We start from the raw sequence: 72,089 nt of genomic DNA on the forward strand, positions 1-72,089 counted from the left end.
GGAGCCTCCGATATTGAGATTTTTGGTTTTAGGAGGCATGGTGAGAGGAAATGTGGGTGGAGAGAAAAGTAATATGTAACAAAAAAGAGAAATAGCCCTAAAATGGAGGAAAAAAGGAGAAATAGAGAAAGAAAGAAAGAAAAAATGAAAAAGGGGTGAAATCCTAGGGTTTTAATGGAAAAGACTAGGGTTTTAGGAAGAAGAGAGCGATTTGGAAGGGAGAAGAGGGTTTTGGAGGAAGATGTAGGGAGAAAATGACGGAAAAAAAGAAAAATGGAGTTAGGGTTTGAAGAGAAGTGGAAGGAAGAGGGAAAGAAGAGAAGAGAAGTAAAAAAAAGAAATGGGTCCAGGGTTATAACGCTCCTGGCCCGATTCTCGGAGCTCCGAGAAAAATTCTCGGAGTTCTGAGAACACACGAATTTTTTTTATTTTCTACTGGCCTGAATCTTGGAGTTCCGAGAAATTTTCTCGGAGCTCCGAGGATCACCTGGACGAAATCTCGGAGTTCCGAGAAATTGTCTCAGAGTTCCGAGAAATTGTCTCGGAGTTCCGAGAATCTTTCCAGGTTCCCTCTGCCCATATTCTCGGAGTTCCGAGAATTTTTTTTTTTTTTAATGTAAGGAGGACATAACAAGTACAAACCATGATCTAAATGCATGAATTGTCTTTTGCCACACAACCTATTTTAATTGTACCCCATCAAATGGACGTTTTGGATCATCCTATGGTGTGGGGTGGACAGTCCATTTGGAAAGAAGGGGGTGGCTGTTGTCATAAATGGTGTTCAATTTATCAACAAGTTTGAAGAAGAATTTTTTTCTTCCCAACAGTTCAAGCAACCAAACAAAGCCGGATTTTTTTTTTATCGGGATTACATTTTTTGCCACCAATCTCCCAGGAAGATTTTTGTTCCACAAAAGTCCCAAGAACGGGCAATTTGGGGCTCTATCAGACAAAGTCCTAACATTTTCACCTACAATAAAAATATAAATACCCGGAAAAGCACAAAAAACAGGGATCCCACTGCCAACTATGAGGATGAAAATAAAAAACTAGAGAGAATAACCACAATTAAATACAAATAAATCATATTTCCATCCAATAGAAATATAAATTCCCCCAAAACTTTCTGAACAAATATTTGATGATTTTCAAAGTCTTTTACCATATTTCGCAATGAACCCAATGTCACAACCACCATCACTTGACAGAACTTGATTTTTAATTATAATTACATAGTTGTCAGTATGCTGAGATACAAACAAACCCTCCCTCTATGTCTCTACAGCCTGCTTTCTGTCCTATACATATGCGCCCAACAATTACAAATAAATTTACCCCATTTTGCTTACAAATACACACAAAACTTCACTGCAAAGACCATCAATGGCCATCCTGTTTACACCATCCATGAGAACTTCACATAATTTACCCGAGGTGGATGAATAAATGTAAACCCGATATGCCAAAGACATAAGTCTCTCAAGCTCAGGAGGTCTTCTTCATTTTTCACTCATATACCCCCCTTAAAAAAATCGCCACAGTCCCCGAACTCTCCGCGCAAGAATCTTTCTCACAGCTGCAGCCGATAAGCGGGAATGTCACACTTGCTGAAAGTGAATGGATCCTTTGCATACAGATGGTCGATCGCTTTAAGCACGAACAAACCACAGTCGAACCTGCATAACAACGGTTGTATTGAGCGAATCAAATTCATATCCTAGAAAAATAAACATTTAAATATACTGACCCATTGGCCTGTTGTGGGAAATTGTCCATCTGAGCATATTGAAAATGGTCTATATCACAGCCCCTTTCCTTGAAGTACTCCTTCAACAACGCTACCTGCAAGTGGTTAACATTGACAGGTTTAGGAAACATAAGTGTTATACGTATAGATTTATAAGTAGGAAAACATTGAAGATGCTAACCCACTTACGGTCAATCCTGCTCGTTCCTGGAACTCCATTCCTTTACACGAATTGCATTCGTGGAAGATTTTGGTCACCATATCGACAATGAGAAGAACCCAGTGGCTGTCTTCACATAATGGTAATAGTACCATTTGTACTGCTTCTAGCTGGTGGTCTATAAGTCTACCATGCAGAGCGTCCTTCGCCGTCCTCCACTTTTCTACCCTCTGCTCCTCAGTCACTTCGCTCCCCACTGCAGTCAGAGTTCCCTATAAAAAAAAGGAATTCAATGGGATACTACAGATATAATCTTATGTAAACTGAAATGTGGGATGATAGAAATTACACTTACATGTACCACCGAATGAACGAAGACAATTCCGCCCCTAGGATCTGCTAACCCATCCTCGTTGGAGGACTGTACGTGCTTCCCATATATATCCACGATCTTCAAGGAAGAGAAGTAAATGTGAGATGTGAGGTAATGTAGATTTTATTGATAAAAAATGACACTTACAGTGCCAGTCAGGTATTGTCTGACATTCCAAAGGTGTTGTAGGTCTTCGGCTATTAGGTGTACATCATCCTTTTCCATGAGAATATCACTGCAAAATTGTATTAAATTGTTAGTTAATAATGTTCATTTATGATCACCTTAAATCATGGTCTAATATAATTCACATCTACTTGCCTTTTTTCATGCTTTAGAAGTCTCTCTATCAGAGCTGTTCTCCTTCCCTTAGGCAACTTCTCGTCATCCGGTTTCTTCTTGGGCGGTGGTTTAGGTATGTTGGGGTCCTCCCCCTCTTTCTTCCCTTCCTTCTGCCTCCTCTTTCGGGTCTTCCCTGATTAGTAGGGGCTTTTTCTAGCTCTCCCAGGTTTCGTACTCCTTCCATCCATCTTCACACCGCTTACAATGCTCCCTAATTCGGAATCCACCACCACTTTCAGCTCAACTTCAGTAGATGGTGCCACTTCCTTGCTCACCTCCATTTCGAACAATCGTTGCAAAGGTTTAACGATCACCCCGTGTGTGGTGCAGAATCTTTCTTCATGTGACTTGGGGTACTGAGACGATACATCTATTAGGGTGGCGGTTGCATCCATGTCACATCCAAGGTCAGCTAAATCCGTCCAATCCCCGCACAGCTGCGAAGATAATCGTACACCTTGAGATGCATTTTCGCCCTTCCTCTCCTCGTCAACCCCCTCCATTCTTCCCCCTGTCCCTTCATTTGTTCTCTGCATACGCTCCCATCCTTTTTTCAATTCCTCCTCTATCTTTCCCACATCTTCCTCTCTTTTTCTAACATCTTCCTCTCTTTTTCTTATTTCTTCCCATGCTACTCTAATCATCTGCCACTGTCTATCCACTACATCTCTCTCTCTCGCCAAAATTTTTATATGCTTCCAGTCATCTTCAGTACTTCCTTTCTTCAATTCACTTTCTACTCCCAAAACTATCCCCTCGGATTCCAACTGTTCCTTATTGGCTTCCATTGTCTCCTCAACATCCTAATGTTTAAACATGACAGTCAATGATCAAATTTTAAATATCAACAAGTAAAATAAAATAACGTAGGCAACATAGTCCTGCTCGACTGCATTACCTCATCCTTTAGGTACTGTGACTTCTCTAACAGAGATACTTTCAATGTCACCAGCACCTGAATTTTTGGAAAACATAGTCAGTTAACAAGATGGTAGTATTGATATATATGTTAACAAATTTTTAATATCTCACCTCCGATTTCTTTATCTGCTTCTGCTCCACTAATCGATATGTCTTTGATTCGTTTGCTTTCCAGTCCCATTTAAGCACACATGGACGAGCAGTTGGATTGGTGGGAATCCAAAATGTGGTACGCTCGTATAACCATACCTGCATACATATGAAACACTATGTTAATCATACTATAAACAACGCAGTTAGAATATTAAACGTCATGAGTCCAAATTACCTGAATTACCAACGAGCAGCCACCAAGGTACCTGCCACCCTTGCTGACTCTGTCTAGGTAATCTACGAGCTAGTCATACACTGCCATCGCCCAATTATACTTGCCAATCTTTCCTATGTCGTTGATGTAGGGCCAGAACAGCTCGTCAGCTCGATCTGCGCTTTTTGTGAAAAGGACAGACGCAAAAAGATACAGGAGAACATATTTGAGGGTCTTCTCTATCGAAGCTTGATTTCGTTCTCTAACTATTGCTGTAATCTCATTCTCGATAACTGATGCCTTCACGTTGGCCTTTGGAAATGGCCAGCCAGGCACTTTAGGTTGGGGTTTTGTCCTGTCGAATGACAGAACCCTCACCACCTCCATTCTCTCTCCACTAAGTGGCAGTCCTAATGCCAATGCAACATCTCTTGGAAGGAAGGGGACATTTATACTCCCTAACGTGAACGTCTTAGTGCCAGGAGTCCACTTATCGTGGATAGCTCTTACGAGAGGCTTATGCATGATAATGTCCTCCATGCCAAACAGATGTCGAAAAGGAGTCTTTTCTATGGCATCAAAATGGACTGGCTTGAACTTTATCCTGTCCATTGCCGATTTGAAAGAAGCTGGAGAACATCGTGCTGGGACGTATGGAGCCTGCAAAATATATGTGGTAAATGAATTAACTTACTATGATTGATACAATTAACAACATACACACTTACATGTGTTCGTCTCTTCTTCACAGCTCCCGTTTTCGTCTCCTCCCCTTTTAAACTCCTTTCTGACCTTCTTGGAGGCTTTGTTACTTTCAGTCTATCACTCTTTCGCATCAACATCTTTCAAGGCTTTGCAATGGCTCCTGACGGGATAAAAATTGCATGGCAATGAACAACCAAATCAAAATCACCGAGATCAATTCATAACCCAAAAACTCAGTTATATTGACCATCATTAAAATTCTGATCCTCATCATCTCTAAAAGAAATTACCAAGAAAATCAATAAAATCCAACCCATAACATAAACTCATATTCCCAATCAGTACTATTATGAAGAAAAGCTAGCAAGCAAACCAACAATTATTACAATTCTCATACTAAGCTGAAAATATGTATCGTGTCTGTAACCTCTAAGGTCTGGCTTCTTAGATATCAAGCAAAGCAAACAAGAAACAAAAGAGCTGACCAATAAGTGCAAAGATCAGTGTTCTATATGAATTTTCTCAAAGCACAACAACAAGGACAAACCCCCAAAACAGATTAGGAGGTCTGTTAAAATTCTGATCCACATGGGCATCAGGCGAGTATTAGCTCACATGACTTTTTAAAAAAAACTCATAGCATCAGACCTTTTGAGAAAGAAAGCAGATAAGCACTAGCTATTGGAATTCAATGACCACCATTGGACCAATAATTTAATAAATGAAATCCAAGATAAAACAAGTGAACCATGACTGCTTCAACAATGAACATGGGTCTCCACATGGTATTAAAGAAGGCCCATCAACTAGAAACTGTGGTCTTGAAATTCACACGCAAGGGTTCCCAGCTACCTATATTGGGTTACTGGTAGGTAAAGGGGGACCCTGTAGGGCAATATAGGGGAGCTCTACATGGTATTGAAGAAGGTGTTATGGGTTCTTAAATGGGGTAGAAGAAGTCCCCATAGAGGGCCATCAACTGCCCACCATGGTCCCCAAGTTCACAGAAAAGGGTTTTCAGCTACCCAGGTGGGGTTACTAGTACCTAAAGAGGGTTTTGAAGGGCAATATAGGGGAGCTCTACATGTTATTGAAGACAGTGTTATGGGTCCTTAAATGGGGTAGAAGAAGTCCCCATAGAGGGCCATCAACTGCCCACCATGGTCCCCAAGTTCACAGAAAAGGGTTTTCAGCTACCCAGGTGGGGTTACTAGTACCTAAAGAGGGTTTTGAAGGGCAATATAGGGGAGCTCTACATGGTATTGAAGAAGGTGTTATGGGTCCTTAAATGGGGTAGAAGAAGTCCCCATAGAGGGCCATCAACTGCCCACCATGGTCCCCAAGTTCACAGAAAATGGTTTTCAGCTACCCAGGTGGGGTTACTAGTACCTAAAGAGGGTTTTGAAGGGCAATATAGGGGAGCTCTACATGGTATTGAAGAAGGTGTTATGGGTCCTTAAATGGGTGGAAGAAGTCCTCATAGAGGAGCCATCAACTGCCCACCATTGTCCCCAAGTTCACAGAAAAGGGTTTTCAGCTACCCAGGTGGGGTTACTAGTACCTAAAGAGGGTTTTGAATGGCAATATAGGGAAGCTCTACATGGTATTGAAGAAGGTGTTATGGGTCCTTAAATGGGGTAGAAGAAGTCCCCATAGAGGGGCCATTAACTGCCCACCATGGTCCCCAAGTTCACAGAAAAGGGTTTACATCTACTTCACGCCATTTATATAGATTACCATTCCTTTCGGGCACAGAAAAGCATACAAAAAAAAAATAATAGCAACATTTCTTCTGTCCACATCCTATATGAAATGAAATTCCATTTCTCCACTCCATAAATTGTAAAAATAAAAGCCTATCATAAACAAATAGCAGACGAGCATTTGCATTTATTTTACTCTGTAGGTGGAAATGCGGTAAGTGATATGTACATGAAATGAAATCGCATTTCTCCATTCCACAAATTAACGTAAAAAATAAAACCCTAGCATCGACAAATAGCATGCAACTCTATTTTACTCTGTAGGTGGATTTGCAGTAACATACGCATATATGAAATGAAATCCCATCTCTCTATTTCACAAATTAATGTACAAAATAAAACCCTAGAATAAAAAAACATAATAACATTTCTCCATTTCACAAATTAATGTAAAACATAAAACCCTAGCAGCAACAAACAGCATTTACATGCATTTACAACTATTTTACTCTGTAGGAGGAAATGCAGTAACTGACATGTATATGAAATGAAAAAAATAAAAAACAGATTGCATCAAAAAGGATTCCCCCCCCCCTTTTGCATCTCTCTCAACCTGATTTTCCTTTTAAAAAATAAATAAAAAAGAGATTGAATAAAGGAAGGGAAGGAAACGACGTACCAGGTAGGGTTTACTGTTTTCGAGATTTGATACGTGCTTCACCTTCGTCGAGATCGCCGTAGAGATCGCTGGAGGACAGGATGAAAAATAAACAGAGACTAGAGGAGAGAAGAGGGGAAACTGAAATTTATTTTTAATTTTCTAAGTCAAATCACTCTGTTTCTGCCAGAGGGGCATTATCGTCATTCAAATTTTCGTAAACCGGGTTTTGACCCCCTTCTGTAATTTTCAACAAACACTTGACCCCTCTGATATTATGTGATTTATTTGTCCCCCCTGTGTCAAATTTCCTTGAAATTAGGAAAAAATGCTTACGGGGGACATCAAATTACGCGAATTGCCAACGGGGGACACACTTTTGAAAAGTTGTTAAAGAGGGTTGATAACCCTCTTTTGAGATTTTGATAACCCCATTTAGAGGGTTGATAACCCCCTTTTACAGATTTGATAACCCCCATTTCGTCCCTCTCTAACAATTTTTCAAAAATGTGTCCCTAGTTGGCAATTGTCCTATTTGATGTCCTCCATTGGCAATTTTTCCTTGAAATTAAAGTGCAAAACCTTCACACCATATAAATAATGAATAAAGGACTTAGAGTCAAGGTGTAAAAAGTATAAAATATTTAAATAGGCATAAAAGCTTATAAAGAAGTCAAGCATTTGAAATTTGATTCAAAATTTAAAGCCTCAAGGCATTAAAACATTAAAATATCCAACAGATCTTTCACTTTGGTGAGGTGCAACCACCCAGGCTAGGCATATCTCTTTGGTGGTCCCTTTGGCTCTGTTCTTATGCAGTTCTTCTTCTTCTTTTCCCAAAAAAAACAAGAATAGTGGAGTGGTGTCAAAATCTCTTTTTAAACACCGGATGTTGTTCTGATGCAACCCAATTTTTTTTATCTTTCCATCCGGCAAGAGACAATCCTAATACTTAAGAAAATGTATTTGTGATCATTGAATTTACGCGAACGGTTGAGATCAATTAAAGGTGGGGCCTACTAAATGTTCCCCGTGTTAGGCCTGTCTCTTTCCTCGTCCCTTCGTCTCTGTTCTGTTGCAGTAAATAAAGAAAACAAAAAAGGAAAAGTAGGGTCGTTTCGGTCAAAATCTCTATTATAACAACTCGTGTTAGCCAACGCGTTACCCTGTACAAATTTTCTTCATTTTAGGCACCATGTATGCAACCCCAACTATATTATCTTTCTATCCGGCAAATCAATCCAAATAGAAGCCTGCACTCTGCTATTAAGAGTGATCCCGGATCACTTACGTTGTCCCTTTGGCTCTATTCTGATACAGTGGTGTCATTTTAACACCGCGGGTCAGCCACCACGTTTCCCACCTTTCTGAGTCTCGCTGGAGAAAAACCAAATATCCTGGAACAAGTGACTCAGAGATCATCAAACATAGTGTTGCACATTGTGTCAAGGTATGGATATATCAAATTGGCATCGGCGATCATTGGATTATTGCCCGGCATTGTTTTAGCGGGGAATAAGAAGATGGAGACACCACTCGACGAGGCATCTTATGAGGGGCATGTCCAAGTGGAGTAACTTATTGTTACACATGGTATAGAGCAAACTTAATAGTAAAAATCCACATGTAATGGCCAAACCCAAAAGAGGTGTCACATGCAAGGCTTTAAATTTCGACCAAAATCTGAAATTTCGGATTTCGGTTGAGAGCGAAATTGAAAAGCATTATACAAGAAACCGTATTTTAATTCGATCGAAATTTCAACCGAAATTTCGCTTTTCCCGAAATTTCATCCGAAATTTCCATTTCGGTCGAAAATCTGTTCCCTATAAAAAAGCCGTTGGAAAGATTTCGTCGGATTTTGCCGAAATTTCGGCGGTGAGGACAGAAACACATTCCCCAAAACCGAAATTTAAAATATTGGTCACATATGAGGGGAACTGTTAGAGTATAAAAGATTAAAGAGCACCGAAAAAAGGGCATCAACCATTAGAGCAACGTCCACTAAAAGACAAATGGATGGAGCTCAAATCCCAATAAAGGCAATAAATACACATAGAAAAGGGTCAAATTTACGGTCATTTAAATCGTATTTTTATTTTCCGATTGGAATCCCGTATTCAAAGGGTTTCACGAGATTAAATAACACATTCTCCAATAGCTTAAGCTTTTGGAGTACCTGGTTGTCTAATAGTGGGGACTATTTTATGGAGAGGAGCTTTTACACCTAAGCTTGGTGTTAGGGCGACATGTTGCGGCCTCATAAGTGGAGGGGTCATGACGGCGTTATACCATGTATCATCGTTCTTAAGGAGAGCTGATCGTAGGTCTCATGGAGATGAGGCACAATCTCTGTATTCACACGTGTGGAGACAAAAGGTGGGAGGAAAGTTCTTCGCCTTTATTTAGTCATTATGGGGCGAGTACATATGAGGTGGCGGACAAGGTCGTTGGGATCGTCCGGCATGCCCTTGCCATTATCTCGAATGCTTCGTTTGGTTGCACAAAAGCTCAGTAGCGGTCGGAATCTAGTTTGGATTTGGCATGCCATTCCATGTTTGGTTGCCAAAATGCATTTGACTCTCCTTGATTCCCTTGGATGTCTCTCATATAATAATTGATTGTCTCTTTCTTGTCCCCTTCTTCCAAAATCAAATAATTATGGTTGAATTTTCTAGGGAATGATACTCTCTCTCTTTCTCTCTCTTTCCTCTCTCTCCTCTCTCTATATTGCTAATGACACCCCCTACTTTTTCTCCTACTCTTCGAGTATATGCCAAGCAACCAAACACTACTACACAATTTTTCGAGGTAATTCTAGGCAAATCAAAGTACTTGTCTCCTCTCTTTGACTTCCTATTCCACCACTCTCCGAGCTACCCCAAGCAACCAAGCATAGCAGAAGGTATCCGATTTAGTGGAGAAATCACTATGACCGAGAGGCAACTTGGGAGCTTGAGGAGGAGATGTAGAAAAAGTACCCCTAGCTTTTTCAAGCGCCAGGTATGTGAATTTCGATGACGAAAATCTTCTTAGGGGGGTATGATGTAATATATATACTTGGGACTGGGATGAATGGTTTGGATCATCCTAACAAAGTGGGCCCCCATGTGATTGGGCAAGCTAGCTCACCATAAGTTTGGTGAGCTTAAGCTCACCAACAGTTTCCTCATATATATATAGTTCTCCTTATGAAATTAAATTATGGCTATTTGTTTCTAATGGGTGTTATTACCAAAAGTAAAGCTTAGGATTTACTGCTTGGGAATGAGTGTCCCTACCAAAACTAATGCCTCTAGGGTAATTTTTTTTAAAAGTGTTATGTTTTAGTTGGGTGTCACTATCAAAATTGTGTATCTCATGTTTTATTAAAAGTAGCTATGCTTTTAAACAAATGCCCTAAATAAAGCAAGGATAAGTTTTTTGTGTGCTCATTAGGAATCATACCAACCTAATGCACTGAATTGAGTTGGCACCTTGCAAACCAAAAAGGAAAAGTAGGAGAGAATGACCAAAGTCGTTGGTGCCTTCTTTGAATTTTGGATGGCCATGATTTGTTGCCATAAGAATAGCCCAATTAATTTCTTAACTAAATATAGTACGGTGGGCAAGCAAGGCAATTTGGATTGGTGTGTTGGATTGGTCATGGGCAAGGAAGGCAAGTTACCTAACCCAATAAAACCTTTTTGTCATATGCAAGCAAGGAAATTTTGCCAAATCAAATTTAATTGCTACATGGTCGATCAAGGCAGTTGCCTTTCTTAGAAATCAAGCCTTATGGAAAATGAGTCACTTAGCATATATGAAGAGGATTGACTTTGGAGAAGAGACCATTGTTAGTCTTTTCTCTCAATTGAAGATAATATCAGAGACAAGATTAGTTCTCTTTCAAGGCATCAATTTTTTCCTTCTTCCTTGAATCACAGCAGCCACCTTGTGTTGTGCCCAGAGGCGGAGGCACATATAGCATGACAGGCCATGCCCCCCCCCCCCCCCCACCCCTAGTGTAAATTCCTGGCTCCGCCTCTGGTTGTGCCCTCATCTACAGCATCACCTAAAGTTTAATGCTACTAGATTCTAATCCAATACAAGCAGCCACTATTGCTAGTTATTTCAGCCCCGTCTGCCATTCATTTGCATTGTTTAGCCTCCTCTCTTGCGGTTTTGAAATACCTTGGCAGTTTTGTGTCCTCTTTGGTGGGAAGTGCAAGAGGAAGCTTGTTGTCTTGGGACCCTCCATCTCATACTTGTAGTCACCTTTGACGCGACTACAATTGGTTGTCGCCGTTCCTTCTCAACCGGGAGGGGAAAAAAAAAGCCTACTATTGCTTGGTCTTTGCAACGAGAGGTGAGTAACCTTCCACCCTAACAATCCTATAACTCTAGATTTCATTTCATCCACCAACCTCTTTCTCACCTCTCTATGCTTTAGGGGGATCTTTTTGTTAATCTTGAGACTTAGCTTTAAAAAAAATGTAATTTGTCTTGAAAATTAACAAGTCCCTAGCCATTGTTTAAAGGCGGCATTTTAATTTAAATGTCTTATTTGGACAGTACAAAATGATTTGTAAAAGCCCTCTCAATTTCCACTATAGCTGGTCATTAAGTTTTCATAAATGGAACCAAAAGTGAATTAATTTCACTCCATAAGGCATTCGGCTACCCTAGGCATGAATTGGACGGTTTAGATCATCATGTTATGCCTTGTGACTATTCTCTAATAATAGAACCAACATTGGTTATGATGTCTCCAATTGAGCTATGGGTAGTGAAATGTCCAGGAAGTTGAATTCCTTAGTCTGACCTTTGGCTTTTATCATAAATTATGGAGCTTAGTGGTTTCGATGATCATATTTGAACCATATCCAAGGCCTAAATGATTTTTACTAGTTGATATCTTCTGAAATAAAATCCTTATTGGAAATTGATGCTACATAAGGTGTTCGACAGAATTCCTTAAAGAAGTTGATCCTCCCTTAGACTTGGGTATTAACTGAGCTAGTGGTTACACCTGCATCAATCTTGACCTTGCAAAGTAGTTCTTGGAGATTGCGCTTAAGGTAGGTTATCCTACCCTATGTCAATGTATTACGTATATTTCATATACTTAGATTTGTTGCAAGCTTTTATTACAGTCCATTATATGGAACTTGTTTTGGAATGTTTTCTCACTAATATCTTTTAGCATGTCATACTAAATGGTTGAATTGTCATTATCCATGAAATGCTTTAGTCTTAACATGCTTTCTTATTTATACAAAAAAAGAGCTTTGTGACTAACATGATTTTGGAAACTCAAATTCATGAAACACTATTGAAAATCATTCTATTTATGACATGGTTTCAATGGATTTGAATGGGGGAGCCCCTTATGGGTTGAAACGTCTACAAAATTTATGGCACGGTATTTCAGATATTAAATTGCTTCTATCTATATTTGTATACAGTCTTGGTATGGAATGGGTTCCACCAGTAAGGTTGATCTCTGGTGGAAATCTAGTGCCCAACCTGCCAGTGGGTGCGTACACTGGACGTGATCACGTTGACCGGTCGAGTTTATCTGCCCGTAAGGTTGATCTCGAGTGGCCAGTAGGGAGTCCTCTGGCTATTGATATTATTACATTGCGCGCTTTAGGACTTGTGAGTCCTGCGAACGAGTGTTCGCCTTGGGGTACACTACTTGCCAATAAAGTTGAAAATTGGCCACAGAGAAGATTGTTAAGTATTTGATTTCTAAGTGGAAAACAACAAAACCAAGTGTATGGAAATATATATTCATTGTCATTGATTTCAAAGCGGAAAACTGCATAACCGAGTAGTTGGAACCGGTTTTAGTAAAAGAATGTATTTTTCTTATGTAGCTAATGTAGAGATGATTTTCTTGGTTCCTATCAATTTCTGCATTGGCTAAATTTCTATGGCATGTTACTTCTTTTTCATACCAACATTGTTTTCGTTTTCCAATTAGCTGGCTTGGATTTGAAAAACCGGCTGGGCTGTTAGCTCATTATGTGGTTTAACAATTTTCAGATACAGAGGAACGGCAGTAGACTTGCTGAGATCAGGCACTTGGATTTGAGCTTAGGAGATTTCTTGCTTTCTTTCATTATTCCAGTTACAGACTTTTGTTACTTTTAAGGTGATTGCCGTCGAATAAGGATTGTTTGGATTTAGACTTATGGACCTATATATGTATTTCATTTGAGCTCTAATTGAGACTAAAATTTTTACATTTATTAGTCGCTCTGAATGTTGGGAATAGTTGATTGTAAATGAGCCTTGCATGCTTGTAGGGGCGACCCTATGGGCGTGTGGCGGCTGTCACGTGCTCCTTACGTCACCAACCTAGGCTTATCACTTTCGTTGTCCCTTCAGCTCTGTCTTGATGCAGTGCTTTCTCAAAAAAAAAAACAAGAAAAGTGGGGTCGGTTTGGTCAAAATTTCTTTATTGACACCGCGTTTTGGTACAAATTTTCTTTTTTTTTAAGCACCATATCTGCAATCCAATTTTTTTTTATCTTTCTTTCCGGCAAATTATAGACTTGGGATCTCGGGAATGGATCGGAGGCCTTACGAGGAAACTCTGACGGGCGGCATACCCCCTTTTGGAGTTCCTCACTAGGCCTCTCTTTCGTTGTCCCTTCGCCTCTGTTCTATTGCAGTGAAAATAGAAAAACAAGAAAAGTGGGGTGGTTTGTCAAAGTCTCTTTCGACTAAGTTTCTTCTTTTTAAACACAATCTTTGCAGCCCAATCCTTTTTTTTTGGTATCTCTCTCCAGCAAATTTTAGACTTCTGAACTCTCAAATGGATCGGAGGGTTTATGCAGCAACTCTGAGGGGCGACGTGCCGACCTTTCTGAGTCTCGTTCGAGAAAACCCGGATGTCCTCGAACAAGTGTCATCAAACACCGTGTTGCACATTGCATCGAGGTGTGGACATTTCGAACTGGTATCGGAGATCATTAGATTAACGCCCAATATGCTTTCGGCGGAGAATGAGAAGATGGAGACACCACTGCATGAGGCATCTTGGGAGGGGCATGTCCAAGTGGTGGTACTACTGTTAGAGACCGATCCTTGGATCGCATATAAACTAAACCGCAAGAACGAAAGCGCTCTCTTTGCAGCTTCAGCTCATGGGCACTTGGAAGTGGTGAAACATCTTTTGATCAAGTTCCCAATGCTTCTTATGTCCGAAGAGGACGATGCGTCAACTTCTCTTCATGTGGCTGCTGCTGGAGGATATACAGGTAACATTACAACCTTGTTGGTTGTTTGTATATCATGGAATTTATTAAAGCTTCCCGAGTCAATCGCCCAAATGAACTGAGTCAACTCTCTTTTACTGTGACAGAGTACTTATCCAAGAAACTGGTATTTTTAAAGTTGGGATTGGATGAGAACTCAGCCACGGTAAATTGAATGTTCACTCGTGCAAGTAGGGGTGTAAACGAGCCGAGCTTGGCCAGGCTCGGCTCGGCTCGTTAAGCTCAAAAGCTCGGCTCGGGCTCGAACCAGGCTCGGCTCGGGCTCGAACCAGGCTCGGCTCGGCTCGGTTAGGCTCGGCCAGGCTCCCGAGCCTTACCGAGCTCGGGTTATATTAAGTTCACACCCCTCATCTTCCCTGGACAGCCCTATCTAGTGTAATTTGACTACTTTTTTTACACTATGGGGCATGGTCCAAGTAACAAATGGGGTTCCAAAAATGAAGTGACATATTTTGCCTCCCCCTTTCACTCCCTGGATAACCCTTTTAGTGTATATATTAATATAATATATATTATATTTAAATATATTAAATTCTTAACGAGCCGAGCCGAGCCGAGCCTGGCCTAAATCGGGCTCGGCTCGGCTCGTTAAGGGCTTTTTTCAAGCCGAGCTCGAGCGAGCTTCCGAGCCAAAATTGACACCCTTACGTGCAAGTCAATGATTTGATAAGATAAAGTAATCGGCATTTGTTACGCAATTTCACATGGGGTTATAGGTTTTTTGTCCGAGACACCCTCATCCCCTTTGGCATTACATGTGCCATGATTTTTGTTTTTTTTTTTTTTGTGGAAAAATGATCTAAAGATTGCATGGAATTTCTAAAATTGTACATGAATGGTGGTTTAATTTTGATTACCTACTTTATGGTGCCGTACAGTCAAAAAGAGAATTTTACCCTCAAATGCAAAGAGGCCATAGAAAAATGTGGAAAGTGATATTTACGCCCTTTTGATCACCCGGGACACCCAGTGTCCGTGTACCAATGACAAAAAAGTAGGGCTGCAACTCGGGTTGGGTTTTGGAGAACCCAACCTTACCCGAGAAATATCTCGGGTCGGGTCGGGTTTTTTTTTCGAAAAACCCACGATTCCCAAACCCGGCCCTACCCATGATAAATCTCGGGTCGGTTCGGGTCGGGTCGAGTTTTTTCACGTTGACGCAATTTTTTAAGGAAAATTCTTGTTTCACAAGGCAACTCAACTCATAGAAGCAGAAATTACACTCACATTACACTTGAATCAAACAATGCTGTAATCAAACAATGTTGTAATTACAATCAAACAATGCTGAATCAAACACTTGAATCAACTCAACTCATAGAAGCAGAAATTACACTCACATTACACTTGAATCAAACAATGATGTAATTACACTTGAATCAAACAATGCTGTAATCAAACAATGTTGTAATTACAATCAAACAATGCTGAATCAACTCAACTCATAGAAGCAGAAATTACACTCACATACAATAATCGTGGGTGCGTGGGTTTTCACTTTTAACTTTTAACTAACAATAGAAAAAAATGTACATACTATAACTTATGTAACTCGGGTCGGGTCGGGCCCCTTCAAACCTGGCTTGACCCGAGATTCATGCGGGCTTTTGAATGCTCAACCCGGCTCGACCCGAAACCCATGAAACCTGAACCCAACCCAGGCTATTTTCGGGTCGGGTCGATGCGGGTCGGGTAAAACCCGGCTCAAGTTGCAGCCCTATAAAAAAGGGTCTAATGTACTTGATGTCAGAAAAATCGAGGGGCTTTGATTGCAACGTACACCGTCAATGGGTGTCCCTGGTGATAAAAAAAAGGGCGTATATATCATTTCTATTTTTTCTTACTTCTTCTAATCTTCAAAAGAGGTGGAAGAAAAGGGAAAATGACAAAAAAATATGGACTTTTTCCTTGAAATATCATGTTAGAAGGGGTGTTTTCTAAATGACCAAAGAAAGGTAAAGTTAACTACTTTTTCCACTGATGACAGAAATGCCCCTTAAAGTCATTTCAACCACTTTTCACTTTTGCTTTATATTTTACACAAGGAAGTGATGTATCTGCCCCCTTTTTTACTTGCGACAGCCCCGTCTAGTGTATTTATGAATTCACGTTCACCCCAAGTAAAAATAGGGGGCGGATATATCATTTCACTTTTACTTTACATTTTACACCGTACTGTGGAAGTAATATATTCGCCCCCTTTTTATTCGAAACAACCCCCTCTAGTGTATTAATGAATTCTCTTATACACTATAGGTGCCGTCCCAAGTAAAAATAGGGGGTGAATATATCATTTCACTTTAGTTTATTTATATTATGCGTGCATAAGATAAAGCAAGCACTTGGTTCTACCATTTTCGGAGACCCTGCAAGGATAAGAAAAGCTTATATACCATTTAAGATAGTTTGAACTACTATGGAGACACTATGAACTACTATTTAGACTTTATGAACCACTATTAGCCATTAACCACTAATTAGACCCTCTTAAACACTACATACCACTAATTGCACCCCCCTCTGAACCACTAATTAGACCTTTTAAACCACTTTGAACCACTAATTACACCTTCTGAACCACTAATTACACCTTCTGAACCACTATTTTACCCTCTGAGCCACTATGAACCACTCATTAGACCCTCTGAACCACTATGAACCACTAATTACACCCTATGAACCACTATTTGACTGTCTAAACCACTAATTACACCCTCTAAACTAATATGAACCACTAATTACATCCTTTGAATTGGTTCAAAAGGGCCAAATAGTGGTTTAGAAGGCCTAATTATTGGTTCATAGTGGTTCAGAGGGTCAAATGGTGGTTCAGAGGGTGTAATTAGTGGTTCATAGTAGTTCAGAGGGTCTAATTAGTAGTTTATACTGGTTTAAAGGGTAAAATAGTGGTTCAGAGGGTCTAATTAGTTGTTCAGAGGGTCAAATAGTGTTTCAGAGCGTCTAATTAATGGTTCATACTAGTTCATAGGGTCAAATAATTGTCCAGAGGGTGTAATTAATGGTCCATAGTGGTTCACAGGGTCTAATTAGTGGTTCATAGTGGTTAAAGTGTCTAATAGTGGTTCTTAGTGTCTAAATAGTAGTTCATAGTGTCTCCATAGTGGTTCATAGTATCTTAAATGCTATATAAGCTTTTCTTATACCTGCAGGGTCTCCGAAAATGGTAGAACCAAGGGCTTATTTTATCTTATGCACGTGTAAGATAAAAACACTAAAGTGAAATGATATATTCACCCCCTATTTTTACCTGGGATGACACCCTATAGTGTATAAGAGAACTCATAAATACGGGCGAATATATCACTTCCACTGTGTAAAAGGTAAAGTAAGAGTGAAATGATATATTCACCCCCTATTTTTACTTGGGACAGACCCTATAGTGTAAAAGTGAATTCATAATTACACTAGAGGGGGCTGTCCCAAGTAAAAAAAGGGGGCAGATACATCACTTCCTTGTGTAAAATGTAAAGAAAAAGTGAAAGGTGGTTGAAATGACTTTAAGGGGCATTTTTGTTCTCAGTGGAAAAAAGTAGTTAACTTTACCTTTGGTCATTTAGAAAACACCCCCTGTGGCACAATATTTCAGGAAAAAAGTCCATTTTTGGTCATTTTCCCATAAAAAAGAAAAAAAGTAGGAAAAAGAGGAAGAGGAAGAAAAAAAGAAGTAGAAGAAAAGAGGAAGAAGAAGGAAAAATAAGAATCGACGTCAGAAAAAAATAGAAAAAGAGAGGAAGAATAAGGAAAAAAGAGTCGATGTCGGAAAAAATAGAAAGCGCCGAAAAAATAGAAAAGAAGTGGAGGAAAGGGGGAAAAAAAGAATCAATGTCAGAAAAAATGAAAGACGCCGGAAAAATGAAAAAGAAGAGGATGAAGAGGGGAAAGTCGGGATCGCCTCGTCTCGACGAAACTTGGGTTTTTATCGCTAAAAGTTGGGGTCATCTCACAAAAATTGAGGTCGTCACGGCTAAACATGGGGTCGTCTTGGTTAGACATGGGTTGTCTAAGAAACTATGGCAGAAGAAGGGAAAGTTAGGGTCGTATAGGTAACGTTGAGCCGTCTCGGTGAAACTTGGGGTCGACTCGCTAAACTTGGGGTAGTCTAGGAAAATATATAAGAAGGGAAAGTTGGGTCGTCTCGGCAAAACTTGGGGTTGTTTCCCTAAAACTTGGCGTCGTTCATTTTAGCAAGAGGACCCCAAGTTTTTCTAAACGACCCCAAGTTTTACCCAAATTTTGCCAAGATGACCACAACTATTTTTTAACCCGGAATTAAAAGGCTCCCGGGCATACCTGAATTTATATTGGATTAGGAGAAAAACTAGAGGGGGACAAACCACCTGATCTTGGATTACAAGAGGTCATAGTCTAATACATCTGAAATAGGTGGCAACGAGATCCAAAAAAACAGATGAGGCGGAACCTGTTGAGCTAGATACGAACCATAGATACCGCAGCTTGGAATCCCCAAACTTTTGATGCTGTATAAACTTGTTCAGGGGCTGGGGGGCTCTGATTTCCTTCTAACTAGGCTTAAGAATAAGTGATTTCATTCCCTTCTACTTCATTAACTTGGTTCAGTAATTAGAGACTCGTTCTGCTTTAATAGAATCCAGCCAGTAATTTCACCACTCTGTTCTCTATCTGCTTGAGTTACTTCGCATACCGAGAACTAAGAGCCTCAACCATCAATTGCCTGTTAGGAACTTGAGAAATACCGATTTGATGGAGCTGATTTGAGGCTTCTTCATGGAAGTACTGTTTTATTTTGGAGATTTGGTATGCCAAAGTAATCGCCTGGCTTGACATTTTGCACCACGACTGTGCATATTGCCTTGTTCGGATATTGCGCAGATAATCACTGAACGTCCAAAGCTTGAATACCTTGTTGAGCGAAAAGGGTGACAGAATGCAGGGTTGGATTTGCATTCGTGTAGGAACCGTCAAGGCAGACTATAAGTAGAGGCCTACTGTTGAGTGATGCCCCAATTCTGGGGAGTCCTTGAAAATAAGATTCCTCTTGGAAGAGCACCCAAAGTTAGCTAGTGCATCTGCAACCGAGTTCTTATCCCTGAATTGGTGTTGGCATAAAGTGATGTAGGAGCATCTTGGCAGATCAACGGTCCTCACCAATTCTTGCAAAGGTTTCAATTTTAAAAAAAGTTTCTAAGCAGATTTAGCAAATTTCTAGTCCTAGCATTTTTGGCAACCTCAAATGTCCAAGAATATCTAACATTTTATGTCTAGGAATCTTTTCACAAGAATAGCTCCATTCTAAGAAATCCACACGTCCTTTCTTTAGAATGTTTCATTTATTTTTATTTATTTCTTGTTTTTAGATATTCTATAATAGCTACTACTTCTTTACATTGGGCTCTATATTAGGTATCACTTTAGTCAAGGTTTATTACATTAGCAATTAGTTTAGTCAAGGTCTTGTTGCCTATTTCTTTTTATTTATTACTTCTTGTGCAAGGACTATAAGAAGAAAGGTACGAATTGTAATCGAGATTGGTTTTGATAATTAAACATTGAATGAAAAGTGTTCTTTTCTTTTGGAGAAAGGTGTTATTTTACACTTCTTTCTTGGAGTTTCCCTCCAACGTGGGTTAGCTTTTGAGCACCACAAATATCTTTTATTATTATTTTTAATCGGATCGTCATCGCTGTTATCAATCGCACGCCCATCCGGCGTCAATTGGTATTGAAGCTAGGCTCTGCGGGAGTTCTATCTACTGCGGATCCGGGAAGGCGATGGTTCTCTAATCTATGGAGCAATTGCAACTGGGTGAAATTCCTATCTTCTATGGAGATGGTGAGTGCGAGTGCACTACTTGGATCAAGGCTATCGAGGCGTGTTGCGATCCATACGGACTGAGCCAGAAAGATTGATTTGGTATGCCAAGGAGACTGTAGCGAATCGCGCAAAATCTTTGTGGATACTCATGGAACAAGAGCGGCGCAAATTGAGAAAACCACCATTCAATAATTAGGAGGAGGTACGTGGTCGTTTCTTGAAAATGTTTGCACCGGTAACTAATCAACAGGCCATAGATTTTCAAGCTAGAAAATTGCGCAAGCAAAAAGCCCAAAAGGCCAAGAACTTTTCTAGAAGGAAAGCCGGATGCCTTACAATTCAAAAGACATGGCAAATGTATTGGGCTAAGAAGGAATACCAAAGTCATGTTACTTCCGTCACTATTATTCAAAGTTGGATTCGTCGGAAAATTGCCCGTGACAATTACTTGAGAATCAAATGGGCTACATATGTCATTCAACAAGCATGGAGGAATCGAATTACTCGGCATCGTTCTGGTGAGCATCAAAATCCATGGAAGATCTAAAGATCACCAATAGTAAATTGGAATGTCAAGTAGAAAATTTGACATGCCAATTAAATGAAGAACGGGAGTTGTGCCTCGGAATGGAGCGAGCTTTGCAAGGCCTTAAGTGTAAGTTCGAGCCTTGAGGGAACGCTTCTAAGAGTCAAAGGGCTACGTTAACGAACGGATCTATCATGTGAAGGACAAAGATTGGCCCCACCTCGATGATTGCCCAACCGTTGAGAATAGCAACGGGTTCTTTCTACCTCAACTACCTCGATTCGACGAGCATATTGAAGGCAAGTTTTCAAGTCGAATCAAGTTCCGTTGCCCACCCAAAAAATGCCAGATTAATAGCAAGATGGAAGTATCTGATTCGCTGGAAAGGACTTCAGTTTGAGGTAGGCGTGAGGAGTACTCCCGTTGTAGCCTCACAGATCTTTGCTCCCCAAATCGTCAACAATACCGACATGAACTCGTGGTCGAGTTCTTTCCATGAAGGAGAGTCTGATGCAGGAGCATCTTGGGATCAACGATCCTCGTCGATTCTTGCCAAGGTTTCAATTTTTAAAAAGTTTCTAAGCAGATTTAGCAAATTTCTAATCCTAGCATTTTTGGCAACCTCAAATGTCTAAGAATATCTAAGATTTTATGTGTTAGAATCTTTTCACAAGAATAGCTCCATTCTAAGAAATCCACACGTCATTTCTTTAGAATGTTTCTTTTATTGTTATTTATTTCTTGTTTTTCGATATTCTATATTAGCTACTACTTCTTTACACAGGGCTCTATGTTAGGTATCACTTTAGTCATGGTTTATTACATTAGCAATTACTTTAGTCAAGGTCTTGTTGCCTATTTCTTTTTATTTATTACTTCTTGTGCAAGGACTATAAGAAGGAAGGTACGAATTGTAATGGAGATTGGTTTTGATAATTAAACATTGAATGAAAAGTGTTCTTTTCTTTTAGAGAAAGGTATTATTTTACACTTCTTTCTTGGAGTTTCCCTCCAACGTGGGTTAGCTTTTGAGCACCACACTTATCTTTTGTTATGCTTTTTATCGGATCGTCATCGCTGTTATCAATCGCACGCTCATCCGGCGTCGTAAAGACTTGATCTGGATAAGCAGGGATTGAATTTCCTTCCAAGGGTATTGGATTGCCCATGGGACGACCCTTTCCTACCATAAGGTCGATAAGGACTTTGCTGTCTGATTCTACCATCAGATTCCCTATGTGGAAGGCCGAGCAACATCTTACTCCATCAAGAAGTCCTCAAGTTTCGGCCACCATATTAGTTCTCTACCCATAGTAGAAAGAGGATGGACATTGCGTTTTTTCTCCTTCATTTCTAAGTACGCCTTCTCCCCCTGATTATTCCAGGTTACTTTTTTGCCTCCGTGATTGTTAAGCTTGAAAGATTCATTTGGAGGCCTCTTCCACCAAACCTAGCAATCTTTCTGGGCTGTGCCTGGATTAATGGGGGAGCCTATCAAAGAAAGAGCTAGAGATTCAAACTTATTCGGGACCTTGAATGCAAGAGACACCTTCCAAGTTCCGCAAGTCTTCAACAACTTTACCGATCACTTTCCTATAGGAGTTGGACTGGCCGTCGATTCTCCTAAGGCACCGTTCTTTCCAAATTTCCCAAGGGATGAAGAGGGCTATTTTACCAAAATTCGAAGGCAACTTGGCTTTTCCATTTACTGGACAAAAACAACCAAGATGGAATGCAAGTTTTGATGGATTGGAGGTGGATTAATTTGGAATTCCATAGAGAAGCAAACTCTTTCCAAGTGTCTCTGGCTAGATCCCCTTCCATGCATAAGTGACGTATACTTTCTTCGTTGGGCTGTTTGCAGCATACACATTTGGATGCCAGTTTTATGTGCTGATTTTTTATTCTGTAACCAGTGCTCACTGCTCCATGGAAAAGCTTCCGAATAAAACAGCTTACTCTAACTAGAATGTGAACCCAAATCAGCCCTGCCCAAGAAGCTAAGGAGCCTCTTCACCTGCTTCGATCCCATGCAGAACCGGTGCTGAAATGCCCGAAGGTGCTGGACACCAGATGATCTCATCACTCAGGCTGATATAGGTGTAGACTGGACAATTTCTAAAGCTAGTTGGCTGGTGGGTGGGAACAATGACAGGCATATTCCTAAGGCAAACTACCGATCCAGAGGTCTGTCCAAAATTTAATGGTCCCGTTGCCTATAGTCCAACGAGCATTTTCAAGTCCAATAGTCCTCGTTGCCAACAGTTCTTTCCACAATCTTGAATTATCTGTGGCTGGTTCGATTAAGTTAAGGTCTTTGTTTTTTGCAATAAATTGATCATATTAATCTGCTCCATAGTAATTTGTTGATGTGAAGGTGGTGTAGAGCCCTGATTCTAAATGCTGTGCAAACCTCTGCCATCATTTTTATGGCCAGGTCTCCCTCTGGCTTTGGTTTAGTGATACGACTCCAAGATACCCAATGCTTTTTATACCCGCAGTCGCTATTGCCCCACCAGAAATTGGAATGAAGACTATCAATCCGCTTGAGGACTAAATTTGGTGGGCTTATTGCAGAAAAAATGTGGATTGGAGTACTGGATATATCACACATGGATTATGAGGGTTAGCCTCTCACCTTGAGATAGTACCTTGCCTTGCCATCCTTCTATTTTGGTATGGATTTTTTCTATAAGGCTATCAAAAAATGATGATTTCAGTCTCCTAGAGTAAAGTGGAATGCCAGGAGGTGATTGGAGAGTTTTTGCTTTAAAACCAGTCGAAGATGCTTTGCTTGTTCTCCTTGCTGGAGGGGACTTGTCTGATATTGCCTTTGTTGATTTTCTGGCCAGAGCACTTTTCATACCTTGAGGAATTTCATGATTTGATTGAGGCTTGCCTTGCATCCATTCAAGAATATTACTATATCATCCGCGAACAAGCACTGCGTGAAGGTAATGCTTCCCCTTTTCTTGAGGTAGTAAACTGCCCTTCCCTCTCTAAATAATGCAGATAGGGCTTTGCTTAGTACTTCCTCAACAAGTACGAAGAGGCAGGGGAGAGAGGGTCTCCTTGTCTCAACCCCCTCGAGGACTTAAAGAGCACATGGGGTTCCCCGTTTAGTACCACAGAGAACCAAAAGTTTTGTGTTGCCTCCGCTATAAGAGATCTCCACTTTGCCAAGAAGCTAAATCGATCTAGCACTTCCATTAGAAACTGTTAGTTTAGCCTATCGAAGGCTTTAGCCATGTCAATTTTTAGCATCACATTTCCTCCTCTCACTTTTTTCTTAAGGCCAATCACCATTTCTTGGCAATCCCAATGTTGTAGAATATCCACCTGCCTTTGACGAATGCTCCTTGTTCCAAAGATAAAAGATTTTGTAACAGATAGGCTAATCGTCCTGAATTCTAAAAAGTCTTTTGGATTTTCAGTTTTTGGAATTGTTAATGTGAGAAGATAAGAGTAGAAGAAGAAGAAGAAGAAGAAGAGAGAGAGAGAGAGAGAGAGAGAGAAGATGACGATTCTCCAATAAGGGAGCTCACATGTAATATTATATATAGGTGCCCAACTTAGGGTTACATGTAATATATATATATATATATATATATATATATATATATATGTTAGAAGTGTAAATGTGCCTAAAGGCAGTTTAGTCTTTGTGCTCTTTTCACTCTTATATAAATACATAAGTGAGGGGGAGCTTCTCCCTAACTCACTCCTTTTTTCTCATTCTACTCTCTTCTCTCATCTCACAACATGGTATCAGAGCCCTAGGATTTTGATCCCCTAGGGACCACCATTGCAACCCCCTCCTTCACCTCTCCCTCCTTGGCCTCACCCCATCCAAAACCTAACCCTAACCCACACTCGCCCCTCCTCGCTCAACCCCCTGTCCCCTCGCACTCTCCTTTCTCAACCCCCTGATCCCTCTCCCCTCGCCCATCCTCCCACACCACACCACACCCCTCGCCTCTCCTCGCCTTCCCTCCTCATTGTCCCACACCCCTCGCTCCTCCTCCCACACCCCTCGCCACTCTCCAGACCCCCTCCTCCTAGCTATCCAGCCCTCGCCCCTTACCTCCTCACCTCCCACGCTCCACCAGCCCTCACCCCTTCCCTCCACTCTCACCCACCCACTCCACCTTCACCCTCTTCCATCATCTCCATCACTGTCCTCCAAAACTGTCTCACCCAAACCCTCTAAACCAAGTCCCTTCTCCCACTAATCGGACACCTCTCACCCTTTATCATCCCTCTATTGTGTTTTACCCACTTGAAACCCTAGTCTAAGGGGTCTTTCTATTCTTTCTCTCTCCTTCATGGCCTAAATCCTCTGTGCGATATTTTTCCTTTGTCTCTGCGGCTACAATTTCCTCTCCTAGCCTTCCTTCTCATTTTGGCTAGTTCTCATATGTCTTTCTCTATTATGTCTCTCCATCAGAGCCACGGTACAATGACCGGGCCTGTCCTGTGATTGTGATTGTCACAAGTCTCCTTTGTTTATCATCCGTCTTAGTGGTTGAGAGCCTCCTTCTATGTCTCTGCCTCCATGGATCCTCCGGTCATTATGGATCCTCCTGTCAACTCGGCTCCTGCTGTCAGCTCAACTCCTCCACTTACGGCTTCATCCTCTAGTTACTCTCTTCTAGTTACTCTCCTTCTTTGGAGAACTCTTACCCATAGATGACTTCCGAGAAGATTGACGGGTCCAATTACCTCAGTTGGTGTATCGCAGTTGAGACCTACCACCTAGCTCGAGGTAAGGTATCCCCCCCCCTCCCAAGGATCCATCCTATGACTGGTGGCAGCAAGATGATGCCTTGATCCGCACCCTCCTTAGGCAGAGCATGGCCTCCCATGTGGCTTGCACAATGATGTGCCTGAAGACTTCCAAGGATATTTGGTACCACACAGTTGTTCTCTATTCTAGGATTGATAACCTCACTCGTATTTGCATGACCTACTCAGAGTGGATGCGCCTCCAGCGCGACGATACCCCTCTAGCTGCCCACTACAGTCACTTCGTCTCTCTATGCCAGCATCTGGATGTCTTCATGCCCCTCACTGTTGATCTGACTATTCTCGCCCGGCAATGGGACCAGCTCCGTGTTGTCATTTCCTTGAAACCTTGGGCCCTTACTTTCTGCCTCTTCGACAATAGATTCTTGGCTCCGGTTCTATCCCATCTCTCACGTAGGTTTATTCCTGTGCCTAGCAGTGTTTCTAGGGTAACCCCTCCACTTTTGTATTTGTCGATGGCTCTGCACTCGCAGCATCTGATAGCGATGATCGTCTTGGCCGTGGAGGTAGTTCCTTTGGCCGTGGTAGAGGCCGTGGTGGTGGCCACAATTTTGGAGTCGATAGTGGTTCTGGAGGGTGTGGACGCCCTTATTTCTCTCATTGTCAGGTGGCTAAGCATCATGTTGATACTTGTTATGCCTTGCATCCCGAGCTCCGTCCTCACCGCTCTACGCACATCACCGCAGCTGGTCTTCTTAATGCATTGGCCTCCTCTACCATCCCAGCGACACCTGATGATATTTTCGTTCTCTCCAGGGCTGACTATGAGGAGTTTCAGCGCCTGCGTTTGAGCAGTCGACCGCATAATGCTAGTTTTGCACAGCCAGATAGTTCATCTGCTTCTCTTCTCACCACCTCCAGCTCCTGGATCATTGATTCTAGGGTATCCAACTACATGACGGGTATTTCCTCTTCCCTTCATTCCTTTAAGCCTTTTCACTTTGAGTCCCATTCTATCACTCTTGCTGATGGGACCACCTCTCCCATCTCGGGTATTGGTGTTATTTCTCCACGCTCTGGCATTACTCTATCCTCAGTTCTGCGTGTCCCTAAGTCTCCTTTCAATTTGATTTCTGTTAGCCAAATCACTAAGTTTTAACTGCTCGGTCTCATTTTTTCGTCGTATTGTGTGTTTTAGGATTTCACGACTGGGAGGACGATTGGCATGGGCCGTGAGGTGGATGGATTATATCGCTTCGACTGTGATCCCCCTCTCACTATTTTGCTTAGCTCAGTAGATTCGTATTTCTCATATTCAGTCCTTTCACTGCAAGTCCTGTGAACTCGGTAAGCACCGCCATGTGTCTTTTCCCTCTCAAGTTGTTACTAGGGTCTCGCGTCCTTTTGATTTAGTGCATTCAGATGATTTAGTGCATTCAGATGTATGGGGTCCCTCGCGGACTATGTCTCTTTCTGGATATAGATATTTTATCATTTTTGTAGATGATTTCTCTCGTGCGACTTGGTTATTTTTACTTAAAGCCCGCTCTCAGGTCTTTCATGCTTTTCGCACATTTCATGCCGAGATCACTAACCAATATGACTATACTATTAAATGTCTGCGCACTGTCAATGCTAAGGAGTACTTCTCTGCTGACTTTCACGATTTCTTATCCACCCATAGCATTGTTCATCAGTCCTCTTGCGCATACACCCCTCAAAAAAATGGTGCAACCGTGAGAAAATTGCGATACCTTCTTGATATGGTCCACACTCTACTCTTTCAGATGCAGGTTCTAAAAAACTATTAGAGGGATGTCATCCTTACAGGGTGTTTCCTGGATAATTGACTCCCATCTTCGGTTTTAGATGGTTCTTCTCCTTTCTCAATCTTACATCCTCAGGGGGGATCCATCCCCCATCACTCCACGCGTCTTTGGTTGTGTCTGTTTTGTTCACAACCTCTCACCAGGCCCGGATAAATTGGATCCTCGGGTGGAGAGATGTGTCTTTCTAGGATACACTTGCACCTAGAAGAGTTATCGCTGTTATAGTCTTCCACTGAAGCACCTATATTTTTCCGCCGATGTCAACTTGTCTGAGTCAGTCTCCTTTACTGCTCCCGCTAAGAGCAGTAACGTTGAGCCCGCTTCTCAAACTCCTCTCCCTCTTCTGGTTTTACCTGACCCCTGTGAGCCCCCCCTCTTCTCCATTGTCGCTACCTTCGGCTCCTCCTCCTCGCTCGAAAGGTCTATCAGAGGCGTCCGAGGTCAGATGTCCACCACCCTGTGCCCAAGGCGGCGTCTTCTCAGCCGAAGATAGCGGCTCTTCCATCATAGGTACCTCTTTTACCCTCTCCTGATGCTCCTACTGATTCTCCGATTGCATCCCGTACTTGGTCACCTACGACTGCACATCCTATTTCCTCTGTTGTTTCTTATGATCATCTCACTCCTTTGTTTCACAGCTCTATCTCGTCCTTGTCCTCTATTTCTTTGCCCAGGTCTGTGCTCGAGGCCCTTGCACATCCAAGTTGGCGTGATGCTATGGATCTTGAGTTGGCCGCTCTTTAGGCCAATCATAATTGAGATTTGGTCCCTCTTCCTCGTGGTGCTCAGCCCATGGGTTGTCGTTGGGTCTTTGCCATCAAACATTTGCCCAACGGGACAGTTGAGCACCTTAAGGCGCGCTTGGTTTCTAAGGGGTATACACAGACATTCGGGGTTGACTACACAGAGACCTTTTCCTAATTGCCAAAATTTCATCTGTGCGATTGTTGATCTCCCTTGCTGTCAACCGAGGATGGCCCATTTCAGATTGATGTCAAGAATGCCTTTTTCCATGGAGACTTGACTGAGGAGGTGTATATGGAGCAACTTATTAGATATGTTGCTCAAAAAGAGATGTCCTCCTCAGAGTGCCGACTGTGCAAATCATTATATGCGCTCAAACAATCTCCTAGAGCATGGTTTAGGAGATTCAGTTATGCTATTATGCGATTTGGTATAAAGCAATGTGCGGTTGACCACTCAGTATTTAGCCAGCAATTTGATGATAAGCATGTCCTTCTCATAGTCTATTTGGATGACATTCATTACAGGGAGTGACACAGTTGGCATACAGAGGTTGAAAGACTTCTAGCAAAAAGAATTCTACACGAAAGACCTTGGGCGTCTACGATATTTTTTGTGGATTGAGGTAGCTTACTCTAGTAGTAGTCTCTCCCTCTCACAGAGGAAGTATGTATTAGATCTACTAGTTAAGACAGGTTCTATGGGTATGAAACCAGCTGTTGTTCCCATTGACCCAAACACAAAGCTGCATCCAGATGTGGGAGACTTGTTAGATGACCCTGGCAGGTACAGACAGCTAGTTGGGAAGCTTATTTACCTCACAGTTACTCGCTCAGATATCTCATATGCAGTGGGGGTAGTTAGCCAGTTCATGAGCGCACCACGTACCACCCATTGGGCTGCCGTGATTCAGATTCTTCGCTACTTGAAAAGCGCACCAGGAAAATGCCTGCTATTCAAGAAGCATGGGCATGAAAAGTTGGAAGGATTTTATGATGCAGACTGGGCAGGGTCACCAACAGATAGGAGGTCTACCACTGGGTATTGTACCTTAGTTGGAGGTAACTTAGTGTCGTGGAGAAGTAAGAAGCAAGACATGGTAGCCAAGTCGAGTGCAAAAGTAGAATACCTTGCCATTTCACATACAAGTGGAGAACTTATCTAGTTGTGCCCCCTCCTATCTGAGATTGGCTTCTCTTCCTCATCTCCAGCTCAACTTTATTGCAATAATAAGGTTGCTATCCACATTGCCATCAACCCAGCTTTTCATGAGAGGTGGCATGTCATTTCATATGTCAAAGAATCCAAAAGGGGGAGATATGCACTACTTTCACTAGATCAGTGGATCAGCTAGCTGATGTTTTTACCAAGTCCTTGAGTAAAGCTAAGCTAAATGATATTTGTATCAAGCTAGGAATGTATGATATCTACATTCCAGTTTGACGAGGAGTGTTAGAGGTGTATATGTGCCTGAGGGCGGTTTAGTCTTTGTACTCTTTTCACTCTTATATAAATACATAAGTGACAGGGAGCTTCTCCCTAACTCACTCATTTTCTCTCATTCTTCTCTCTTCTCTCATCTCACAACAATATATATAGGTGCCCAACTTAGGGTTACATGTACAAAGACAACAATACCCTTCAACACCATACATGTAAAGACCAAAATACCTTCAACACTCCCCCTCAAGATGGAGTGTATATACCATACAACTCCAACTTGTTACAAAGAAAATTACAATACCCTACAAAAAACTATAATACCCATACACACCAGCTTGCTACAACACTCCCCCTCTAGCTGGTGTGGGGAATACAGAGAAACGTAGAACAAAAAAGGAGGGCAACGGCCACGGTGAGTACAATGGCGAGATCAACGGCCACCAAAAAACCAACGGTTTCAAGAACAATTGTGTCCAGAGCGATCATCACAGAGCCTCCCCCTGAATCAGAACAATAGCCAACTGATCTGCATATGAAGAATTAGAATGAAAGCGTCTCAGCTGGGAAACAACAACGAACCACCAACAAATAAGCACCCTAAAGGGGCGCATAACCAACAACGACGAAGTACCACGAGGAGACATCAGCTGAACAACACATCGCCAATAGAAGACGAACCCTAACCACCAGAAAGGTGCGAGGAATCAACAACCAACCAACAAACAGGGTGATATAAAATCAGCCCACCACAACAAAATCAACAAATCAACAAGGTGATATAAAATCAGCCCACAACAACATAGATCAACAGATGATGGCCAAACAACCTATTCTAATAGAACAATAACAAAGCCGAAAGCAACGCAAACGACCGAGGGTATAGCCAGAAACAACAACAAGGCCGAAAGCAACGCAAATGGCCAAGCATATAGCCACAAACAACAACAAGGCCGAAACCAACACAAACGACCACAACCACAACAAATGTGTAAATCTACGCAAAGCAACTACACACACCATGTAGAAGCACCAACAATGTGGATTGCAACGCAAACCACTACAACCACAACGAAGGCGTAAAACTATGCAAAGCAACTTCACATAACATGTAGAAGCACCAACAAGGTGGATTGCAATGCAAACCACGACAATTACAAAGAAGGCGTACTACGCAAAGAAACTACACATCATGTCGAAGCACCAACAAACATGACTCTCAAAGCGAGTCCACCAACAAGACAAAGCATGGAAGGAACCAACCAACAAGGCGAACCATCAACAAAAGGGCGAAAGTACATCAGCCTGGAGTTGCCAACAACACAACACTCCATCCTTAGAATGACATTTGGCTTAATGCCTTCAACTTGCATCGGAAAGGATGATTTCAAGGCGCCACATCGCTCTCGGACATTTCATCAAACAGTTGGCGTGCACCTCTCATATCAACACAACGATTAGGATGGAGTGGAGAGGGGAGTTCAAATCATAAAGAAGGGGGTTGAGGGAGCTAGAAAGAACCCAACAAGGGTCTAAGATTTAGGGATTTAGGGAGATAGAAAAGAAAGGGATTTATGGATTGAGAAAACAAAAAAGAAATGTGGATTTTTGGCAAAGTGGGATGAAGTTACAAAAGGGGATTTGTTTATTTTTTTATTTTTGGATATTGGGTGGATGGATTTACAAAAGGTATTTACAAAAGGGAAATGGAAATTTGGGATTTACAATGGGAATGGATTTTTGTTAGAAATGGAAGAGTTGGTTAGGGATTTGGGATTTGGAGTTTGGAAATTTGGAAAAAGGGTTATGGATTTGGATTTGGGGATTGGAGATTGGGGATGGAAAAGGGAGAAGAAACCAATTGAAGTTGCTTACGGAGGGATTAGGGATTTGGGATTTTGGATGGAGAATCCAAGATGGAGAGATTGAGGAAAGGGTGGAGATTTTGGGGATTTGGGGTGGGATCTAGGATTTGGGTTACGGGGTTTTGGATGGAGAGAGAGAGAAAGAGAGAGAGTGACGGAATTGGGTTAATCTAAAGTGGAGGGGGGTTACGCAAGAGTATAGTTGGGTTGGGTATCGAGTGGAGGGGAGAGCGTTATGGTAATGTGCAAGGGGTAAGAGGGAGGAGGGGTTGACGTCAAGTGGAGAGAGGGTCTGGATTTAGGGGTATCGCGGCAGAGTGGCAGGGGGGTATCTGCGCAAATGGGGGGTTCGGTACTAGGGGTGGGATTACGGGGAGGAGGGAGGGTAAGATAGGGGTGTGGAGATGGGGCGTCGTGTGGAGAGAGGCTAGCGGAAAGCGAGGGAGATGTGGAGAAGGACGGCAAGGGTAGAGATAGAGAGCGTGAGAGAAAGGTAGGGTTTTCTTCCTCTTTCTTCTTTCTCTTTTTTTTTGGTGATTTCTTCAATAAATCAGAGCTGCTCTGATATCATGTCAATGTGAGAAGATAAGAGAAGAAGAAGAGCGAGGGAGAAGATGATGAGTCTGCATTAAGGGAGCTCACTTGTAATATGATATATAGCCTATATAGGCACTCAACTTAAGGTTACATTTACAAAGACAACAAAACCCTTGAACATACATCTAAAGACCAAAATACCGTTCAACAGGAATTAAGGCAGGAAAAGTAGAGGAGTATTGTCTAGATAGTTTACTTCCTTCGAAGAAAGCGATGGTAGCTGCCACTAGGTCTGTCTTTATAATATCCCAGCAAGATAAGAAGAAAGTCTCTCTAGAGGGCTGTTGAAAATTGCTTCTTTGATTTCTTTCTCCGAAGGCATTGTTGTTAGCATTTGGTTGTCCTCTTTAGAAATCAGAGGAGGAATGAGATGGAGCAAATCTGAGTCCTTCGTCACTCCCTGATGCAAAGAATTCACTTGCTAGGACGTTGATGCTACTCCTATCTGAAATCCAGTTTCCCTCATATTTGATTTTAGTGATACCTCCAAATTTCCTTTGGTGGTGCAACAAAGCATGGAAGAACCTGTTGTTTCTTTTACCTTCCTCGAGCCATTTCTCTTTTGATTTTTGCCTTAGGAAGATTTCATCATGGAGGATGGTTTCATTCAGTTTACATCTAGCTTCGAAATGATTATCTGAATTGGCTTAACTCATGTTGGAGAGGTGAGTTGATTCTACAATGAGGACTTCATCCTCCGCTCTTTTAATATTTTGGAACAAATCTCCGTATGTCTCCTTGTTCCACAATTACAGAATTCCTTTTGTATTTTTTACCTTGAGAGATGGGATTTCTAATGGTTTGCCATCCACTGGAAAGGACCAAGCCTCTGCCACAACCCAAGGTTTAGCGAGATGACTCATGTTTTCCTAGATGGCCCAAACTTTCCCTTCTTCTACCTTTTCTTTTCATTTTTTTTCTGGTGATGATTCTTCTTTTTCATTTTTTCTGGCATCAATTCTTCTTTTTTCTTTCTTTTTCCTCTTCTTTCCCATTTTTTCCAGCATCAATTCTCCTTTTTTTGCTTCCTTTTCTTCCTTTTCTTTTCCATTTTTCCGGCACTTTCCATTTTTTCCAGCATCGATTCTCCTTTTTTTTCCTTCTCTTTTTTTCCATTTTTCCAGTGCTGATTCTTCCTTTTCCTTCTTCCTCCTCCCTCCTCTTTCGAGTTGCAGAGATGGAAAACATGAAAAATCAAAGAAGATGATAACATTTTTCTATGCTTTATTTGCACTTGAGGACAAAATTGTCTTTTGGATTGTACGGCTCTATAAAGCAGGGAACCGAAATTCAACCACCATTCACTGACAATTTCTGAAATTTGACACAATTCTCGATATTTTTCCAATTTTTTTAAGCAATAAAAAACCTGATTTTTATTCCAATCGAAACAAAATTGTTCACATTGTGGGGCTCTTTTAACCAGCACATTGCCAAAATTCTTGTTATTAGTTGTTTATAAAAAGGCCAGAACTAAAACAGATACTTCACTGGCAAAGAAGCACCACAGAGACTTCGCTGACAAAGAAGGACCACAGAGCCTTCACTGACAAAGAAGCACCACTTCACCTTCATCTACTACCCCACAAAAAAAAATTAGATCACCTTACTTAGAAACTATTTTGAAGCCTGATGAAACGCCAAGAGTCGACATTTGACTCGGATCTTCTCTAATATAAATACTATTACACCAAAATAAAGAACAGAAGCAGCATACCAAATTTCCAAAAAAAAGGAATAAGCTACCCTCATTTTGGGATCTTTCGGTCTTTCCAAATACAACAACCCAGCAAAATTAACTCACGCCAGAGATAGATGTAAACTACCCTCACTTATGTTCTGAAAGTTACATTTTTCTAGTCATAGCATGCTAACAATCCACATGTAAGTTGTTAACAGAATGAAAAAGAAATGAGAAGCCTCACTTAGCCTAAACAGCTAAGCATTCTTCTCACTATTGTATAATTATTACTTGTGTTTGTTACAGATATTGTTCGAGAAATATTATATATACGTCCAGCTTTCGCACGGAAAAGAGATGAGAAAGGATTTTATCCATTGCATTTAGCATCAAGCAAAGGGCACTTGGAGGTAACGAGAGAGCTTCTAAGAGTCGACTCAGACCTCTGTTTACTAAGAGATAATGAGGGAAGGACACCCCTCCACTCAGCAGCAACCAGAGAGCGAGTTTCCATCCTCAAAGAGATCCTCTCCAAAAGCTTCGAACCAGCTTGGATGCTAACAAAAGGGGGAGAAACTGTCCTACATCTAAGCGTGATGAACAACAAGTATGAAGCTGTTCAGTATTTGGTGGAAGCGCTTGACATTAGAGACCTCATAAATTTGCCTGACAACAACGGGGACACCGTGTTACACCTCGCAACAGCTGCAAAACTCCCTACGGTAATAATCTTTTAAAAATCTAGGAGCACTTTTAGTTCACATGAGCATGGAATGCAACAGTTGGGATGTTGGGAATCTGAACATGCTAAGAGTTTTTTAGTCCCTTTATGGGGTACGAGTTTAACTGTACTAATAGCCATGGCTAAACACATCCCATACTTTCAAGGAGACTATCAGTATGAAAACTTTCTCGATCTCATTGCAAAAAAGCCGGGTTTTATTGACTAAACAATGTCCACCGTCCACCGTTAGAAGTAAAATTTACTGGTGGGTTTTTAAGGACAACCGGTAAATTTATGCAAATTACTGGAGGTCATCAAAGAGCCCGCCGCTACAAATCTACTGTAACAGTGATTTTTTGTGATTGCCGGTAAATGTACAATGGCAATACCCGGCTTTCTTGTAGATGGAGCTACTAACAGTCACTGGTCGATTTGTCCTAATGATCACCATTGGGGGCCTGTTAACTTACCAACTTCTCCAAAAGCTTAAGCTGTTGGAGAAAGGCGTTATTTATCTTTTATACTTTAACACTCCCCCGCACGTGTGGCCCACTTGGCAAACACGTGGCACATGTGGTCCCACTTTGGGCCAACCATCGCATGTTGATTTTTGCTATCTGGGAGGTTTGAACTCGAGACCTACCAACTTCTCCAAAAGCTTAAGCTGTTGGAGAAAGGCATTATTTATCTTTTATACTTTAACAGGGCCATTGACATTGATCACAACTTGATAGTGTGAAAAAATTTGACGAGCAAAATCCAATCTGATCACGTGCAAAGAAATGGAAAGATAATAAAGATGCAAACAGATAATCAAACGGATGATATATGTGATTCTGAAATAATGCCTACGTTAGTGGCGCAAGAACTGATCTTCCACTATGAGAAAAAAGAAAATCACAATCATTTCTTCTTTCTTAGTCTAGACCTTGCACTTCTCTTCAATAAAGAAATAGCCAAGAGAAAAATCTCTTCTTTTCACAACAAGAGAAAACCAATAGAAAATCATATCTTTCTCTCTTTTCAAAAATGACAAATTCTCTTCCCTCAACACCAGTAGCTTAAAGTATTCCATTCCTTACATAGACTTGGTCTCCCTCCTATGGTCCAAATAAGAAAACTTCAAGAAAAATCCCATGTCCGATCCCCCTATCTTTTTTTCTTAGTAAAATAATGAAACCTACATCTCACACTCTCACTCCTAGTCAAATTAATATGGGTCCACTCAAGTTGTATGAAATGAGATACAATCCCAACAATCTTCACCTTGACTCGTTTCCTAGCTTGATGTAGATCTCAGCCATGTTTCCTAGGTTGAAATTTAAGGGCAAGGTGTATACAGATTTTTCACACTTTAAGGGCCCGTATGGATACGCGGATTTTAGAATCTTGGATTTCCTCAAAATCCTGAATGGTAGACAAAAGAAGAAGGAGGCCAGCCGTCGTTTTCTGATTTCTCGCCCTTCTTTCTGTTAGCAAGAGAGTAGGAGATCATCCCATGTTTCCAGGTTTTAGAAATCTCAGGATGGGGGAGGGATTTCTAAAACCTGGATTTCTTACTTAAAATCTAAGATTCTTCGCTGTCTCGAGAATCACCCTTGTCCTAAGTGGGCCGTTCAATCTGTGTTGGACCAGTCGATATACCAATAATAAAGTATCCAGTCAACTGGAGGCCCCGGAGATTCTATGGGAAATTGGACATGTCGAATTTAGCTGTAGAACATAGATCGAAAACCACTATGCCATAACAGCAAGACTCATTTGCACCTGTCTCGTTCGCTTTCGCTCAAGTAAACGGACGGGTAGGTCAGGTTTGTCTGCTGCTGCTCATAAGAGGTTTCTTATTTGCTCGTCAGAAGATACGGATAACGGCTACATAGGAAGTCAAAAGCACTGACCGGGCTTACGTGCCATATAATAACTCTGATATACGCTCCCTTCCACCCCAGGAGCTCAGCTCAGGTTAGGGGTGTAGGTGAGCTCCCCACCCTGATGGATGATTTCTACTACCGACTATTAGTTTCAACTGCCTAGATAACCTCTTTCGTTCGGGATTAACCAAGCAAAGAAAAGCCCTAACCTAGGTTGGGCGCTCCTGCGCCATTATTTGGTTTAGAGTTGGGGCAACCCAAAACCTTCATTATTATTAGTAAGATAGGTTGCCGGCGAGCCTTCTTTATATTTATCTCTAAAGAAACGAGCCTTCACTAGGCATCGAGGCTAGAAAACCTGCAAAGATATAAAGGGAGATGAGGAAATGAGTGACACATGCTCATTAAGAGATTGAACCCTCATGATCAAACGCTTGCTGAGAGAGAGATTTCTAAACCTAGGTTTCTTACTTAAAATCCAAGATTCCAAAGAGAAGCAAAATAGATGGCCTACTTCTTCTCTTGTCTCCCATCCAGGATTTTGAGGAAATCCAAGATTCTAAAATCCACATATCCGAACGCCCCTAAGACTCTCAAAGAACTCAAAGAAAATTGAAGAAGAGGAAACTTAAGGTGCCAACGGAATTATGAAACCATTAACACATCAACACATGAGTGGGCTAGCACCTAAACAAGTGCTAGCAGGCCCTTAGCTGTATATGACAGCTGGCCTGAGCTGTCACTTAACTGACTCATGAAACTCACCTATAAATAGGTGTGCGGCTAGGACTTTTAGATAGTTCTTGAGTTCTTGATTTCTTGAAATGTAGTTGTGTCAGTGTTTTGGAGAGCTCTCTAAGCTCTTGGGAGAGGAAGCTTCCCTCCATTTATGAGTGTATGAAGGTGCCTTCGATGTAAGAAACCTCTCCATCTTTTTGTTTCTTTTTTAATGTTATCATTCAAGTTCTGCAATTTTGTTTAGATCTGAAATTCAAGTCTGAGTTTTCTGTCATGTGTTTGAGATTCTTCTTCCTTAGTTCAAGATTTACATTTGCTCTTACATAATACAAGTTTTCCTCTATCCTAAACTTATAACTAGCAAGTTTCTTTGAGTTTCTATTGGAATTAAGTCAAGGAAGCCATGATCTGAACTGAACCGTGAATAACAGTTGAGATCTGCTGAAATTTTAGCTTCAATCTTAAGTTTCCTTCTTTATTTGCAAATTGCCTTTCTCATCCGATCTGTAATCAGACCAGATTTGACTTCACTCTTCCTGGAATTAGCTTCAATCCTAAGTTTCCTTCTTTATTTGCAAATTGCCTTTCTCATCCGATCTGTAATGAGACCAGATTTGACTTCTCTTCCTGGAGTAGCTAGCATGTGCTCTGCTCCTTTTCTTTCTTATCAGTTGGATAGTCCTATTAAGGTTGTAGAATTAAAGTGTTCTAGACCTATAAACAAATGCCACCCCCTAGTATGTGCCACTTTCCTAATCCAAAGATAGGAGATTTAGGAATTGTTGTTCTCTGTGTGCTTAAAACCATGTAGGAGTTTTTGACAGATCCAGCTGCTATGATTTGGCCGACACTTCGAATTTATTGCCGACTCACGTGTCCTACACGACACGCGTGTCCATGCGTGTCGACACTCCTTTGGACACTTTTACTTGTATTGCTGGAAGTGTTAGACAAAATGTGGGTGTGTGGACATGTTTTTGTATCGTGTCAAGTGTGACATTCTTTTTTTTAATTGAATATTGTGTTCACCTCATTTGGACAACTCGTATCCATGTTGAAACTGGACACACGAATCCATCTCAACAAATCATGATTACGCATACTTTCTATTTTAACCCTGTCCCCGTTTCTAAAGTTTGGGGGTTTGCCGTGTCCGACACTCCGTGTCCGTGTCGACACACGACACTCGTGTCTGTGTACACAAATCATAGTCCAGCTGTGTCATTGCTTTCTCCAAGTGGTTCTAATCCACAGATCATAGTTCACAATTTTTTACCCACATAATTATCTATCAGAGATATTACCAACACCTACCAGTCCTAGACTGATAAAATTATGTAGTTCAACTGTTATTCTGAACTAGCTTAAACTAGTAGTGTATGTGCTCACTTGAGAATCCCATGTTTTTTTATCACAGGATTGTTGAATGTCCTGGCCAAAAGCCTTAGAGTTTGAATACCTGCTCAGAAAAATTAGTTGCTACTTGTCATTACAATTAGTAAAGCAAAAACACGAGTTGTTCCAATTTCCTATAGGTTATGATACAGACTTCTTATTCCAGTTGGCTCCTTTTGAACATCTGCCCAGTTTCTTCTTTCAATCTCATACGAGGTGACCTGTGTTGCCCATAATCTTGTTCTAATGGCCTTATTTTTGGAACTGAAATTTAATTCAGTATTACCCACAAGTAAACCGTAAATAACACGTTTCAACTTCAACTTGTTCTAAACTAAATAGAACAGCCCAGTTGCTTGACAGATTCTCCAAGAGAACTTGTATTTCCTTTGCAACAGCGCAGTGGAATTAAGCTCTGACAGGGAGTTACTCAAACCAGTCAGTTAAGTTTACTAGACCGGATTATGTCATAATATTTGGTCATACTGCTTTCTTCAACCGAGTGACATACATATCATACAAGAGCAGCAGATACCACTTCCAGAGTTTCCAATGCTCTTCTTGAGACAAAAGTTGGCTTCCATTCAGCGCCCTACATCATGTCACTACCGGTCCACTATATATTTCTGCAAACAACCATTGCCCTTTTGAAGAACTAGCTGTACACAATTGAATCATCTTAGTTCTAACTCCACCTGACTCAATCAGTATATCTAATGCACACGTGTAGCTTCTCTGATTCAACTCACCTAGTCAACTCAGGAGCAAGATCTTGACCTGTTATCTCCACCATTAAGAAATATCACCTCACCCTCGTATGTTGCGTACAAACCCACCTATGGCTAGGGGTACAACTCGGGTCAGGTTCAACCCGAGCCTGACAGGTTCAACCTGGAAAAAGTCAAGTCGGGTTGGGTTGAATTGGGGTTTGGGTTGAGTTCGGGTCGGGTTTGGGTTGAGGGTTTTGGCAACCCGACCCAAGTGAAACCCGTCATTTTTTATGAATTTTTTTTTTGTTAGCTTAAATACTCTGGTTGGGTCGGATTGAAATCGGGTCGGGTTGGAAAAATGGGTTCCTTCGGTCGGGTCGGGTTTGGAAATCGGGTTGGAAAAAAGGGCTCCTCGGGTCGGGTGGGTCGGAACCGGTTCGGGTTGGAAAAAAGGGTTCCTTGGGCCGACCCAACCCGCCCCGAGTTGCACCCCTACCTATGGCTCAACTACGGAAGAGACCCTATGCATGTGCACACGACTCCGTTTCTAATATTTATCCTTCGAGGTACTAGGAACACCAAAATTTATTGCCCCACTAGATGATCCAATCCTTCACACTAAGATCTATTAATTAGAATTATGCAAGTGCATGTGATTTTCATGGCACTGCCTAGTGTAGAATGGATGCAGCCCTTCGAGTCCAATTGGCTTGGAAACACTAACTCTTGTACATATTTGGGACTTACTTTATACCTACTCTATCGAACATCTTGATCTTTACTATCCCAATTCGTGTGGTGTCACAAGTGCACCTGTCACCTGTGGATAAAACTATTGCCCTTCTCTCATGGAATGCATCAAAATATTCTCTCATGGAATATGAATATACCATTTTGAAACTAGAATCTACTCATCATAATGACAAGTATGATTGCCTGTTGAGAAAGTGGGAACATCTCCTACAGTTTTGCTGCACTCATTTGTCATCGCCACCAGTGTATTTCCAGTACCGCCATCTGACTTGTTAGCTAGCTTTGGACAATTCCACTTACAATTCCACTTAATGTGACTATAACCCTTGTAACGCTACATGCCTTTTTCTCCAATTTTTTTTTTTTTTTTTGAACTTTTATCTTTTTCGCCAACCTATAAGTCCCTTTGATATGACATTCCTCTTTAATTTTTTACATGAAAAATCAATCTATGCTTTTGATCAGGCCTCATAATTTTATACTACAATAGTGTTTCGCGACTTCTTCCAACTTCACTGTATCATTACCTAAAAGTAGCTTATTCACAATATTGTTGTACAAATTAGGAAACAACATAAGAAACAGTAAGGCAGTGTCATCTTCATTCATCCTTTCATCAAAATTGTGAAGTTGATCCACAAACCTGTTGAATATATTTATATGTTTTAGAAGACTCTTGTCCTCCTAGATCTTTAGCTCATATAAATGCCACTTCAGATACAATCCGTTGGTCAGAATTTTTTATTCCAATCTCTCTCTTTTCCCGCACCAATAAATCTAAACATCCTTAGATGGATTCCACAACGTTTTGAAATCACAAAGAAATATTTAGATGATAAATACATCATCACAGACCTCTACCTCCAACGAGAATTTCCTAAACAAGCTTTCTACCTTTTGTTATTCTTCTTTGATTAGTTTGATCCAACAAACATGATGCCACTTTGTAAAGAAAAATCTGACAGGTAAAAACCGATCCAAACATCTGCAAAGTAATAAAAAGATAATAAAGTTACAAACACACAGCCAAACACAAGATATAAGTGGTTCGACAACAATTACTACATTCACAAGACAAAAAATGATCTTTCACTTTGAGAAAGTGTAAGCCCAAGGGTCTACTCTCCTATCTTGTTTTGATGATTCTAAACATAATTGATTGTGTTTTTGAATACTAATCAATTTGCTTTGAAGTGTTGTGTTTAAGATAGGATTGATCATTGAAGAAACCAACACACAACATGGTCATGCTTGGAGATATCCCATACAAGAGTCAAAGGAGCTAAGTGAAGCTCACCTCATCTCTCAAGCAAAGCATACACAAGATGGAAGATCAATTGAAGACCAAGACTAAAGAGAAGTTGAAGATTGCATAGGTATCATTGTACATCCTTTCTCTTTAGATTTCCAAGTCAAGGCAAAGTGTTTTCAACTTGGTTTTCAAAGAACACTTAAGAACTTAAAATGCATTAGTGAATGGTTATGTGGTGGACCAACATGTTGGGACCCTCATAAACATTCCAAAATAACCATAGGAGTTGAGTTCCAAAAGCTAAAAATCAAATTTGCAATAAAAATAAAAAACTGCGGATTTTTAGGCTTCTCGGAACTCCGAGAATTTTTCTCGGAGCTCCGAGCTCGGAACTCCGAGAAAAGGTCCAGTAGCATCTGGACACTTTCTCGGAACTCCGAGACAATTTCTCGGAACTCCGAGAAATGGTCCAGTAGAAATTTTATTTCTTCTGGCCGTTGTCTCGGAACTCCGAGAATATTTCTCGGAACTCCGAGAATTCTCGGAACTCCGAGAATGGTTCTCGGAACTCCGAGAACCTCGCGACAGACTAAAAAATAGCCGTTGGGATTCAAATTAATTGTTGGTTTTTGATATGTCCACCCCCAAACGGTCATATTCTTTGGTGTGGTTATATATACAACATGTAGAGAAGTTTTTCACTCTCTCTTGATCTTTGAAAAACATCCTTAAGCATCAAAAACATTTGCAATCCATTTTAGCTTGAGTTTTTGTTTTTCATCCCAAACTTGCCTTTCACTTGTGAATCTTTTGAGTTTGGATATAGTAGTGCTTTCACTTGCAAATCACCATCTTTGAAGAGCAATCAAGGGTCTACAAAGAGCATCAAGCTTTCAAGAAGAAGCCAAGCTATTCTCTTTCAAATCTAGTGTAGGTGGCTAGGGCATTCCCTTTTTAATTCCCTAGAGAGCAACCGCTTAGAACTCGGCGGAGAAGGAGAGTCTTTGTAAAGGTGTAAGGGCATCCTTGTTTAATATCCCTTGGATTTGTAACCGCCTCGGAGCCGGGCATCGTGGAGGTCTCCTATAGTGGAATCCCTCAAGTGCGACCTTGAGTAGAGTGGAGTAGGCCGTTGGCCGAACCACTATATATCGGTGTGTCAATTTCTCACTCTTGCATTTCCATTATTGTTTTGGTTTGGCATTTCAATTTGTTCTTTCAATTATATTTGCACTAACCAAATATTTATTTAAGTGAAGAAAAATTCCAATTAGGGTTTATAGATAATTTTCAAAAGGCCTAATATTGAGTTAAATTCAATTCACCCCCCCTCTTGAGGATTTCAATTGGTATCAGAGCCTCGTCTCTATTTTTTTTGAAAACCCTAACCGGTTTAGAGTAAAGATTCAAAAATGGCAAACTACCCTCAACATCATGAAGGTTATTCAAACACTAGGCCACCCTATTTTGATGGTACAAATTATGGTTTTTGGAAAACTAAAATGAAAATCTTTTTAACTCAAGACTATCAAATGTGGAGAGCAATTAATAATGAATATATCCTACCCACAAGAAATTTAAATGATTGGACCGAAGCCGAACAACAAGCTTCGAATTACAATGCCAAAGCCATGAATTCTCTCATTTGTGCTCTATCTCCCGGAGAATTCAATAGAGTATCAAATTTGAATTCGGCTAAGGAAATTTGGGACACTCTAGAAGTCACCCATGAAGGAACCAATCAAGTTAAAGAATCTAAAATGAACCATATTTTTCGGCAATACGAACTTTTTCAAATGACACCCGATGAAACAATTGCCGACATGTACACTAGATTCACCAACCTTGTAAATGGATTAAGGGGACTTGGAAAACAATTTTCCAATAGAGATTTAGTAACTAAAATTCTTAGGTCCCTACCTTTGTCTTGGGAATCCAAAACCTCCGCAATCACCGAAGCCAAGGACATGAACACTTTGAACCTAGATGAACTTATAGGGTCCTTGATCACACATGAAATGATTTTCAAAACAAAAGCACCCGAAATCGAAACTAAAATCGAAAAAGGAAAAGGAATTGCTTTTGCTTGTAATGTAGGTGAAAGTGAAGATGCAAAGGAAGACATCGAGGATGAAGTAGCTCTCCTAACAAGAAGGATCAAGTTCTTGCAAAGAAACATGGGAGGCATGAGAAATAGAAGGACCAATCCTCCATTCAAGAAGAAAGAAGAAGTTGGTGATGGATCTTCTCAACCCCGATGTTACGGTTGCAAGAAGCTTGGACACATTCGCCCGGATTGTCCACTCAACAATGAACCTACTTCAAACAACCGCTTCAAGAGAAGAGAAGGCAAGAAAGGAATGTCCGCCACATGGGATGAGGAGATTGAAAGCGAAGGCGAACAAAATGATGGGGAAGATTGCCTATTAGCAAGAAATGTGTGCTTCATGGCCTCAACAAATGACAACAATGAGGTAAACACTTTAAATGATGTCATTATCTTACAAGAAGTTTTAGATTCCTTACAAAGTGCAAATGATGAACTTGAAATTCAATTTGATAAAATTGCATCACTTGAAAATTCTCTTGCTAACATGACAAAAGAATTTGGTTGGTTAAAAAAGGATCATGAATTCTTAGATAATGAAAATGAAAAATGCAAAGTAGAGATTCATGAGCTAAATGCTACCATTAAGACTTTGAATGAAAATCGACAAAATCTTTCTATTGAAAATAACAAACTAAAGCATGAAAACGGTAAACTATCTTTTGAATATGATGAACTCAAGAAACTCTTTGAAAATTTTGAAAATAGTTCATTAAAATTGGATAAACTTGTAAATCTTCAAAGAATGTCAGGTGACAAAAGTGGACTTGGACATAGATGGAATACCACAATATCTAACTATAAAAACAAACTTGAAAAGACCTCCTCTAGTAGTACCAAAATTTGCTTTTATTGTGGATTGTTAGGTCATTATAAAGTTGCTTGCTTGCATGCTAAACAAGATAAGATCAAATTGAACTCTAAAGTGAAAACAAATGAACATAGCAAGATTAGGAAGATTTGGGTACCTAAGGGATCTCACTTGCCTATTCCTATGTAGGTATGCCTTAAAAGCCACAACAAGAGGAACACATGGTACCTTGATAGTGGATGCTCTAGACACATGACCGGAGATCTCACTCAATTCGCATCCCTATCACTCAAGGATGGTGGAGAAGTTACCTTTGGAGATGACAAGAAAGGAAAAGTCAAAGGTGAAGGCACCATAGGTAACTCTACCTCTCCCATACATGATGTACTCTTTGTTGATGGCTTGTCCCATAATCTTATTAGCATTAGTCAATTATGTGATAATGGTTTTGAAGTTGTCTTCAATCCCGACAAATGCATTGTTAAAAATAAGATAAATGGAGAAGTAAAATTCATAGGGTCTAGAGACAATAACATTTATACAATTGGACTAGATGATCTTAGACTCCAAAAAGTGACTTGTCTAAATGCCATTAGTGAGGATTCTTGGCTATGGCATAGGAGGTTGGGTCATGCCGGAATGGATCTCATTTCGACCCTCTCCTCAAAAGAAAGTGTTAGAGGATTGCCTAAGTTCAAATTCATCAAGGATCACATTTGTAGAACTTGTCAATTAGGAAAACAATTGAAAAGCTCTTTTGCACCTAAAAATATGATTTCAACTTCCTACCCCTTGGAGCTACTTCATATGGATCTTTTTGGACCAATGAAGACTAGTAGCCTAGGTGGAAAGAGGTACGTGTTTGTAGTTGTTGATGACTACTCACGATTCACATGGGTCATATTTCTAGGACATAAAGATGAAACTTATGAAAACTTCCTAACATTATGCAATCAAATTCAAAATGAAAAAGGTGTTGCCATCTCCCACATTAGAAGTGATCATGGAACGGAATTTGAAAATGTACACTTTGACACTTACTGTAATGAACATGGCATTAAACATAATTTTTCCGCACCTAGAACACCTCAACAAAATGGAGTAGTAGAAAGAAAGAATCGAACTCTCCAAGAAATGGCTAGAACAATGTTGCATGAAAATGATCTCCCTAGATATTTTTGGGCGGAAGCGGTTAGCACCGCTTGCTATATCATAAACAGGGTATACTTAAGGCCAATCTCTAAGAAAACACCTTACGAGCTTTGGAAAAACTTGAAACCAAATATAAGCTATTTTAGAGTGTTTGGATGTAAATGCTTCATTTTGAACATTAGAGATAATTTACATAAATTTGATAAGAAGTCGGATGATGGAATATTCTTAGGGTATTCTTCTCATAGCAAAGCATATAGAGTATTTAATAGGAGAACCCTAGTAGTAGAAGAATCCATGCATGTGACATTTGATGAAAGAGAGCCAACACCTCAAGAAATGCCACATGATGAGGATGAACCCGTTGAACATCTTTTTCCAAAATTGAGTGCTCCTCCTCATGCATCTACTAGTCATACACCACCTAGTGAGGAAGTAGAAAATGAAGATGATGCCTCATTACCTAGGGATAGGAGAACATTGGTAGATCATCCTGAATCCCAAATCTTAGGTGATGCCACATTGCCAGTAAGAACTAGATCATACTATCGTAGTGTGAGTAACAATCTGGCGTTCCTATCCGAATTAGAACCAAAATCCATCAAGGAAGCTGAAAAGGATGAATATTGGTTGATGGCTATGCAAGAAGAGCTAAGTCAATTCGAAAGGAACAAAGTGTGGAGGCTAGTACCTAGACCTAGTGATCATCCAGTCATTGGCACGAGATGGGTGTATAGAAATAAATTGGATGAAAATGGAATTATCACTAGGAATAAAGCTAGGCTTGTAGCCCAAGGGTACAATCAGGAGGAAGGGATAGATTATGATGAGACATTTGCTCCTGTTGCCCGTATGGAGGCTATTAGGATACTTTTGGCATATGCATCTCATAAAGGATTTAAACTATATCAAATGGATGTCAAAAGTGCCTTCCTAAATGGCTATATCCAAGAGGAAGTGTATGTTGAGCAACCTCCAGGTTTTGAAGACTTCAAACATCCAAATCATGTCTTCAGGCTTGATAAAGCTTTATATGGATTAAAGCAAGCTCCTAGAGCTTGGTATGAGAGGCTTTGCACTTTCTTAGTTGAAAAGGGATTTGAGATGGGAAAGGTGGATAAAACCTTATTTATCAAAAGAGAAAATCATGATATCCTCCTTGTCCAAATCTATGTGGATGATACCATCTGTGGCTCAACTAATCAAAAATTGTGTGATGAATTTGCAACCTTAATGAAAAATGAATTTGAAATGAGCATGATGGGAGAGTTAACCTACTTCTTAGGACTTCAAATTAAACAATACAAAAATAGAATATTTTTAAATCAAGAAAAATATACAAAGGAGTTATTAAAGAAGTATGGCATGGATAGCAGTAAGACATCAAGAATTCCCATGAGTACTACTGCTAAGCTAGAAAAAGATGAATTTGGCAAATCTGTGGATCAGAAATTGTATAGGGGTATGATAGGTAGTTTGCTCTATTTGACAGCCAGCAGACCAGACATTATGTTTACTGTCTGTCTCTGTGCTCGATTTCAATCGGATCCTAAAGAATCTCACCTATCGGCAGTTAAGAAGATCTTCAAGTACTTAAAAGGAACCCAAAGTCTAGGACTGTGGTATGAAAGATCATCTTCCTTCACTCTCATCGGATATTCAGATGCAGACTTTGCTGGATGTAGAGTAGATAGGAAAAGCACTAGTGGGACTTGCCAATTCTTGGGTAAATCACTTGTTTCATGGTTTAGCAAGAAGCAAAATTCAGTAGCTCTGTCCACAACAGAAGCAGAATATGTGGCAGCTGGAGCTTGCTGTGCTCAAGTCCTATGGATGAAAAGCACATTGATGGACTATGCAATCAAAATGGAAAATATTCTCATCCAATGTGACAATACTAGTGCTATAAGCTTAACAAAGAACCCCATACAACACTCAAGAACAAAACACATTGAAATTAGGCACCACTTCATCAGAGATCACTCACAAAAAGGGGATATTTGCTTAAAATATATCAACACTGAAGATCAATTAGCGGATATCTTTACAAAACCCCTTAGTGATGATAGAATTTGCTATATCCGAAGTGCCTTAAACATATGGAGTGCGGATCAAATCAAAGAAATTGCCAAATAAATACTTTGTGCCTTTAACCAGCCTATCTATATAGTATTTATATATATAATCTTTGTTTGGTAGTATCTGCATGAATGAGATGTCAAATTTTTAATCTTAAAAATCACTCAATTGATATTCTTAGCCTTCTTAGTTTTTCTAAGTTGGAGAGGTATCTTCACTTTAATTAAAATACCTAACATCTTGACATATGTCAACATCTCGATCATGAACAGGTATATGTGCATTACTTGGTTATATAATTTTATACCATAAGCATTGATTCAGGGGGAGTTATCCACTCCTATTTTTTTTACACCCTTTCTGTCGATGACAAAAGGGGGAGAAGTTTGAAATTGATTATCTATTCAATTGACTATATGCACCACTTGCTTATAACTTGTATCATTTATATGTGTGCATATATTGAGGGGGAGTTCTAGTATTCACTTGCCTACTATGTCACTCCACACACACCTCATAATCAATTTTGTTTGTCATCATCAAAAAGGGGGAGATTGTAAGCCCAAGGGTCTACTCTCCTATCTTGTTTTGATGATTCTAAACATAATTGATTGTGTTTTTGAATACTAATCAATTTGCTTTGAAGTGTTGTGTTTAAGATAGGATTGATCATTGAAGAAACCAACACACAACATGGTCATGCTTGGAGATATCCCATACAAGAGTCAAAGGAGCTAAGTGAAGCTCACCTCATCTCTCAAGCAAAGCATACACAAGATGGAAGATCAATTGAAGACCAAGACTAAAGAGAAGTTGAAGATTGCATAGGTATCATTGTACATCCTTTCTCTTTAGATTTCCAAGTCAAGGCAAAGTGTTTTCAACTTGGTTTTCAAAGAACACTTAAGAACTTAAAATGCATTAGTGAATGGTTATGTGGTGGACCAACATGTTGGGACCCTCATAAACATTCCAAAATAACCATAGGAGTTGAGTTCCAAAAGCTAAAAATCAAATTTGCAATAAAAATAAAAAACTGCGGATTTTTAGGCTTCTCGGAACTCCGAGAATTTTTCTCGGAGCTCCGAGCTCGGAACTCCGAGAGTTCCCTCGGAACTCCGAGAAAAGGTCCAGTAGCATCTGGACACTTTCTCGGAACTCCGAGAAATGGTCCAGTAGAAATTTTATTTCTTCTGGCCGTTGTCTCGGAACTCCGAGAATATTTCTCGGAACTCCGAGAATTCTCGGAACTCCGAGAATGGTTCTCGGAACTCCGAGAACCTCGCGACAGACTAAAAAATAGCCGTTGGGATTCAAATTAATTGTTGGTTTTTGATATGTCCACCCCCAAACGGTCATATTCTTTGGTGTGGTTATATATACAACATGTAGAGAAGTTTTTCACTCTCTCTTGATCTTTGAAAAACATCCTTAAGCATCAAAAACATTTGCAATCCATTTTAGCTTGAGTTTTTATTTTTCATCCCAAACTTGCCTTTCACTTGTGAATCTTTTGAGTTTGGATATAGTAGTGCTTTCACTTGCAAATCACCATCTTTGAAGAGCAATCAAGGGTCTACAAAGAGCATCAAGCTTTCAAGAAGAAGCCAAGCTATTCTCTTTCAAATCTAGTGTAGGTGGCTAGGGCATTCCCTTTTTAATTCCCTAGAGAGCAACCGCTTAGAACTCGGCGGAGAAGGAGAGTCTTTGTAAAGGTGTAAGGGCATCCTTGTTTAATATCCCTTGGATTTGTAACCGCCTCGGAGCCGGGCATCGTGGAGGTCTCCTATAGTGGAATCCCTCAAGTGCGACCTTGAGTAGAGTGGAGTAGGCCGTTGGCCGAACCACTATATATCGGTGTGTCAATTTCTCACTCTTGCATTTCCATTATTGTTTTGGTTTGGCATTTCAATTTGTTCTTTCAATTATATTTGCACTAACCAAATATTTATTTAAGTGAAGAAAAATTCCAATTAGGGTTTATAGATAATTTTCAAAAGGCCTAATATTGAGTTAAATTCAATTCACCCCCCCTCTTGAGGATTTCAGAAAGAAATACATTGGGATTAACCCAATCCACTAACCATACTGCTTTCGCTTCTCTCTCAACCAAGAATCAACAATTCTCGTCACAAGAGAAAATCTCCTTACAACTAGAGAAAAAAAGAGAAAGAAACCTCTTCTCTTTTTTAACAAAATACGAACTCTCTTCTCTCACCACCGCTACCATAAGGTATTCCATGCCTTATACGGTCTAGGTCAAAACTAAAGGATGATTCAACGCTAGTCAAATTAGGAATAATCCACTTAAGTTGCGAGTAACAAAACACAATACCCTACAATAGGATGATTATAACCCTTTTCTACATATGGAATGTTTAAATTTTCATAAAGAGTAGGGAAAATGTTGGTTTCAAATAGATGTAATGTCCTCCGGCATCTAACCAGGACTGTGTGGGTCACCTTGTGATCACCCACCAAATTTATAATCCCAACCACGTGTAGCATGTGGGAACAAAGGTCTACTGATAGCATCAAATGCTAGAAGTGATTGTTCAGAGAGCCGGTTCCTATTACTATATCTCTTGTTTTGCTTGTTTTCACTATTCTTTGCAGATTAACCCAAATTCAACTATCTGAAAGTTTTGTATTCCCATAAAAAATTGGGAAACTTTGCCATCATATTAGAACGTTTTTTTTTTTTGGCACAGATGGTGGAGTACCTAATCAGCAAGACCAATGTTAAAGTCAATTCCTTGAATGAAAGTGGATCCACAGCTCTTGATATCGTCGAGAGTGGTGCTAGCAAATCTGGTGCATTCAAGCTTACTTCCATGCTGGAGAACGCCGGTGGTAAGAGAAGCACTAATCTGCCACCCAAATCGCATGAAATACAAAGAACCATGGAAACCTCCTTCAAAGGGTTCCCTCAACAGAATTTGAATGAACGAATATTGCCATCGAAGAAGGTTTCTAATTCATTAAACAACAATTCGCATCCCCAACACATTACCCGAAAAAAGCAGATCAAGGTCCAATTCGAAGGGCTCCAAAATGCCCGAAATACGATAACAGTAGTCGCTGTTCTCATTGCCACCATCGCCTTTGCGGCCGGCATCAACCCGCCTGGCGGTGTCTACCAAGATGGAGCATTGGCCGGAAAATCAACTATGGGAAGAAATGCCCCTTTCAAGGTGTTCATAGTCAGCAACAACATGGCATTGTTTTTGTCACTTGGCATTGTCATCGTCCAAGTAAGTATCATACCTTTCCGACGTAAATCGATGATGAAATTTTTGGTAATGACACATAAGGTCATGTGGATGGCTGTGTTTTTCATGTCAATGGCTTACATAGCAGCCATGAGGGTGATCATACCATCTGGTAGGGGAAACAAATGGGTTTTGGTGGCTTTGACATCAGTTGGAGGTGGCTGTGTGGGGTTTGTTTTTGTGGCTTTTGCCTTTTTGCTATTTAGACATAGGCTAAGGAAGATAGAGTGGAGGAAGAAGAAGGAGAAGAAAGTGGTTAGTCAAGCATCTACCAACTCAGACATTGAGAAGAAGAAGAAAAATGTCAGTCAAGCATTTACCGACTCAGACATTGAGATGGAGTCAATAAAGCTTAGTCAAGCATCTACGAACTCAGACATTGAGAAGAAGACAGTAAAGTTCACTCAAGCATCTACCAACTCGGACATTGAGACCGCCGAACCGTTGGGCTATCATATGTATTAGTTATAACTGTAGTCGACCTTGCAAGATGCGAATACGTGTGAATGTTCCTGTATGCGAGTTCATGGAGGTTGTATGCACCATAGAAAATGCATCCTCCTATTTTTGAAACTAATGATATTCACGGGCTATTGTATAATACAATTGATTTTAACTATGGGAACTTTTCAGAAGGGCACAAACTGAGAATAAGTACTGTACTTCATCATATATACATGACTCCATGAAATCCTCGGATTAAAAGTACTGGTTTTCTCTCCTCTTCTCTTTGAATATATAAATATATATTAGTGGGACAACCCGTGCAATGCATGGGAGTGAAAGTTATTTGAGATCGAAAAGAAAGCGTGAGGGAATGAAAGTTGAATAAAGAACAAGCAGACGAGTTGAAAGGTACAAAGTTCATAATTTTTGTATCAATGTCAGTAAGCTTGAAAGGTTGATGCAGCACCGTTAAGAAAAATTGAGGAAATGGGAGAGAAATAGACGAAAGGGGATAGAATTAGAAGAATAGGGGAAGAAGAGACGAAAATAACCAGAAGAATAGACGAATTTATGGAGAGAAGAGAAGAAATTAGAAGAGAGAAGAAGAAAACCAGAATTAGAGGGAGAAGAATCTTTATTCAATATCAATAAGCATCAAAAGTTTACAATAAAGCTGTAAAGAGGCCTATAAATAGTCAATTAATAACCTAAAAGATAGAAACCTACTAAAATAAGAATTCCTAAAAGACTAAACTTTCTAATTCTAAATAACATGAAAAATAAATGCCAAAAAACTAAATAACATGGAAAATAAATGCCTAGAAATCATAATAGGCAAATATGCCACTTATTGGCCTATTATCTGCATCATTCTCCCCCGCTTGAAAATGAACTCGCCCTTGAGTTCTAGTCCACCTGGGTCAAAGATGTAGACAATCCACTAAAGTAGTAGAACGCGTAATCCGGCGAAAGCAATCATGATGTCTAACGCTCCGACAATTGGGAGAAGCATCTGCAAGGTCGGCGGAAGAAGAAGAAAGAAAGTGCCAATGTAGACTCATGCGAACCGAATCTGCGTTGGAGAAGTAAACTATCTGGGAAGATGGCAACGTACTCTTCCTGGATCGGCAAAACAGCTATGGGCAGTATCAATCCATGATCAGCATCAAGATGATCATCTTGTGCACTGAAATCGGCGGGCTCGACCTCCATAATCATCTTGATTGGGGTAGAAGCAATGCTATCAGTGTGCTCATGTAATGATATGTAATCGACATCCTCAATGATCAGCTCGTGCTGTGTATGCTCTGGTAATGCCTCAACAATCTGGTCACTCGGCTCGGACTCAGGCAATGAATCAGCCTCACGTGGATCTGCCACAGTATCTGCCTCAGAAGAGTGAAGCTCACTCTCTAGATGATCGGCAATCGGTGCGGCAGAAATCTCAGAAGCATCATGCGCAACGATGTCGATATCAGCAATCAACTGAGTCTCTAACCCTGGATCGTCCATCTCAAAGTCTGAATCTGATGGAATCAAAGGCTGAACATCAATGATCTAATCAATACTAGCATCTGGATCCGTATGAATATCAGCAACGGGTAAGATGGATGAAGTAGTGGAGCGGCTCTGCAAATCTGACTCACGCATGCGACGCTCTAAATTCTCAGCTTCAATTTTAGCTTCGCGTGCACGACGGGCTGCTGCTTCTTGTTCACGGCGAGCTGCTTCTTCTCGTCGAGCTGTTTCTTCACGCTTCAATCTCTGTAGATATTGGAGCGTATAAACAGCCATAAAAATTGATGAACATCCTTCCAACAACAGATTGGAGGCTGGTTTCTTCTACGACGGTACGTTTCCATGTGGTCCCATGAGCATCGTGCTTGTCGTCGTACAGTTTCTTTAGCCCAGTAGATAGTCGGTTGGGTTTGTTCAGTTGCGCGTTTGAAACGGAAACGGAAAAGAAAATGGGCATATTTTCCGCAGAAACGATGCAAAGTGGTTGTTTTGTTGTTCGTAGAAAGAAAGAGCAAGGAAAGCGAAATATTGACGTGGAATCCGTTTTGGCTTATGTGTCCATCCCATTTCCGCCCCTCTAATTCCGACTAAAAGGCTCGGATTTGCTCTCGTTGCCGCGGAAAATCGTCAAAGTTGCGTTTTAAGTATAAACAAAAGACACTCTTCACGAGAACAGAAGCCCTAACCTCATCTCTCTCCCACGCCACAAAGAAGCCCTAAAAAAACTTCATCTTCTTCCTCTCATCAGCGGAAATTTCCGGTGCTCTCTCGCGCATGCCGAAAATCTGCACTCCTCGTGCGCTCGTCCTCGACAACAAACATTTATTCCTCGTTCTTATGCCCTGATCTTTATTTTTTGGTGCTTAAATCTTGCTTTTTTTTCTTTTTTTCGTTTTTGGCTTCGATCTTTGTTAATGAAAAAAAATCAATCTTTGTTAATGAAAAAAAGTGGAAAAACATCAAGAAAAGAACCCCTGATCTCTTCTCTTCCCTGATTCTTCTTCAATCTTTTTTCTGCTATGTTATCCAGGAATTTAGAACCAATGATATCTCTCTAAGAAAAAAAAATCTGACTTTCTTACCTTTTACACACTCCCTCACCATCACTCCAGTGTTTTTGAGGAACAAAAAAGATTAGTCCTTCAGGGATTGAGGTCAGGGCAGTGATTACTATAAGATGAAAGAGAAATTGAGTGACAAGATTGAGGATCAATGGGAGTCTTTTATAAATGGAATTGGGCATGGGATCTTAGTTCAGCTTTTCAGTGAGGAGATCGATCCAAGTTAGTTTACAAAAAGCTTTTTTTTGTTCTCCTTTCTTTCTTTTTTTGTTGGGTTTTGAGTTGTTTAAACTTTGAATTATATGTTGGGCATGAAGGTAGGAACTTGTGGAAATGGGTTTGGGGTTCAATCTTTTTTTTCGTTTTTGGCTTCAATCTTTGTTAATGAAAAAAAAAAAGATTTTGCCATATGATTTTTATCTTGTTATTGTAGTGATGGATGTGGTAGCCAATGTTCTTAGTATTCATTGTCTCTTCTTGTTAATCCATTGGTTTGTTCCCTCTTTATTGTTGGTTCCATTATATTGCTTTTAAAATCTGCTTCTTAAGTTTTTTTGAGTATTTATTTGTGTTAGTGGACTATTTGGTAGGGCTTAGGGGGTGTAACTTGCTTTATATGTGGTAAAGAACATATTTTGTGTTTCTTTTCTGTTTCTTGGCAACTGAATGCACATTCTTGCTATTTCTTTTCTGTTTCCTGGCAATTGAATGCGCACTCCTACTGCTTTCTTAGCAGTTTCTTTTTCTTTCCATTTCTTTATGCCACGTCATTTCCTTTTCTTTTCCGTTTCCTTCGCGCAACTGAACAGACCCTTGGTGATCATGGCCATTGTACTCAAGATAAGCATCTAGAGCATCAATCCACTGTAAACATGCATCCTCATAATAGCTAAAGGGAGTGCGTCAATTCCAATTGCTTTCGTCGTACCTATCAAAATATGGGATAAATGGTGGAGCCATTAGGATCGGCGTCGAAAAAATAAAATCAATCGTCTGATCTGTCTGTCATGTCGAATGGAAGACACTGCTTTTCGCTGATTTCAGATCGGACTCCGGGATGGCTCGGATCAGTGGTCGGACCAAAATCGACAGACGCCCAAAGTTAGTCGTTGTAGTGGTTGCACTAACTGCTGATTGCGAAGAGTGGGCGGGATATACTCTAAAAGTTGTCACGAACAACTTTCTTGTTAATGACGAAACCCAATTTTGAGCAGAAATTGCCCGAGTGAAGAGAAAACGAGATGGAAGAGGAGAGAGAAATTCGAGAGAGAGAGAGAGAGAAACTTTTTTTCTTTTTCTTTTTCTGTTTTTTTTTTCTGGGGGTGTCTAAAGGTAAAATAGATGGGGTTAAATTGGTGTATCTTAAATGGCAAGGGGTGCCCAAGAAGAAAGTGGGGTGATAATATAAGACTTTTTTTCACTTGTCACATGACTACTTGTAAAAATAAGTGGGTTGACTGGGAAAACAAGGGGATGGAAATCTGTTGTTAGACATCTTTGTTGTTATGAGTGGAGAGAGTGGGAAGACAGAGAAAGAGAGAGCACCATTCCCTAGAAAGGAAAAGTTGATGTCCCCAAGGAAAAGCTGATGTGACCACTAAATATTCTCCCACAAGAATCCTAGGGATTTTTTTTTACTAGCAACCAAACGGAGCATAAAGGAATGGAGGGCGGGGTTACCTTATTTATGCCTACTCTTTCTTTTATTCATATGGGTCACGTGAGCAACTAAATGATTACCTTAGACAGAAACCTCAAATACCAATATAATTCATACGAATAGAGGTGGGGACCACTGACTTGAGATAAAATAAGAAATAGGAGGCAAGGGGTAGTTCCGTACTTCCGTGACCTTCACCACCACTTCCGCAGCAAGAAGACCAAACCCGAACGGAATAAAATTTCAGCCATATAGTTCTCCAAGTGGAGATGATTTTGCGACGGGATTGATTTGGGAGATGGTGGCAGAACTGCTACGTGATGTGTACGGCACCAGTGGAGGGCACGATCACGCCCGAAAGGAGGCATGCTTTTCAATAATTAGGACCACCCAAATCTGTGATTACCACCAATCAGAATAATCTTTAAAGATAACTGCTCGGCTTTAAGTGGTACGGTGATCAAAATTCGGAGACTTCGCGTGATGGCGATTCGCGGCTTGGGCGGAAGTTGCACTGTGATCGAAAGTTGCTTGGATCTTTGGCTCTGATACCAAATTGATGCAGCACCGTGAAGAAAAATTGAGGAAATTGGATAGAATTAGAAAAATAAGGGAAGAAAAGACGAAAATAACCAGAAGAAGACGAATTTAGGGAGAGAAGAGAAGAAATCAGAAGAGAGAAGAAGAAAACCAGAATTAGAGGGAGAAGAATCTTTATTTAATATCAATAATCATCAAAAGTTTACAATAAAGCTGTAAAGAGGCCTATAAATAAGGAATTAACAACCTAAAAGATAGAAACCTACTAAAATAAGAATTCCTAAAAGACTAAACTTCCTAATTCTAAATAACATGAAAAATAAGTGCCTACAAATTAAATAACATGAAAAATAAATGCCCAGAAATCCTAATGGGCAAATATGCCACTTATTGGCCCTTATATGCATCAAAGGTATTGTAAAACTACCAATTAATCCAATAGCTTACCTGGTGGAGAAGGCGTTATTTCATCTTTTATACTTTAACAGGTACAAAGTTCATAATTTCAGTATCAATGTCAGTAAGCTCACTATAAGTGAAATCCACTCCTAATTAAGGTCATATACCCACCAATGTATCAATTTTAGTAAGCTCACAATAAGTTCATAATTTCTGTATAAAGTTTGGGATATTGAACAGTGGTTAGCAGTCATTCACGATATAACCACTGAATCACAAACCAACATTTTTATAAAAATCAATGACAATTATACCGACGACATGCAACATCTGGTTAAGAGCATAATATGTCCAATCTTTAAATACGGCAGTACTGCCATTTTCATCATTTACTGGGTAAAAGATACAAAGGATTAGTAGTTGCATAGATGCGAGGAAATACTTTGACTAAGCAGGCATATAAAAATTACATTTTCATCATTTAATAAGCATCTATGTAAAAATGTAAAAGTTACTAATAGCCATCTCCAAGGCCACCACGATTTTCTTGGAATGGATAGTACTATGAGATACGTCCATATGTGATTCTGTGTCCTGTGAGAGAAGGTACTGTGAGATGGGTAGTACTGCTAGATATGTCTATATGCGATTCCATATATTCTGTGAAAGGTGGGCTTAGAGCATTGGCGTCTGACAATTAATTGTGCACACAAGCTTAGCATTTTTTCATAATTGTTCAAGATGGGAATCCAATGGAAATTAGATCAGACTCATGCATTTACCTGTCTATCGATAGGCTTTGAAACGTACACCACAAAGTATAGATACTTCTGTAAAGTATCGATAGGCTTTCCTATTCAACTAATTCCATGAAACCAAATCTGAAGTTGTTACGAACCCGAATCGGTTTGCAACAGATTTGATCTTCTTAGAGGGAAGATCGGCCTCTTGATCCACTTCGAGGGAAGGATTAGTCCTCCTTTGTGCAAATGACAGAACTTCTAAGATATTTTCTTCATTGATTTCTATAATGATAACATGTGGTTATATAAAGCACTAAATGATAAACATAGAAAGATCTAGAAAGATCTTATTATAAGAATAAAAATAACTACTTAAAGACTATCCTAATCTAAATTAGTATCCTAATCTATCCTAACTACTAAATATATCAGATCTGGCAAGATCTGATCTTATTCTCTAAAATATCTAATTAATTTATTGCACTCTAAGTGGGACCTATCTAGGCACCAACATTCCACCCGCCTTGAAATCAACTATATTTAGTAGTTAGGATAAATTAGAATACTAATTTAGATTAGGATAGTCTTTAATTAGTTATTTTTATTCTTATAATAAGATCTTTCTAGATCTTTCTATGTTTATCTTTTAGTGCTTTATATAAGCACATGTTATCATTATAGAAATCAATGAAGAAAATATCTTAGAAATTGTGTCATCTGTACAAAGGAGGATTGATCCTTCCCTCGAAGTGGATCAAGAGGCTGATCTTCTCTCTAAGAAGATCAATCAGTTACGAACCGAATCGGGTTTGTAACAATTGGTATCAGAGCGGCACAATCCGTTATAATGTCGAAGCAAATCGAAAGCGCAATGGATCAGTGGGATGAGAATATAAGAGAGATCATAAGGCATCTAGCTTCTATGAAGGCCAAGTTCAACGAGATAGCATTAACATTTGGCGTGAAGTCAGAAGAACCTCCATGTCTGATGGAAGAATTGAGCGAGAGCACCGTCAAAAAGCCTTGCAGAATAAAAAGGAAACGAAGAAATAGAAAAAGAGGAGAAAATAAGAAGAGCGGTAGACATTATATTGAAGAGAAGAAGCCACAAAAGAAAGTCGTTGCTGATTTTCAGCGTCGTCGAGTTCGATGAGTTTATCTCCGAAAAATCAGTCATTCCTCTCAACATGTCCAACACCATCAAGAAGATCCTCATCCAAGACCATTCGTGCATCCAAATCTCAATTATTTCAAAAAACATGGCAAAAGAGCTTTGATGAACGACATGATGAGATTCGTTTGAAGATGGAGCTGTTGCGACCCTTGATGATGACATGCGAAATGATGACTAATTACAAGACGAAGGGAGGAAGGAAGGGACGCAAGATCTCATTTTTCTCCAATTAGTGCTTAATCTTCAACCTTGAGGACAAGGTTGATTTCAAGGTTGGTGGAATGATACGTACTTAGATGGGTCCCACTTAGGATTTAGCAATATCTAAATTATCTTTTGATATTAGTGTGGTTGCTGGCAATATTTTTAGTAGTTATTAATATTCAGTAAGAGATGGAGATTTGATAGACTCTTAGCATATTGGCTACTCTTAGAATAGTAAGCTATTATTCAATTAGGAAGTAGATTTGGCTAGGATTTTTTTTGTGTAGTAAAGTTATGTAGGATTATGGGAAATAAATAAGCCGTAATCTTTTATTTCATCAATGGAGAAATTATTCTATAAACTGTGTTCTACACAAAGGAGGATTGATCCTTCCCTCACTCGAAGTGGATCAAGAGGGAGAAAATAACATTCCACCCATCTAGGTACGCCTCGTTTGCCATGTTTATACTATGGCAAATTAAGAACCAAATGTGGTAAAAGAGGAATTGGTGAATTAAAACTAAAGAATTATGAATATGGTTTTGCAGTGATTCTACCACAGATAGAGAAATTGATTAGTTCATCAAAATATATACACCTTATGGTGGCTAGTAAATTAGGGGAGTTATCAAATCTTTCCGATGAAGTCCACGTCGAGTAAATGGTTTTAGCAAGTCAGGGCACGTTCGGCAAGGCTTCTCATTCTCACCCGATTAAACGGGCGAGAAACGGAGTGATGAGAAACTTTAGAAACGGTTATTTATCACTTCGTAGAATCCTATTTTTTAGTTGAAAAAGTACGCAAAATTTTAGAAACGGATCTAAACGGGTCACTTAGCCGAACGAGATTTTAGAGATATTTTTGGCTTTCCTCATTCAGTCATTCTACACCGCTAAAAAGGGAGAAAATCCAGGAAAAGAATAGTTGTCGAACACGCCCTTAGTTTTCAACAAACAATTTCTAGGATTTTTTCCTCATACTTGATATAATGATTTTTTGTATTCCCATCAACTAATCATAGAGATTCGCGTACCAATTATAGAAAGCAAGTGGATAATATACGGAAAGGATTTTGTGATTAGCAATAAATGTTGATAAAGTAAATCAGCCAAAACAATCCACAATCCACAGTTTACTCGTTGATGGAAGATAATAAGAACACTCACGACAATACATCACATTATGTGTTGAGGGAAGATTTCATGAGTTTGGCATAGGAAGAGAGCTTATGATATTGGGTCTTCCTCTTGTTTTATTTATAAAATTATTGCCTTATGATGTTGGTGTTGTTCTTGTTTTGATTAGGCCTGTTGCTCGGGTTCACATTCAATAACCAAATTTATAACGAAATTAAAAGGCATCAAACAAAGATCAAAAACAATCCAATAAAGATTGCTATTGCCTTAGAAATAAAATGTTTGGTTATAACGAAATTAAAAGGCATCAAACAAAGAAAAAATACAATCCAGTAAAGATTGCTATTGCCTTAGAAATAAAATGGATAAAAAGAAAGGAGCAAACCCCAAAAATGAACATAATAACATCAATCAAGATATCAAATCAATGTCTCCCTTTATGCTATTTTCAGGTTTCATTAAGGAAAAATTGCCAATGGGGGACACCAAAATACAAGAATTGTGAACAGGGGCCACACTTTTGAAAATTTGTTAGAGAGGGACGAAATTGGGGTTATCAACTCTCTAAAAGGGGGTTATCAACCCTCTAAATGGGGTTATCAAACTCTCAAAAGGGGGTTATCAACCCTCTTTAACAATTTTTCAAAATTGTGTCCCCCATTCACAATTCTTGTATTTTGGTGTCCCAGATTAGCAATTTTTCCTTTCATTAATACAAAAGCATTTAGATGTTTGGGAAAGAGAAGTGAAGAATCATAAAACTGTAAAAATGATATGCCAAAAAGAAGTAGCCACCCAAATACTACTTGCAAAATCCAGAGAATCATAAAATGATATGCCAAATCGGCGATTACAATGAGTTGCCAAACTCCAAACGGACGAAAAGGGAAAGAAGAAACAGAATATCAAATATGTTAAAGTATAAAAGATTAAATACTGCTTCTCCAAAAGCTTAAGCTTTTGGAGTAATTGGTAAGTTTCACATGGTATCGGAGCAAATGCCTGGGTTCAAACCCCCTTGATAGCAAAATCCACATGCAATGGCAAAACCCAAAAGAGGGGCCACATGTGCCACGTGTAGGCCAACTCTAAAAAAGAAGGGCCACACATGAGGGGGAGTGTTGAAGTATAAAAGATTAAATACTGCATTCTCCAAAAGCTTAAGCTTAAGCTTTTGGAGTAATTGGTAAGTTTCACAAAATAAAAATAGTAGACACTCAATTAAAAAAAAATCAGAGAAGCTGAACATTTTCTAAAGTCGTATTCCCTTCAAGGAAAAAATATGTCAGCGAAAGGAGAACCTAAAAATAGTAAAGTTTCAAACAAAAACAAACTAAAGACGCGAGTGATACGGGAAAAGCAAAAAACTTTGGAAATTTGGAGGGAATGGGGTATTTTGCTTAAATAAATGAAGATATTAATAATAAGAGGAAAAAATAATCATAATCTTGAAAAATATAGAGAAAATAGAAAAGATCAAAAGGGGGAAAAGGTAAAAATCCCCTAAAACAGAGAAAACAAATAAATTAAGAGAAAAACTAGAAAAAAAAACACCCAAGAAGAAAAGTCACATTAAATATTCGAGGAAAAAACAGCAACAACAACATAAAACCTAAGAAAACCCACTTTCATAATAAAAAATAATAAATAAAGAATTTAAGAAAAAGAGAAAGGGAAAATACAAAACAGTTTAGGAAATGGTTGAAACGAAAAAACATTTTACAAGATAGAAAAGATCCTCCGAAAATTCGGTGTGAAATAGGAAAATTTTCGGAAATACATGAAGATTTAAAAAAAAAGGAGAAAGAAATGGTCAAATGGGAAATACAAAAACCCACTTCAACATAAAAAGTCAAATGGGAAATACAAAAACCCACTTCAACATAAAAAAACAAATAAATTAAGAGAAAAGATAGAAGAAAGCCATCAAAATGCAACAAAAATGAACACCATCTACAAAAGGTTGGGAGTTTCCTGCTCATGGTTCCAAATTCAAACTCCATATGATGTGTGATTAGATTATGTTGATCCATTTGTGGACCATTCGGGTGGCAATTGGAATAAGAATCCATTCTATTCTAAAAGCCTAAACCACTGAAAATTCGTCAACCATCTTTTGCCATTATTCCATACCCTTGTTTTTTAATTCTTCCTCCTACGTCCCCATTTTCTGGGGCATTTTCGCCATTCCATTGTTGCTTTGCCTGGAAAGACAAGTGTAAAAATCCTGCAGCATGTAAGCCGCGTGTTTTGTCTCTTGGTTTCTCCGTCATCAACTTTTTTTAGATTTTTGAGACACACTCCATTCCTAGCGCGACACTTTCCTATCTCTCTCTCATGAATCACTGAAGCAGGTAAAAAATTGAAAGTTGTTTTTTTCCTCTCTCATTTTTTACCCAGAAGATTCTCTCTCCCTATAACTCTAATCTTTTTCATTTTTCCCTCCGTACCTGAAGGGTTTTGTGTCAGTTTGTGCTGGATTGCAGGTCTGCACCATTCCGCGGTGGAGGTAAAATTGAAACTAGGTTTTTTTTTCTTCTCTCCCTTTTGAACTCTGGTTGTATATTGGGAGATTTTGATGAGGGTTGTTCTTCTTTTGGCTGAAAATAAGTAATTGTGAGGGGAGATAAATTGGGTTCTCCTTTCTCTTTTAATTTTCTTATAAATTATGAAGATCATGAGATTTCTGAGCAAGATGGGTAAATTCATTTGGAAGTATGTAGGAGAGGTGATCTGGGTTGTTGTTATTTGGGTGATGAGTAAGGAATTTCTGCAGTTTAGAAACTAGGGTTTTCATTTATTTCATCTTTTACTCCCCCCCTTTTTGCACAATATAGAGATCATGGGATTTCTAAGCATTATGGGCAATTCTTTGGATGCTCTGCATCTGGGGAGCGCCTGGTATCCGCCGCAAGAGATGGGGATCTTCTGGAAGCCAAAGCTCTATAATATAATCCTCACCTGGCCAAGTATTCGACATTTGGCGTTAGTAATTCCCTACTCCATTACTCTGCAGCTCAAGGCCACCATGAGGTAATCCATGTCAATTCATTCATACCAATTGCTTTCCCCTTTTGAATCAATTAAACTCGGCTAATTTTTGAATTTATGTTTCTTATTAGCTTTCTTAAAGCTATTTTATTGGTTAATGGTTATTCTGTTATTTATGTTTAGATAGCCTCTCTCTTGCTTGAGTCTGGCGTTGAAATTAATCTCAGGAATTATAGAGGGCAGGTAATCAGTCTCAGTTTTACCTTTAAAACATCAGATTCTGTTTTTTTCTTTCTTGTTAGTTGTGTCATTATGAATTAATAAGAATTGACAGCATTTTCTTTGAATGTTCACTTTGGAGAATAGTGGTTTAATTCTTAATTTCCATAGTTCACTACCCACATTGATGCTTAATTTGAATATACCTGTCTTGAAGTTATAACTGAGAATTTTTTTTATGACTTTGAATTATATCAAGTTTCACTCTGCGTTCCTCAGTTTTAAACATACAGCTTTGATGCAAACCTGCCAGTATGGTCATTGGGAGGTTGTTCAAACTCTCATGCTTTTCAGAGCCAATGTAAGTTAATAATTTTTCATTACCTTTTCCCTATATGTCATTAGCATTCATATTATACGGTTTGGGATTTATGGTAGAGGAGCGTCTTCAAGCCCTTCCTCAGGCATTAGTTGTTGTTTTTGTGAAGACTGATGTAGTTTTTCAGCAGAAAGGCAGGTTGCCAGGCTTCAAGACCTAATGTTTGTGGGGCTTAGTGAGGTATACTGGAGAAACTTTCATTCATGAATAGCTGAAATATTATTTAATGGCAAAGAAACCATTCTCATATGTTTTAATGTTCCTATAAGGATAGTCTTTAACTCTTGTGTCATTCACAGGTGAGCCCACTTCGTTGTTGATCTGGCAAATTCAAGACCTATGTTTGTGGGGCTTAGTGAGGTATACCAGAGAAACTTCATTCATGAATAGCTGAAATATTATTTAATGGCAAAGAAACCATTCTCATATGTTTTAATGTTCCTCTAAGGATAGTCTTCAACTCTTGTGTCATTCACAGCCGAGCCCACTTCGTTGCTGATCTGGCAAATTCAAGACCTAATGTTTGTGGGGCTTAGTGAGGTATACTGGAGAAACTTCATTCATGAATAGCTGAAATATTATTTAATGGCAAAGAAACCATTCTCATATGTTTTAATGTTCCTATAAGGATAGTCTTCAACTCTTGTGTCATCCACAGGCGAGCCCACTTTGTTGCTGATCTGGCAGATTATGCCTTTCTAGATCAATTGAGGATTTGGATGTGGGAGAGTTTGTTGCAAGGAAGCAGGATTCTTCCCTGGGAGCCTTTGATTCCCGCTTCGATTCCCGTTTCGATTCCCGCTCTGGCAACCTTGAGTAGGATTCTTCCCTGGGAGCCTTCGATTCCCGCTATGGCAACCTTGGTTTGTTGTTCCTATACCACATATTAATCAAGTGTATGTGAGTTTTGTAGGTTGATCTTTTCTGTTGGGTTGAAGTTGCCCATTATCTTTCTTATAAATTTGCTTATTATTTTATTTACATGGTTCTGAATATGTTATGAAGTTTTGACACGTTAGGCTACGTAGCTTTCGAATGCTGGAGGAGGAATGCTACCTTTAATTGTCATGCTCTGAAATATAGAAAAGCGAGTTTACAACTAAATGGGTTAAATAGAGACAGATCTGATGTTTCCACTATTGTTTTGTTTGTACCTTCAAGTGGCATGCACTGGAATATATAGAAAAAACAGGTTTCAATTAGACTCCCAAATGAGTTAAAATGGAAGTGAGCATTGATTAAGACCATAGCTTTCAACCTTGGTATTTATCGTGGGCTATGTGATATTTTTTAAATAGCATTACATTATTAGAAATGGATAAAATGCGAAGACAATTGTTTTTTTTTTATATGAGTAAGCTGGGGTTTGGCGGGGACCCCTACCAGTTTTATTAGATAAAGATACGGCAAAGACAATTGTGGTATTCTAAAAGAAGTATATAAGCTTCTAGCCAGATCATTCGAAAAAAGAAAAGGAAAAAGCTTCTAACCAATCTGACAAAGGTCTCCAGAATTTGTTACTTGTTAGTACTCAAAATATAACTCAAGAATTCAAGATCTATTAATTCCGGATTATGTTCCAGAACTAATATGATATAAATTGTAAAGCTATGAATCTTTGGATCAAAGTTCAATTTAATTTCATACATTTTTAGATTTTGATTGAAATTACATGATAAATCTCTATAATCATGTCTTCTACTTCTTATAAACATGGATTGATGCATTTATAGGCAGTGGCCATTGGTACAATATTTGAAATTGATTTACATTTAAATATCCTTACTAGCTTGCATTTTACTTTCTCTTCCACTTTTTTGAATTCTCATGTTTTAGATTTATGCTTTAATAATACTGCCTTGGGTTTGTTTTGTTTGTTCTCACAACATATTTTATTCTGATGATTTAGCACCAAATTCTACCGTATTTTTTGTTGTCTTTTCAGTTAGCTTTTAAAAATAAAGGAGAAAAAGTATTTCTGCTCTTATAGTTCCATTAGTTCCCACAATAGTTCATTTTTCCCTCTCTTTCATCTCTATACCGTAAAAGTAAACAAAATTGAATTTGAGTTTTCTTTTAGAACTCAAACCATGTTCACCTGATTTGGTATTTGTCAACATTAATTCTCTTGAGCCATTCAAAAAAACCAGATTTGGTATCAATTCTTTTAAGCCATTAAAAAAACCTGATTTGGTATTTAATAACATTGATCCCAATTTATTTGTTGTCAATTAAACATGGTATTTAAAGACACATTTTAGATATCTTTTCAAATTTGCATGTATTTAATTATATTACATTACTTATATGCATTTTTTAGATTCACAAATTGCTGCCATTCAAAAAAATAAATATTCACAAATTGCCTCACTGTTGGTGCTGATTTGTAGGATGGGCAATCTTTATCTTTCGTCGTAAACGGATTTCCTTCAATCCAATCTATAAAAAGGTATCTTCTTTGGGCCTTTTCTTTTCCAATTTCTTATAGTTGTGCAAATAGTGATGTGGTTCTGTTGACTTCAGACCCAAATTGTGTTCATAGATTTGAAAATGTACAGGTAGATTTATTTATAAAGTTGAACATTGATTGGTTGACGATTTTGATTATTGGATAATTGCAATTGTGAGTGCGTGAGTGAGTTTGGGACATTTTCTGTGGCATCCCAAGCACTGACCATAGAGAAATCGCCACAGGAAGAGGGCTTCCGGACCTACAACTTGCTTTCTTTTCTTTTGTTTAAAAGTGTTGTTTTTGCCCATTTTGTCTAAAACTTTTATCTATTTTTTTTGTTGGGTTTCAAAGTTTGTTTCAAGACTCCTATTATTTATTTATTTTTAGTTCAATTTGTCTGTTTTTTCTTCCTCTCGCGAGTCCTATTTATTTACTATATTCTCTTGGATGGTAAGAAGTTTGAGATCTTATAATTGCACTAATTTTTATATAAATTTCCAATATTTTTTCCATAGATTGGAAAACCCTACAAAATATAACTCAAGAATTCAAGATCTATTAATTTCGGATTATGTTATAGAACTAATATATACCATTCTTAAAGCCTAAACGAAGAAAAAGCATCAGGTGCTTTACCCTTGTGTATTTCCACTCGTATCTCCTCGTAAATCTTCCTATTATTTCCAAATTCCCATGGGCATTTTTTAACATTTCGTTCCCCTGAAGATCTTGCAAAGAGCCCAGTATCTCTACTACTACCGCCACGTGTTTTTTCTTCCCTGACTTTGTTTTCTCCGGAAACTGAATATGTGTCCCATTTTGGTACTGCATCACACGAAATTTTTAAGAAAACCTCTGGCTCTTCTCCAGTTCATTTCCTTCCATTTTCTTTTTTTTGAATAACTTTTTATTTATTTTCGATTTTCTAGATTACTTTTCCATCTACATCAAAGATTCTGTTTAGGGTTTTATCTACCTATGGAGGCAAGAAAGGGTTTTCTTTGAGCTATGTTGTTTTTTTGGGTTTCTACTTGAATTTTTTGGTTCAGGATTTCCATGTTGTTTCATTTCTTCTTTATTGAGTTTCATGGAGAAATGTAATTGACATCAAACCATGAAATTTCAGAGGCTGTTCAGGACTTTTTTTTTTCTTTATCAATGAGGGAGCTGCTCTTGGTCTTCCTTCTCATGGAAGTTCTTCTGATTTAGGACATATTTATAATGAGGTAATTTTTATCTCATTTTCTTTGTTTTTTGTTTTTCTCTAATTTGTTTCTACAGATGTTCAACCCACTTGCTTTCAGAATTAATAGCTGTTTATGAGATTGAAAAAATCTAGATATTTCCCGGGCTTTTTTCAGATGGAACAATTATTTTTCATTTATTTTAATCATTAAAATGATATTTAAAAAATTTGCAATCTTCTGAAAAAATCTGGGACAATATTCATAGAAACTGCTTCATTTCAGTCCTCTGTTGTAGTGATAGTGCTTGTAATCAGTTATGGTGTCCCAATATGGTTCCTACTATATGATTGGAGACAAAAATTATTGATGCTTAAAAGTTTCTCTTGGAATCACATATATGAGCTAATAATTGTATGCTCTCTTTATTAATTCTCTAATATCGATTATGGCTTTTCAAGGTGAAAGATTGCTGTATGACACAATGAAATAAAAGTATACGGCTGAAGATGTGAAAACATTTGGAGCAGATGCTGCAATCATTCCCATCCTCCCTTGTGTTCTGAAAGCCAAATCCATAAAAGAAAACATTTGGAGCAAATGCTGCAATCATTCTCATCCCCAAATCCATAAAGCTTGAGTCAAGACTTTCTAAATGGAAAGAAAAGGCAATCATGGACCTTACAATTGGAACTGAGAACAAGATTGATTTGCACTTTGATAAGTTTTTTTTTCTTTTTCTTTTTTTTTTCCTTTTTTTTGGGAGTACAATGTTTTATAGCCCAATATTGAGTTCTGGGGTAGTTGCAGCCACATCTGCTGAATGTTGTAATCTTCTTCAGTGTTTGCATGCCTACTAGCAAGGGGAGATGGAAATCTTTATGCTGTAAAATAAAATTGTTTTTTTCCACTCATCTGTCGTAAAATACCTTTGTCCCACGTGCAACGCACGTGCACTTTTACTAGTAATAAGAATGCTTAGGGCGTGTTTGACCACAATGAAAATTATTTCATGAAACACCCTTATCCTAGGCGTGACATGGGATGGCATGAGTGGAGCCCAAAAAATTTTTAGGGAACCGAATTTACATAAAAAGGCAATAATCTGGAGCCGAATTTACAGAAAAATGTAGCAATACCATTAAGTGTTCATTTATACCAATTCATCATAGTTTCTCCATCTCTCCGGTTCAGATTGGAATTAATATATAGAGAGATTTTCTATTTAGCGAACTTGTATTTCAACTGAATGACATGGGCAGGGAAAAGTAAATCGAGATTTGATCACATACAACACAGTCAGATTCAATTGAGATTAGATTGAAAAAGGTCTTTTGGACTGTACGACGCCCTTCCCTCAGTGAATAGAGTTGCAACTAGCAGCCATCTGTAAATTTAAACTCAAAATGTTATTAATTCATATTTTCCATTAAATAAACCATATAAAAATTCCTCTAAAAGAGACATTAACAAACCTTGTAAAAATCCTTCTCCGAAGGAAAATAATTTTCATGGTTGCCAAACATTACCCGTTCATTTCGGAAATGACATATTCACCCTTTTTTTTTACTTGGGACAGCCCTCTCTAGTATGATAGAGTAGGCATAAATACAATAGAGGGTAGGAGTGCAACTCGGGTGGGGTTGGATCTGGTTGAGGCCATCCAGAACCCAACCTGAGGAACCATTTACTCAACCAGACCCAAGTTCCAACCCGATGAGGTTCAACCCGACCCAACCCCAGGAACCCTTTTTTCTAATCCGAACCTATCCTGACCCAAGTTCCAACTCGACCCAACCTGAGTTTTTAAGCTTACTAAAAACTAAAAATAATAAAAAATAAAAAAATATTGGGTTTCACGCAGGTCGGGTTGCCCAAACTCTCAACCAGAACCCAATTCGAACCCAACATGGGTCAAGAAAACCCAACCCGAACCACACACACCCTACTCTTTTTGGGGTTGAACCCGACCCAAGTTGTACTCCTCTTATTAGAGGGATTGCTCCCAAAGTATAATAATCGAGCGAATATAATCACTTTCCCTTTTATTTTCCTCGCTTATATTATACCCACTGCAAGGGTTCTTCGACAAGTCCTCGTCTTCCCCAGCCATGGCCACGTCAAAAAAAGCTCTTCTTTTTTTGGGTCTCGTATCTCTATCTCTTCTCTCAATCGCTTCTACAGAGGTTCTCTTCGAAGAACGCTTCGATGGTACGTTGATAACTTAAATTCTCAATTCTCTCCTTTTTATTTTCTCCCATCTTACCTCTTCCTTGTTGATTTTTTCATGGCTCGTGTTGAAATTAGAGTTTACAATGATATTAAAAAGTTATGTTATTTCAGAAATAAATCTAACTTGTTGATCTGATCAAATGATTATTTTTCTCTTTCTTGTATGCTTATTTTTTTTAGAAAGTGAAGGGGGCACGAAAAGACCCTGCAAATCAGGGAAAAAAAAAAAAAACCTAATTTGAAGTGGCATATTTTTTATTTATTTTTCACTGTTCTTATGCTCTCCCTACCACAAATATCCCATGTAATAATTTTTCATGATTGCCAAACATGCCAATAGAGAACCCAGAAAACCAATTCTGTTCTCATTTTTTGGAGTTGCAGGTACATCTGAATGTTATCCAATTTTAAGCTCTTTGGCTTAATTTCATGGGATGCTCTCCATTGACGCGAGTTCAAACCCCCATGGGCTTACCCGATTTTACGGGTGATTGTGCGCATCTGTAGGGAATAGTCTCGCCCTAAAACTTGGGGTGGGGATACCCTATGTCATAAAAAATAAAAGACTAGGTAGAATCCCTTACCAAGATATTCTGTTACATCCAACGGAACCATTTCCGTCATGATATAAGAGTATGAGTGGATAGCTGTTAACAATTGTTGTGGATGCAATATTGGTGAGAAAGTTGTCACCGGCTTAGCGTCTATCTTTCATCCAAAGCGAACATATAAGACCAATGTAACAATGGGAAGGAGCATTTTGGAGTTGTCATGAGTAGCCAGTTATGGAGACTAATCGATTTCATACCTTTACTGCTGGAGGCAGGAATCAATTTTTAACTTTATGGATTCATTCAACAAATGAGCGAACTACATGATGAAGTGGTTAAAAAGATCCATCTTAGAATTGAAGCTTACAAGAAAGGGACGGATCTACATTGTCGCCCTGTTGACCTTCAGTAAGGAGATATGGTCATAATTAGACTAGAGTGATTTTCCAAAGGCAGTTTCAGGAAGCTGACCTCTCAGGCTATTGGGACTTGAAGGTATGTTTGGTTTCCATGTCATGTTAAGAGCCCTAGTTTTAGTAGGTGTGTAGGTGTTAGGAGTTTGAATTAGTCTATGCCATGTGGCATGTTACTATTAGTTTTGATTTACAACATGCAAGTAGGATAGGACTACGAGTTTATTAAATATTTTAGTAGGGTTAGAACCTCTATATAATGTATGGCCTATGGCCCTTTTGAGGCACTAGATATTATCGAATGAAACTCTATTTCCATATCCTGGATGTTATACATCTTGCTTAGGTGTGATGCCTAGAACCCTAGTGTGACCTAGGTTAGTCTTTTGGTTTTCTTTCTCTATTTTCTAAACCTCTATACCCTCAACTCTAAATCCATCGACCAATGGTCCCTAGCCATACCTTTTACCTACATCCATTAAGATTTAAGACCAACCCTAAACCTATTTCCCACCTTCGAACAAGTAGGGAAACCTGCAATCAACCATTCTTCCTATGAAAAATTTATTTTCCTTACAAACTGTTTATCATATTTGTGTATACCCCTTTTCCTTTAGCTATCAATCTCTTGGAACCTTAACTACCCAGAAAATAACCTAGTTCATTAATCATATGAAGAAACCCATTCGATTGTTATAAAACCCTGCAAACCCTTCACTATCAAAACTCTGTTAATCCATCTGTTACCATACAGTTAGAAGCTTATGATAACATTCCTACAGATCCCTTATTTTCATAACTCGGGCAAATCAAACTAGTTTTTGAGTGGCATGGTGGGAAAAAACACGGAAAAGAACTCAACCATGATAAAACTTAATCGACTCTGTCGAGTTGATTATTGACTGTGGGGGTTTTTAAACAATGATAATTACTGAGCTCGTCTAAATGTAAATCCCTGATTTTAATGGTTCGGTTGACTTACTAAACATATTCTCTATGTCAATCAAGGTTGCACAATGACTTCAATTCCAAATCAGATGCATAAATTGAGGAGTATGCATTGCTACATATTGAGTTGATTCTTTGATTTGGAAGAAAGAAGAGGGTATAAAATATGGCTCCCATTCAAAAAAAAAAAAAAAAAAAAAAAAAGGGAAAGAAGAGGGTATAATGGGAAATTATGGTTTTCTATGTCTACTGATTGCATGGTTCTGTGTTCCTCTCTACTGGATATTTACTTCTGAGAGCTCGTTCAGTGTGTCGTGCAGAAGAAATGTTTTACTAGGTTGGAAAGTAGATGTGGGTTTGGAAGGTCTCGATGAAAACAACACTTATGTGAAAGATGAACACATCAACCTCCTTTGGTCACTACAGGCCAAGTGATGTTGGCTTAGTGCTATGCAATGATGGAGGAACTGAGGAGGAACACATGCAAATTAAATGGCATAAGGAAGACAATGTTATTATTGAGAAGGGAAATACACCTCGAGCAAACATGGCTTGAGATCTTTCATGTCTTGTATCCATGTGCTTTTTATTCTCCTCTTCTGATGAGAAGGTAAGGACTTCACCACTAGGGCCATACACGTTAGATATAATTTTGGCAGGGGAAGATATGCACCGATATTTAATCTGGATGTAGCACCTTTGTAAGTGAATGATGTAAAATTGCAAGTTTCTTCTTATTTTTGTTTATTTTTCCCATTCTAGATTTATCATCCGGTCCTTGTTTTTCCTAAAATACTATTATTATAATGAAATTTTACTTCAATATTATTGATGCTTATTTTGGTGCTCCTTTAACTTTTTGATCAACAGGTGGGTCATTTGGGCGCAGCGCTCGTGAACCAAAATACAAGATTGAATTTCACACAGCTCACTCACCTTTTCATCCTGTAAGTAAGCCTTTTACACACCACTTCTTTACACAATCACCATAGGTTTGGTATCATTTTGGATCACAATAAGTCATATAGGAAATTAGATATATTGCAATTTAACATTATGCCTTATTATCACCGTTTGGATGAATACATAACCCAAAATCTCTCTCTCTCTCTCCTTGGTTGGTGGTAACAATTATAATATCCTAGACCCCCATCTCACCCTCTTCTCCAGCTGTTCCACCTACCTTCTCTAGGCTGATGCCTTCCCTCTACTACAACCATTCCACAAGGTCCTAAAGCACGCCCAAAAACGAAAATAGATGTTGAAAACTGAAGGAAGAAAGTAGCCTATATGAGAGATGAACCAAAGTAGTTTTGGTATGCTGGTTCTGGTTCAAAGAAGATGAAAGGGATGCATGCCTTCGCTTTATCTCATCCCATTGTGAAAAATTGCTTCTCAAAAAAAAAAAAAAAAAAAAAAAAACTTTTTCACCTTCATTGAGCCAATGAGTCAACACATCATTGGCCAGAGATTTTTCCGCACAAGCTGCAGTGCTGTCATGATGTCCATGGGCTATGTTAGAGTTGGAATGAATGTCTTTGT

General features: G+C 39.3%; 2 protein-coding genes and 1 long non-coding RNA gene across 15 annotated transcripts in view; all 3 read left to right on the forward strand.

The window, feature by feature from the left end:
- The first annotated feature begins 13,418 nt into the window (after nucleotides 1-13,418).
- LOC143853025 (uncharacterized) lies at nucleotides 13,419-50,907 on the forward strand. The gene is made up of 3 exons (XM_077362727.1): nucleotides 13,419-14,169; nucleotides 33,737-34,152; nucleotides 49,734-50,907. The coding sequence occupies exons 1-3, from the start codon at nucleotides 13,725-13,727 to the stop codon at nucleotides 50,757-50,759; spliced, it is 1,887 nt and encodes a 628-aa protein (XP_077218842.1). The 5' UTR covers nucleotides 13,419-13,724; the 3' UTR covers nucleotides 50,760-50,907.
- Nucleotides 50,908-61,495: 10,588 nt separating this feature from the next.
- Nucleotides 61,496-67,315, forward strand: LOC143853032 (uncharacterized). 13 transcript variants are annotated; one of them, XR_013236986.1, is made up of 11 exons: nucleotides 61,496-61,532; nucleotides 61,635-61,687; nucleotides 62,016-62,211; nucleotides 62,353-62,412; nucleotides 62,668-62,947; nucleotides 63,067-63,127; nucleotides 63,246-63,307; nucleotides 63,426-63,630; nucleotides 65,158-65,216; nucleotides 66,346-66,445; nucleotides 66,865-67,315. It is a non-coding gene; the product is annotated as an uncharacterized LOC143853032 (long non-coding RNA). The 13 variants fall into 13 exon arrangements; XR_013236980.1 differs by having other exon boundaries at nucleotides 61,500-61,532; nucleotides 61,635-62,211; XR_013236998.1 differs by lacking the exon at nucleotides 61,496-61,532 and having other exon boundaries at nucleotides 61,555-62,211; nucleotides 62,648-62,749; nucleotides 62,898-62,947.
- A 1,096-nt stretch (nucleotides 67,316-68,411) lies between these two features.
- Nucleotides 68,412-72,089, forward strand: part of OS9 (ER lectin-like protein) — an 18,562-nt gene continuing 14,884 nt past the window's right edge. The window contains exons 1-2 of the mRNA XM_077362789.1: nucleotides 68,412-68,614; nucleotides 71,418-71,494. Coding sequence (XP_077218904.1) covers nucleotides 68,515-68,614; nucleotides 71,418-71,494 — 177 coding nt within the window. The 5' untranslated portion in view covers nucleotides 68,412-68,514. The remainder of the gene's footprint in view (nucleotides 68,615-71,417; nucleotides 71,495-72,089) is intronic.

Source organism: Tasmannia lanceolata, unplaced genomic scaffold (genome assembly GCF_043159265.1).
Source record: "Tasmannia lanceolata isolate RefF3 unplaced genomic scaffold, GAP_Taslan_0.1 ptg000003l, whole genome shotgun sequence".
In the NCBI taxonomy this organism is placed as follows: domain Eukaryota; kingdom Viridiplantae; phylum Streptophyta; class Magnoliopsida; order Canellales; family Winteraceae; genus Tasmannia; species Tasmannia lanceolata.

What these genes read in the sequence shown, in the direction of transcription:
- LOC143853025 (XM_077362727.1), top strand. Translation starts at nt 13,725, where the DNA reads ATGGATCGGAGGGTTTATGCAGCAACTCTGAGGGGCGACGTGCCGACC. An exon ending in TGCTGCTGGAGGATATACAG is followed by an intron (nt 14,170 to 33,736) that starts GTAACATTACAA and finishes TGTTTGTTACAG; the next exon opens with ATATTGTTCGAGAAATATTA. An exon ending in CAGCTGCAAAACTCCCTACG is followed by an intron (nt 34,153 to 49,733) that starts GTAATAATCTTT and finishes TTTTTGGCACAG; the next exon opens with ATGGTGGAGTACCTAATCAG.